The sequence below is a fragment of the Haliotis cracherodii genome, unplaced genomic scaffold (genome assembly GCF_022045235.1).
Source record: "Haliotis cracherodii isolate W230 unplaced genomic scaffold, xgHalCrac1.p SCAF_3, whole genome shotgun sequence".
Classification (NCBI taxonomy): Eukaryota; Metazoa; Mollusca; class Gastropoda; order Lepetellida; family Haliotidae; genus Haliotis; species Haliotis cracherodii.
The window spans coordinates 25,364,405-25,436,493 of NW_027266286.1; the positions used below are offsets into that span (position 1 = coordinate 25,364,405).

General features: G+C 42.3%; 3 protein-coding genes across 6 annotated transcripts in view; 2 read left to right on the forward strand and 1 right to left on the reverse strand.

The window, feature by feature from the left end:
• The first annotated feature begins 683 nt into the window (after positions 1-683).
• Positions 684-24,379, forward strand: LOC139473584 (ectonucleotide pyrophosphatase/phosphodiesterase family member 5-like). The gene is made up of 4 exons (XM_071256240.1): positions 684-1,604; positions 5,347-5,532; positions 11,529-11,768; positions 14,357-24,379. The coding sequence occupies exons 1-4, from the start codon at positions 761-763 to the stop codon at positions 14,566-14,568; spliced, it is 1,482 nt and encodes a 493-aa protein (XP_071112341.1). The 5' UTR covers positions 684-760; the 3' UTR covers positions 14,569-24,379.
• Positions 24,380-30,700: 6,321 nt separating this feature from the next.
• The window catches only part of LOC139473880 (palmitoleoyl-protein carboxylesterase notum1-like), a 68,262-nt gene continuing 26,873 nt past the window's right edge, over positions 30,701-72,089 (reverse strand). For 2 of the 4 annotated variants that reach the window (XM_071256666.1, XM_071256667.1), the window contains exons 3-15: positions 67,070-67,327; positions 49,626-49,678; positions 47,696-47,791; positions 44,073-44,133; positions 43,148-43,206; positions 42,955-43,057; positions 42,004-42,192; positions 41,376-41,473; positions 39,547-39,703; positions 38,806-38,853; positions 36,884-36,997; positions 35,589-35,719; positions 30,701-34,597 (exon numbers count right to left, since the gene is read on the reverse strand). In XM_071256666.1, coding sequence (XP_071112767.1) covers positions 34,386-34,597; positions 35,589-35,719; positions 36,884-36,997; positions 38,806-38,853; positions 39,547-39,703; positions 41,376-41,473; positions 42,004-42,192; positions 42,955-43,057; positions 43,148-43,206; positions 44,073-44,133; positions 47,696-47,791; positions 49,626-49,678; positions 67,070-67,314 — 1,566 coding nt within the window. In that variant the 5' untranslated portion in view covers positions 67,315-67,327 and the 3' untranslated portion in view covers positions 30,701-34,385. Of the gene's footprint in view, positions 34,598-35,588; positions 35,720-36,883; positions 36,998-38,805; positions 38,854-39,546; positions 39,704-41,375; positions 41,474-42,003; positions 42,193-42,954; positions 43,058-43,147; positions 43,207-44,072; positions 44,134-47,695; positions 47,792-49,625; positions 49,679-67,069; positions 67,328-67,566; positions 67,598-68,080; positions 68,109-72,089 lie in introns of those variants that run through there. The other 2 variants (XM_071256665.1, XM_071256668.1) reach the window with 2 other exon arrangements.
• The window catches only part of LOC139475320 (uncharacterized), a 52,961-nt gene continuing 49,421 nt past the window's right edge, over positions 68,550-72,089 (forward strand). Inside the window, exons 1-3 of the mRNA XM_071258547.1 lie at positions 68,550-68,587; positions 69,826-70,030; positions 70,364-70,472. Of these exons, the coding sequence (XP_071114648.1) occupies positions 68,550-68,587; positions 69,826-70,030; positions 70,364-70,472 (352 nt within the window). The remainder of the gene's footprint in view (positions 68,588-69,825; positions 70,031-70,363; positions 70,473-72,089) is intronic.

Genomic DNA, 72,089 nt, shown 5'->3' on the forward strand with positions numbered 1-72,089 from the left:
TTCGTGGATCGATGCTCATGATGTCAATCACTGGATTGTCTGGTCCAAGCTAAATTATTTATAGACCGCCGTCATATAGTTTGAATATTGCTGAGTAGTGCGTTAAAAAACAAACAACAAACACATAGAATTATTAATAAGCAACATGTGAATAAACATTTTCACACAGTGTGACCTTGACCTACAGTACGTGTCATCCAATCCTTTGTCACAAAGAATGTATATCAGGTATGAAGTCTCGAACAGCTCATATAAGCGCGTGTTTTGGGAAAATTTCGAGCAAACGTCCCTTTCTTATGCGTCTGAATAAGAGCGTTTGTTTGTGTTTTCAACGCCGCACTCATTCGTGTTTGGGTCAGAAAATCCAGCGAGCATTAATATACACACGTTGACATACGATAACATGCAACCATCCAAGTCATCAAGCTTGACCACCCGATCCATTTAAGAACCATTCTTACGTAATAAGCATAGGTTGCTGAGTTACCCACAATCCCTATGATGAATCTGAATAAGTAATGAGATTATGAAAGTGTAATCGACCTCGTCCATTCAGACATAACACGTTTACGTTTGCATGTTTTGAGCAAATGTATTTGTCGATTTGCGAGTGTTTTAGTGGTTGGCTTATGAACAATAAATAGAGTTGTTTCCCTTGAATCACTTCCTTCTCCTACTTTCCTGAACATGACAACCTGAAAACACAAGATTGTTTCCAGATTCTTGTTAGAATTGAGACGTAATTTCAACTCGCACGAACATGATTTCAATGCTAACTGTGTTTATTTGTCTGTCTTATTTAATTCCGACAAATAGCCACTTTGAAAAAGCGAGTTCGCCGCCGAAGTTGTTAGTGATTTCATTCGATGGATTCAGGTGGAATTATTTGGAGCGGACGGATACTCCGCACTTCGACGTTTTCTTGAAAAATGGAGCACACTCAAAGAATGGCCTCAAAAACGCATTCATTACCAAGACATTTCCAAACCATTACACTCTAGCTACGGGAATGTGGGAAGAAAGCCACGGCATCGTGGCCAATAAGATGTACGACCCAAAACTGAATGAAGTTTTCACTCTATCAAATATAGCTGATCAGACGAGTGCAAAGTGGTTTGATGATGGCGGCGAACCCGTGTGGGTGACGAACCAGCTACAGAACTCTCACCACAGAAGCGGCATTGTGATGTGGCCGGGGGGAGGTGCTCCTGTCAAGGGTGTCCATGCTGTCCACAACATCTTGTTTGATCCATCTGTCAAAAACAACACGAGGGTAGATACCATTTTGGATTGGTTCACAGCAACCTATCCTATCAACCTTGGTCTTCTTTATTTTGAGCAGCCAGATGAATTTGGTCACCAATTTGGACCAGATTCTAGTCAGGTGACAAGAATGATTGGAGGGTTGGACAATGTAGTCGGTTATCTGTTGAAGAGTATGAAAGAGAAGGGTTTGTTGGAAAAAACAAACATTATCATAACAAGTGATCATGGATTTTCAAGCACTCCACTTGAAAATGTTATTGATTTGGATAAATACATTGATCCATTGTCATACAAGATATTTGCAAGTAACCCAATTGGAAATATTTTGCCTAATGAAGGTGAGTAGAAGACTGTAGAACATCTCATTCAAAACAAGTTTATGAAACTGACTGAGTACAAGTATATTAGGGGAGGTCTAGTGGTTAAAGCATTGGCTTGTCATGCTGAAGACACGGGTTCGATTCCTGACATGGGTACAATGTGTGACACCCATTTCTGGCGTCCCCTGCCTTGATATTGCTGGAATATTGCTAAAAGCACTGTAAAACCATACTCACTCACTCACAAGTATATTAGATTTGACCTTGCACAGTAAAGAAACATATGTTTTGTTACACTTTTATCTGGCATGTTTATCCTCTTTTTTTTAATGCCTATATCTTGTGATACATTGCTACTCTAATCCATCATCTCTGCACGCCTCTGTGGTCTAGTGGTAGAGCGTCCGCCCGGAGAGCAGAAGGTTTGGGGTTCGATCCCCGGCTGCGTCATACCAAAAGACGTTAAAAGATGGTACTTGTTGTTACCCTGTCTGGTGCTTGGCATTAAGGGGCTAAAACAAGGACTGGTCGGCTCGGAGTCAGCATACTGTGTCTGAGTGGGGTATCCATGTTAAACTGCGTCATGGTATCTCAGTGTGCTAGCACTATAAATCGGCATCAGTTCGGACTAGTACAAGCAGCCACACACACACACGTGCATGCATGTCGCTATATAAGTGCAATAATCTTTGACGCGACGTTAAGCCCCATTTCACCTCACCTCACCATGCTCATCTCTGCCATCAACATCATATTTATTGCAAGCTATGTTAGCAAACTGCAACTGTCTGTTAATGAGGTATTAACGAGCCACTCTGACCTCAAATAAGACTTTTCCTTGGAGACAATTCATGCATTCAGACCTGCATCACACACAGCAAGATACCTACATCAATATCCACGGATCCCCTTTCATAGGAAGGAATTATGAGCATCATACTGAAAAGGACAGAGTGTTGACCGCTCTGAAGCATGGATAAATCCCTGGCACATGGAGGATAAATATGCAGATGGAAATAGGTTTCAATGTTTAGGATATTTTCTCAATCATAGTCAAATATTTCATAACAAATGTTTATCTAAATGTGTAGACTCATCCAAAATGAGGGGGCACGGGTTGCCCAGTCGTGTTAGGTGCCGCGATTTTCTGTGCAGAGTTTTGTCCCTTGGGCACGCCAGAAATCTATGATTGTGGGTTCAAATTCCGGTTCGCCCTGATTATGTTTCTAGGTTTGTCATCACCATAAAAGTGGCATAAAACCATACTCACTCACTCACTCACTTCTTGCTCCTTCATCAGGTGAAGGGGGCACATGTGGCCCAGTCGTCTAAGGCGCCGCGATTCGCTATGCAGAGTTATGTCCTTTGGGCACGCCTGAAACCTATGATTGTGGGTTCAAATCCCGGTTCGCCCCGATTATGTTTCTAGGTTTGTCATCACTATACCCATGCTCGTTGGTTTCACCAAAGTGGTAAACGTCTGAGACGTGCATCACTTTGGACTACGATATATATTGTGAAGTAACCCTGCATATTCGATTAGCAAATCAGCAACTTATTTTGAAATTATAAACGGGCATTCCGTCAACCTTGCCAAACTCCACGATGACAGTTACATCATGATCATTTGCCATCACACTTTCTTATGGAAGTATCGTGGTATTTTTGAGTCCTATAAAGCTCTCGAACCCACACTACACCAGTTTGCAGGGACTAGATGAATAGTGTTTTTAAATATTTAACTTAGATACCCACATGTGTAAAAACTAGTGGGTAACAGAAATTTGAATTCCCAGATAGAATTACTGATACCCAATGATTTTAAAATGCATGGGTAAAATACCCACAACACCAAAAGCTTATCTGGATCTCTGTACATCAACTACTGACTTGTTGTATTTGTGAATAAACATTCTTATTCATTGACATGGTTACCCTATGTTTGTAATACGAACATATTCGCCTCAGTGTATTCGTTTCAGCCCCAGATAATACATACTTTTATTCCTAATATATGATATACATGACGGGGGGGAAACAGATGATGAATCACCATGTATATATCACATCACATGATGGATAAGGTTTGCGAAATATTTATTTTATGCATAATAGGCCGAGATATATCACTACTGCGTTATCTTGTTTCACAGACACCACTGGCTTCAGTGTATTGGCTTCATGTATTTCATTTGTGCATTTTGTGTGTTTATCATGTTAATTTCTTTTTGCACTATCTCATATGTAACCAGCTGTTGTAAAGTTATTACCTGGAGAGATAAAATGTGCTGTTTTCTGTGGTGTGTAAGCTATCTTTTTCATAGACAGGATGGCCAAATACCTGGCACAGTAACGATTTATAATTGGCAATATCAAGTATGGTGCAATGGATGTAAATATTTATGTTTTCACTACTTATGTTCACTAGAAATTGGTGTTTGTGGTAACATTTATTAATGAAAATGTTTAAGGTAAAAACGGATATTTTTTACTTAGTGTGCGATTGTCATCAAAACTTGTATTGAGAAGTAAAAAAACGTGATGCATTGGTGTAATGTCCCACTACTTACAGTAATATGAAAGGATCGGGGGATTCTAAGCTTTTATTGAGTAGAATATGATAGTTTTGATACTGAAACACACTGCACTCAAAGTAAATCTCTGCTATGATATTGCCTGGGGGCACGGTGGGCACAGCTGAGGCATCAAAGTCTAGTGAGTGACACGCCAGAAACCTATGATCTTGGGTTCGAATCCAGGTTCGACCTGATTATGTTTCTAGGTTTGTCAACACCATACCCGTGCTCGTTGGTTTCACCAAAGTGGTAAACCTCTGAGACCTGCATCACTTTGGACTTTCCTCAAACAATAACCTGCACGCCACGATATAACTGGAATATTGTTCAAAGCAGCGTTGAAGTCACCATCTTCCCAAAGCAAGAGAGTTCACTGACCATGCTGACTATAAAAGTCCAGTTACCACCCTTGCCGAACTAGGCTGGTATTATGGAGTTACATTTTGGATGCACAAACGAGTCTATGCGTAGTCCAATCAAAATCGCACAACGAATCTAAATCCGGTTCGTAAACTGTCGTGCAGATTTTGGTCGATTGCCGGATTTGCAAAGCATGTGCAGCGCCGCCAACTTGTTGTCAACAGATATTTTCCCAATCTTTTTGTATTTTTAATCAAGATGCTCATGTGATTTGATGCACTTGCAATGTAAGACCCGTTGTATCACTGTATAGATTTTGGTTATCGATCAGATCGTCTTGACTAGGTGCCGTCGTTTTGTTTTAAACAAATGCAAGTCATACGAGAGGTGGAATCTGATTGGTCCATAGGAGAGGCTTAGAAGGGACATAACTTGTAATAGCCACTGATGGCGCTAGGATCGAGCCCAGGCATTCCAGCCTAGTTCGGCAAGGGTGGAAACTGGACTTTTAAAGTCAGTTAACTCTCTTGCCTCGGGGAGATGTGAAGTCACTCCATGTGATCATATTGCACTTGAACTAATGTAGTCTGTCTTACAGACCCTGATACATTTATATCAACTACAGCCCATGCAAGTCTATAATGTTTGGCAAGTCTAGATTACTGCAGTATCAGGAAATGAAGAGCGTCACTGGGCTCCCTTTTATTATATTTTTATTAAGATAACTGAACAACTGTTTTTTTCTGTATGATATGTTCATTTCAGAGACTATATGTTAGTCTAGAACTGATGTGTTGTAATAGTTTGAGTACTTCTCATTGCAGGCCTGCTGGAAGAGCTGTATGCAAATCTTACAGCAGGGTCCAAAGCTGAAGGGCACTTCAAAGTTTACAAGAAAGACGACATACCAGACAGATATCACTACAAGGACAATGACAGGATTATGCCTCTCCTCGTTGTGCCTGAAGACACTTACCAGCTTACTAGAAATGGCACAGTCGTACATGAATGTAAGTGGCCAGGTATCTGCTTGTTTCAGCACCAATCTCATTAAAATCAGATCTTAGTTCTCGCTACGGCTAAACAAAGATCTGAGGACATCCAATTACGGGTCACCTCAGACCGATCTTGCGCGAACTTTGACCGACCAATGGAATGACTAACAAGAAGTCGACAATAGCCAATCAGAAGGCAGCTTAATCGAGCATTATGGCACAAGTTTTAAACTGGCGACTACCTGTCGTTTGGAATACCCTGTGTGTTATTATTTGAGGTTGCACGGTCAAAAATCACATTCCAACTGTCAATTTCATGATCTGATAAGCAATGCTCTCATTGGTCAGATAAAAGGTCGATCTGACATGCCCCGCAATGGAATGTCCTCAGATCTTTGTTTAGCGGTAGCGAGAACTAAGATCTGATTTTAATGAGATTGGGTGGTTTGATAGACTGGTTAATTGGGGATGTGTTTGAGGATGTACAGTAATTACAAAAAGATAGTGGCAGGATAGCAGGTAATCTTATCTGTGATGATTTCTGAACAACATTGAATTTATCCTGTATCATTTTCAATAATTACACATATATGGTGGACTGGTACTTGCCTTAGCTTATAAAATATGGATTTTTGTATGTGAGACGATATCAGCAACATCTGTCACAGGTTGTAATAGGTTGTAATAGAGATGATTGATTGACATCGAATCACGTGTGATAATAAACTTTCTGTCTGCATACCATGCGCACAGATGCTGCACTTAAAACATAAATAGCCCATTCAGACACAGTATACTAGCCAACCATTCTTTTTTTTAGCCCCTTAATGCTGAGTGCCAGAGTGGGTAATAAAAAGTACCATCCTTTAACGTCTTTTGGTATGATGCTTCTGGTGATCGAACCGCTCTCGAGGCAGACGGTCTTCTACTAGGCCATGGAGGCGGTCAGCAGTCTGTGACAAATGCTTCTAGTCCAAAAGCCCAAGTGTAGTAAACCTTTTGGTCTAATAATCTCAATAGTCAGTGCTTCATGGGTTTGCTTTCACTATGTTGACCAACCCTTAGTCTATGAAAATATGTTATGTTGATAGAAACAAACAACTCCATTTAAATTGAAAAGGAGCCCAAGTGAGATTTGAGATTCAGTGAAAAATCTAGACTTGCTTCATTAAGGGCTATATCATTACAGTAACAGCTTGGAGGAAGAGAAAATAATATGGTTCAGGGCCAGACAATACACTTCTTTTCTTTGACCCTTGAAGATCTGGGGAGGAATAGGTCTTCAGCAACCCATGTTTAACGTAAAAGATGACTATGCTTGTCGTAAGAGGCGACTAACGGGATTGGGTGGTCAGACTTACTGACTTGGTTGATATATGTCATTGTATCCCAACTGCATGGATCATTGCTCATGATGTCAATCACTGGATTGTCTGGTCCAGACTCGATTATTTACAGACCACCATCATATAGCTGGAATATTGCTGAGTGCAGTCTTTTAAGGCAAGCATGGGTTGCTGAAGACCTATTCTACCCGGGATCTTCACGGGTCCGTCTCCTAGTGAGTTAATGTTGTGTAAACACTTCTTTTCACCTCATAATGGATGAGTGAATGAGTTGGGTTTAACACTACTTCAGTGTTCCTGTTTACCTGTTATTACCAGTTTTTTTACAGGTATATTAATGCTTGGACCGGTAATTCAGGTGAAGTACCTTATAAATCCTTGTTGTTGAAAAAGACATCGGTGATAAATACATTTTCAGAACGAAGTCAACTTGTCTGTTATCATCAGGGTTTCCCCTTGTCTATTTTTAGTGCAAGAATATAACATTTCGCTTTGCTTCGAGGTTAAATACATATTTGTTGCGACTTCATCTCCAAATATTGAAAAAAATAGAAGAGAAATTGTGGCTGAAGTTTGTGTGAATGATGTGTAGATCTAACTAAGTTACTTCAGAGATGGCATCATTGCACTGAACATGATAATTTTCATACCTTTTTTTATTTGTTGAAAGTTGGGACTGACAAAACTTAGGGGGGCCTGGTAATTTTTATAGTTGCCACTACGACAGGACTGGCAGTTTCATAAGCCAGCAGGAACACTGCACTTTGAACGATATAAAGCTATGTATGAGCAGTCATTGGTTTGAGCAGTCATTGGTTTGAGCAGTCACTGGTTTGAGCAGTCATTTGTTTGAGCAGTCATTTGTTTGAGCAGTCATTGGTTTGAGCAGTCACTGGTTTGAGCAGTCATTGGTTTGAGCAGTCATTGGTTTGAGCGGTCATTGGTTTGAGCAGTCATTTGTTTGAGCAGTCACTGGTTTGAGCAGTCATTGGTTTGAGCAGTCATTGGTTTGAGCAGTCATTTGTTTGAGCAGTCACTGGTTTGAGCAGTCACTGGTTTGAGCAGTCATTTGTTTGAGCAGTCACTGGTTTGAGCAGTCATTGGTTTGAGCAGTCATTTGTTTGAACAGTCATTGGTTTGAGCAGTCATTTGTTTGAGCACTCACTGATTTCTCTCTCTCGCTGGAACCAAGCCATGATTCACTGCTTACAAGATTGTGACTGCACTGCAAAGCGGCCACAGTGTTCTTTTGTAGCCATGGTTACATGGTTGTAAATTTTAGATTTGAAGTGATGATGATGACAGATGGTTTTCAGAACATGCTATGCATTTGCAGGATACGTTGACTATTGTTTGATCATGTTGAATATTAAGGGTGTGCTGTATTACCAGTATATTGGTAAATTGAGGTTCTTTCTTTCCACCATACGCCATCACAATATCAGATTTCATGCTCGGTATATTGGGTTATTTCAAATAGCAGTTTTTATTGTGTGTTTATTGTAAACAAAATTGTGTATTTATTGTAAACACTTGCCAAATACATCATGATACATGTACCTTCGAAATATTTCCGTAATTTCAAAATGCAAGTTCACATTCTGGAGTTCTTCTGTGCTAGTGGTGAAGCTCCACGTCATCACATGCATCCTTGTGTATTTACTGACTGAGTCAATATTTGAATTATACAATATATTGTGACACATGCACGGCCTTGTGCATTGTGAAATATTAGGATACACTTCAAACATTCAATACCCATCCCTATTGATTATCATGATGATCATGAAGACATGGCAGGGTTGTTGTATTTTAGTGACAGTGGCACGGTTAAAATTGCAATGGCACGATTAAAATATATAACCGACCAAGAATAAAAACGAATTCAAAACTGATAGACAACAGCTGTTCGATTGAGCTGAGGCTCACTTGTATTAGTAATATGTCAAGTGACTTTCATTGACTGGTGGGGGAGGATGAGGACACAGATTTATCTGAGATTCCAAACAACATAAATTCAATTCCCTTGTCAAGCAAATTGGGAAAATATTCCTATTTTGTTCAACATGCTGAAAATTAGGATTTCTTAAGTTTCTACTGTCCTAATTTCAGAGGTATTACAAAATAGTGTTTTGCCATAGTGTCCAATGCAATTTAGTGTTAAAGGCAATACCTCTTTATTTGTTGTTTAACCAGCTTTATCAGTAAAATACAAATCCTTTCGACCAAGCCATCATGTTAGTTATAAAAGTATTAACATGAAGTGAATAAATCAAATTATTCCCTTTGGGGAATTTCTTTTGGCTTCAGCTGCTGAATATCAACCTGTGAGCAGGTCTATATACATATCTGAAGGAACAGAATAGAATTCCCCTGACTAAACATGCTAAATCAAAATTTCATGATTGTAATGGTCATTTTCATGTATCGGGGCTCGATTTAGCGATATAAAACATGCACCACTGCAACCTATTATTGGTTGGTTGGTTGGTTTGTTGTTTAACGCCGCACTCAGCAATATTCCAGCTATATGACAGCGGTCTGTAAATAATCGAGTCTGGACCAGACAATCCAGTGATTGATATCATCGATTCACGCAATTCACGTGAATTACCGGTCCTCGTCTTGATTTACCTGTAAAAAAACTGGTAATAACAGGTATTACAGGAACACTGAAGTAGTGTTAAACCCAACAGACAGCGACAGAAGTGTTTACACAACAGTAACTCTCTAGGAGATGAACCCGTGAAGATCCCGGATAGAATAGGTCTTCAGCAACCCATGCTTGCCTTAAAAGACTGCACTCAGCAATATTCCAGCTATATGACGGCGGTATGTAAATAATCGAGTCTGGACCAGACAATTCAGTGATTGATATCATGAGCATCGATCCACGCAATTGGGACCGATGACATGTGTCTACCAAGTCAGCAAGCCTGACCACCTGATCCTGTTAGTTGCTTCTTACGACAAGCATAGTCGCCTTTTACGGCAAGCATGGGCTGCTGAAGACCTATTCTACCCCGGAATCTTCACGGGTCACAGCCTATTTTTGAAAAATGCAACCTAACATTTATGTCTACATGCACTAAGTGCATATTAAGACATTTCAAATTTGTGTCTGACTGACCCTTACTTGACCCCACACAAAATCAATCTTTGAACAAATTCAATACCTCTAAGTTTATTTACCATTCTACATCACTAGTCCCTGTAGTACATGTCATTTGTGAAACTTTTTCGGGACTGGCGTCGTCAAATTTGGTACCTCAACTTTATGTGCACTTGTTCCTATTACAGTTTTCAGCATTTATCTGTATGAAACTAGCAGCAGACTGTTTCAACTTTGATAATTTTATGGGACGAGGGAAGGGCTGGGACGGGTAACTTGGGTACTCAGGTCGGGTTAATCCTGAGTAGGACCCGGGTACCCACAGGACTACCCGGACCCGTGGTTAGTCCCGTGATATATTGTTTAATGAAAAAAATTATCTAAAACTCTAATGTTACCCTATAAGTCACTAATTCTCCCATTTCTTTGTGACAATGCACCCATTCCTTCTGAGTTTTATATATTTGAATAAAGATAAAACTTCATGCAGTAAACTTCAGTGTATGCATGACCAGATCGTTTTACACATGTATCTAGAAACATTGTGCCAGGGCTAAGGTCAAATTTTTCCGAATCGGACAGTTTTAACCTATCTCTAAATACCTACAGCGGGTACTCGGGTAGTACTCGAGTAATAGGGTGGTGGGTACCCCGGTAGTAAATTTGGACTCGTCCCAGCCGTAGACGAAGATGCAACCTGGTTTTGTTTGGTGCAAGTTACATCAAGTTCCTTAAATCCCGGCACATGCATGTAACTGATTCTGTTATCGCTGATGGTGTTATCACTGATGATGCAGTGTTTGTGCATGTTGAGTGTCGAGAGCCGCTGGCAACCTTGATGATAGGCATGTGACAAGAACCTGTAGAGCAGGAAGTAGAGAGGTATGACACACACAATCTGGGTTAATCAGATGTAAAAAAACAAATAAACATGTGACTCAGACTTTGTAAGCTATTTTCACATGGTTAACCCTCTTTATGCCATGGGACTGTATATGGTCACTGACTCTGTAACCCCTTCAGTGCCAAGAGACAAGGGCTGGGACAGGTAACTTGGGAACTTGGGTATTCGGGTTGGGCTGGTCCTGAGTAGGACAGGGGTACCCACAGAACTACCTAGACCCATGGTTAGTCATGTGATATAATGACAATAACACTAAAATTCCATTGTTGCACTACTCTAGCTGGAATACTGCTGAGTGCGGGGTTAAACAACAAACAAACAAACAAACAAACAAACAAACAAACAAACAAACAAACTTGCATATAGTGACCCTTGAAGGTCCGGGTAGAATAGGTCTTCAGCAATCCATGTTAGATGTAAAAGGTGACTATGCCTGTTGTAAGAGGCGACTAAAGGGCTCAGGTGGTCAGACTCGCTGACTTGGTTGATGCATGTCAATTGATTTGATCGATGTTCATTATGTCAGTCACTCGATTGTCCGGTCCAGACTTCATTATTTACTGACAGCTGTCATATCGCTGGAATATTTACTGAGTGCAGCGTTAAACATCAAAGGAGCCATGGTTAAGTTCTTCCTCTCTGTCCACAGTGGGGAACCATGGCTGGGACAACTCTCTCCAAGACATGCATCCATTCTTCCTGGCAATGGGGCCATCCTTCAAGCCTGGCGCCAGTGTGGACATCTTGAACAATGTCGATGTCTATCCCCTCATGTGTCACCTCCTGGGCCTTGAGCCGGCGCCAAATAATGGTAGCTTACAGAATTGTCTCCCCTTGTTAAAGACGGACGATGATCATGCTGATTATACTGTTACAACGTTTGGAACTTGTAAGTATATCATCACTCTGTTAACATGAGAAATAGTTGCCATGGTTACCACTAGGGCTGGCTATCGATATAGATTATAGAGATCGATAATCAGAGAAGTAACTTGAAGCAAATATGCAAGAACTATATATTTCATATATTTCACCCCACTGGTAAGCAGTGCCTCATTTAGGCATAGAATATTTTGTGGACATTTTTGAGATACAACAAAAACAGTTGCTTTCCGTCTTCGACAGTTAACATTATTGACAGTAACATGTCTGTAAACTTTATTTTATCACACAAGTGTATGAAAGTTATTATCAATTACAACAGTTTCATAGATAACAGATAATCACAAATATTTCTTCCCATTAACGATATTTCCGATTGTCAAGTGTATGAAAGTTATTATCAATTACAACAGTTTCATAGATAACAGATAATCACAAATATTTCTTCCCATTAACGATATTTCCGATTGTCAATCTTTTTAGCCAGCCCTAGTTACAACATATTATTTATGTTAATAAGCATGAACATTGTCTTTGGTTTTGACCAAATTTGGTTGAACTTATCAGCTGATTGTGATGTCAATTGCAGGTACCCACAGATTACATTATTATGAGTGCACACATTTCTGTCTGCTGTGGGAGACAATGGTAGACAGGAATAGGAATGGCAGACATTAATATTGGTGTAAATTGATGGAGAACTTATTCAGTGTTGGATTTTTGTTATCACAGTCCCCCAGTAGTCTCAGACTAAATCATGCACACTTTTGCACTTGCAATATATCATCAAGTCAGACAAAATTTGAAATTACAGCTAAATTATGCATCATATGCACTCATGGGCTAAATCAGGCACTAACAGCCTGAATAATGTACTTGCAGGCTAACTCATGCACTCACACATTTACTGTATATCAAGCACTCACATGCTTAGGGTATATCATGCACTCACACACTTAGGAAATATCATGCACTTACACACTTTGGGTATATCATGAACAAGCGCACTTAGGGTATATCATGCACTCGCACACTTAGGAAATATCATGCACTCACACTTTTAGGGTATATCATGCACTCACATGCTTAGGGTATATCATGCACTCACACACTTAGGAAATATCATGCACTCACACTTTTAGGGTATATCATGCACTCACATGCTTAGGGTATATCATGCACTCACACACTTAGGAAATATCATGCACTCACACTTTTAGGGTATATCATGCACTCACATGCTTAGGGTATATCATGCACTCACACACTTAGGAAATATCATGCACTTACACACTTTGGGTATATCATGAACAAGCGCACTTAGGGTATATCATGCACTCGCACACTTAGGAAATATCATGCACTCACACTTTTAGGGTATATCATGCACTCACATGCTTAGGGTATATCATGCACTCACACACTTAGGAAATATCATGCACTCACACTTTTAGGGTATATCATGCACTCACATGCTTAGGGTATATCATGCACTCACACACTTAGGAAATATCATGCACTTACACACTTTGGGTATATCATGAACAAGCGCACTTAGGGTATATCATGCACTCGCACACTTAGGAAATATCATGCACTCACACTTTTAGGGTATATCATGCACTCACATGCTTAGGGTATATCATGCACTCACACACTTAGGAAATATCATGCACTTACACACTTTGGGTATATCATGAACAAGCGCACTTAGGGTATATCATGCACTCGCACACTTAGGAAATATCATGCACTCACACTTTTAGGGTATATCATGCACTCACACACTTTGGGTATATCATGAACACGCGCACTTAGGGTATATCATGCACTCACACTTTTAGGGTATATCATGCACTCACACTTTTAGGGTATATCATGCACTCACACACTTTGGGTATATCATGAACACGCGCACTTAGGGTATATCATGCACTCACACTTTTAGGGTATATCATGCACTCACACACTTTGGGTATATCATGAACACGCGCACTTAGGGTATATCATGCACTCACTTTTAGGGTATATCATGCACTCACACACTTTGGGTATATCATGAACACGCGCACTTAGGGTATATCATGCACTCACACTTTTAGGGTATATCATGCACTCACACACTTTGGGTATATCATGAACACGCGCACTTAGGGTATATCATGCACTCACACACTTAGGGTATATCATGCACTCACTGGGTATATCATGAACTTTACAGGCTATATCATGCACTCACTGGGTATATCATGAACTTTACAGGCTATATCATGCTCTCACTGGGTATATCATGATCTTTACAGGCTATATCATGCACTCACTGGGTACATCATGAACTTTACAGGCTATATCATGCACTCACTGGCTATATCATGAACTTTACAGGCTATATCATGAACTTTACAGGCTATATCATGAACTTACAGGCTATATCATGAACTTTTTCACTCATGTCATACAGCCACAGGTCAGATGATAGAGGGAGTGTCCAAATCCTATGATGAGACAAGACTGGCAGGGATGTTCATGAAGTGCTTGAAATGCTTCTGTTCTCCCTGTCACATGGATCTGTTGATCAGCTGGCCTGTGTTTCAGATATCCTCATCCTCATCCTCATAGCGCTGATCGCGGGCGTCTTCATGGTGGCCGCCTGCCGTCAACACCGCTACCTCAAACGCAAACAAAAGCAGATGCTGCCCCTTACCAGCCTCCACGGGATGGTGCGGTACGCCACGCCCCCCAACGGCGCCAAGATCCCCCTGCTGTCCGACACGGATGAAGAAGATGAGGAAATGATCTTAGACTAGAGCCAGGAGGACAAGAACAGAATCCAGAGCCAGAGACAAGTATTATATGAAAGAGAGAAGGTGCAAGAGTGCATTGTCAGGATATCAAGGTACTGTCTACTAAAACAATGTGCAGTGAGGCATTGTTTAAAGTGGTCAGGACCTTTGTATCGTTATTGACTGTCCCATGTTATCTTTCTTACTTAGCTGAATGTTTAATTTGGCTTGACATGCACGTACAGGATTAATGTGTCTTAGTGTAATGGCTAGAGTACATTAATTGGGCGTTAATGAAATGGCTGCAGTACATTGATCTGGAAATTGATCTACTCAGCAATCATCAGACAATTTAGAGCCCCAGCTGTGCTTTAACATGTTTAAGAAGAAGAATTGGAGAGTGTGGTTGACTTTTGACTGTATTGATGAGATTGTGGGAAGAATAGGCAGATCGGGTTGACTGAGATTATGAGTATTGATTAATCATGAACACGTGAAAATAGAATAATGTTTTTTCTAGGGACCCCTTATTTTGTTTTAATACTAGGGCTGTGCCAAGGAGCCCTATACTTTCATGCTTCATTTCTTACATTGATTGGTGTTTCATAAGATCCCAAGTTTTGCTATAAGTATTTTGCTACAAATTTTAACAAGTTGATGTTGTCTTGATCGTGTTGATGGATTACGGTGGATGTTTGAAAAATGACATGAATGTGAAAGGGTCAACAAGGTGGGTTTTTTTCATTCTTGATATATCCTCATTCATTCAGTAGACTTGATTTTTTAATGTCTCTTTGAAAAATGATTTGGAAAATGTGAAAGAACCGGCATAAACCAGTAATGGCATGCTGGATAGACAATGGGGTTGTAACACTTGACGTCACCGCCAATGGCTGCAAGATTCTAAAAAAGCTATTTTGAGAATGGATTTGAATGCTTTCTTGTAATTCCCGAAAATGTCATGTGAAGAGTCATTTTTTCTAACTTCAGGGGGGCACGGGTGGCCCAGTCGTCTAAGGCGCCGCGATTCGCTGTGCAGAGTTGCGTCCCTTGGGCACGCCAGAAACCTATGATTGTGGGTTCGAATCCCGGTTCGCCCCGATTATGTTTCTAGGTTTGTCAGCACCATACCCGTGCTCGTGGGTTTCACCGAAGTGGTAAACGTCTGAGACCTGCATCACTTCGGGCTTTCCTCCCACATTAAGCTGACACGCCGTGATATAACTGGAATACTGTTAAAAGCGGCGTTAAACCCAACTCACTCACTCACTCACTCTAACTTCAGGGTTTATTTTAGTGGCCTGATAAACCAACGGAATAGATATATATGGCCTCATATATGTTGGGTGTGACAATTTTTAAATACTACTGGTATATGAGTATAATGTTCACAGACACCTTCCCTGAGTAAGTAGGGTTTTACGCCGCTTTTAGCAATATTCCAGTAATGTCACGGCAGGGGACACCAGATATGGGCTTCACACATTGTACCCATGTCGGAATCGAACCCGGGTCTTCGGCATGACGAGCGAACGCTTTAACCACTCGGCTTCCCACCTTCCATGAAACACAGACAATGATAATGGAGGCCCTGCTGTTGATGTCAGTGTTACGACTGACAGACTTTTAGAGTCCAAACTGTGTGAGTCCATGAATACCAATGGCACCTTGTAAGAATCATTTTTGGGTTTTTTCCTTTATTAAACAATGTTTAAGAGTTGATACCACTAAATCTGCGTCACTCGTGACTCAGTTTCTGCCCATTGATTTCCCCATATTCTCTTTGGAAAGGTTTGCGGGGTACCCATTGACTACAGGGATGTTTGTTTTGGGGGAACTTTAGTGTATGCGGAATTATGTTTACATCACGTTCATGTTTCTTTCAGATTGTTATGGATTTTGTGATATGCACGTTTAGGTGGTGAGATGTTCGGGGTTTTTTCCAGTCTTGATGACACAATGTTGCTTTTGTATGTCAATGTGCCCATGTGTTTGGGTCGTGGTTTTCTTTCAGGATGTATAAAACATTCCATGTTTGTATTCAGGGCTTACAGTTCTTTATTACCCCAGGGGAAAAACATATCGGTGCACATATTTCTGATATTTACAGAGTGTGCACATATCACATTTCAGTTATTCTAGGCATTTGATTGGCTGATTGTGAACCCTGACCTTTACATATTTCACAAGAACACTGTTTGAATGAATGATTTAATTTGTTATTTCGTTATCAAATTCTGAAGCAGAAAAACAATACTATGTGTTAATATATTTGAAATATGCCTATGCTGCGGAGTATCTTTTATGTTGGACATGTGCCAGTTAAAACACATACAAATCACATATCACAAGACTGCAAACATCTTCCCAAAGCAAGGGAGTTAACTGACTATAAAAGTCCAGTTCCCACCCTTGCCGAACTAGGCTGGATATATGGAGTTACATTTTGGCTGGACTAACGAGTCTATGCATAGTCCAATCTAAATCCAGAATCGAAATAGACATTTGGAGCATGTGTACCAACATTTCGGCGTCAAAAGATATTTTCCAAACCTTTTCATGTTCATAATAAGGTGCTGGCGCGATTTGATGCACTTCTCGAAGTAGGACCCATTTGATCACAATATAGATCTGGATTATTGATCAGATCTTCTTGACTGGGCCCTGCCATTTTGTTTGAAGCAAATGTAAGTGATGTGAGAGGTGGAATCTGATAGGTCAACAGGAGGGACATAGAAGGGACATAACTCATAACAGCAACAGGTGGTGCTACGATCGAGGCCAGAAATTCTAGCCTAGTTCGGCAAGGGTGGAAACTGGACTTTTGTGGTCAGTTAACTCCCTTGCCTCAGAAACATGGACTGCAAAGGGCATATCAGTTCATTCCGTTCCCTTTCAAATTAAGTTCAAATATTCAATTTTGCAATATGATTTTTCAGCAAGCTACAAGACCAATTGAAAAACATTTTATCACAATGAACAGCTGGGGATATATAAACAGTTCAATAGAGTTTATGTTCTATGTATTAAACATGTTAAATTTGGATATGAAGTGATAAAGATATTTAATAACTGTTTCATTTATTTCATTGTATTTGAAAATGAAATACATATGTTATCATGCTCAAATATAATATATACGATATATGGTATATGATATAGATTAATAAATAAGCTTGTGCTTGGAGAGGAAATGTCATACAATATGTTTATGATTAATTTCATATTTTTTTCAGTTATCTTTTAAAGCCTTATGTTACATGTATATTATATGTTTGTTCCACATTTGATGTGATATGTGATGGTGTAGTTTACATTCCATCACAACTTTGAGCACATTGCCATATTTGTGTTGGAGCTATTCCGTTTATTTGTCCCTTCTGTTGCTCAAGTGTGATCTATGCGCAAATAACACTACAGTATCATCATTTTATGGTCACTGTTTGGAGTGACTATGTAATTCAAACCCTGGTACCGTATTCACTGTATTAAGCGCCCTCCTCCAGTAAGTGCTCCCTGACCAACTTCTGGACCAGTTTGTAAGTAACCTTTTTTAGCAGCCATGATTTACATGATGATCTCTATTTTCGAGGGATGACTACACTTACATTTGGATGACCTCAGAAATCTTATGTCTCCTATCTGTGAAATTAAGAACTGTTTATAAGTACCGTATTTCTCGCAATAAGCGCCCTGTTCTTATTAGCGCCCCTGGCGATATTTGCTAATATGTTGGCTAGTGAGCAATTCCATTTAGCCCCCCTTCTGATTGATCAGTGTACACAAGACTCCTTTATTCGTTTATAATACACACTTGTGTGTTATTTACACCCTTAATTATGGGCTATTAAATCCTGGGAAAATATATATGTCGGATATAAACATTTCAGTCTGTCAGCATAAACCACGAAATTTACGATCTTTCAGCTCTGTTTTTTTCCCATCATAATAATATTCTAATAAGAGCCCCCTAGTTCTAATTTTGAGAGCACCCTGCATGCTTATTACGTCGAATACGGTACTATGGGTAATCATTAACGGATTGATGGAGCCACATCGTAACATTTAAGTTAGCAGACAATTAAAATGAGTTTTTACAACTTGCCAGTATTACAGCTATACTGAAAAGCTTACTGGCTGGGTAAAGTTGAAATGCTCTTGTAATGTTGAAACAATGGGGAAATTGGAAAAAATGTAATTGCCCGCAGGAATTTGTACTAGCCCTGGGCTAGCAGGCCAGTGTTAATTTGTAACCCTCCTTGCTTACCGCCTCCCTGGTCTAGAGCATCTGCCCAGGGTGCAAGAGGTTGCTGGTTTACCGGTCACGTCATGTAAAATGTGTTAAAAGATGGTACTTGTTGTTACCCTGCCTTTTGCTTGGTATTCAAGTGATATATTAAGGACTGGTCGGCTTAGAGTCAGTACACTGTGTCAGTACACTGAGTGAGATGTCAATGTTGACCTGCGGCATGGTATCTCAGTGGACTCATATTTCACAACTGCAAATTGTCTGGGCCTGGTGGCCTTTTCATTTGTGTTAATTGTACAAACACATTTCTGTACAATAAACTATGTTTATAATGAATTTTTTTTATAACAAACGGACCGAAATAACAAACTTATTTTTTAGTCCCAGTCATTTGCTGAATATATGCTGTTTATATGCTTATGATGAACTAGTGGTCCCTTTGAGTTTTGTTAGATCTGTAGTTTACTGTATATTGATGTCAACATACAGCTTGCCATTCTCTGTTGTGTATAGTCAGAGAATCTGGTATTGAGTTTAACAACCCGTGAAGATCTGGGATACAACAGGACTTCAGCAACCCAAGAGGCGACTAATGGGATCGAGTGGTCAGGCTTTCTGACTTGGTTGATGCATGTTATCATATCTCAATTGAGTGGATCTATACACATGATGTCAATCACTAGATTGTCTGTTCCAGATTCGATAATTTACAGACCACCCTCATATACATAGCTGGAATATTGCTGTGTGCGGCCTTAAACAACAAACAAACAAATCGAGTTGAACTTGTTTAGAAACAAGATTATCAGGTAGCTGTAATTACTTATTCATTATGTTATGTGATAGTATCATGCTGTATGGAGTTTATAAATTGTAGGGGCAGTCATCTCCTGTGCAGTCACATGCATGTTATAGTAATCACACAATTAGCTTGGAGGATGTAGCTATACTGAGTCAGCCTCTAACCTCAGTGAAGTGTTCTTGAAATGTTTAATGCATGTTATTAAGTTATTATCAGCTCAGTTAAATAAAAAGCATTCCAGCCTTATTCCAGATACAAGGCCCCCTTTAAGATACCAGTTGTGAAAAACTTTACTTTATGATGTCAGTATACCCGTATGCCATGTTGTTATAGGTTATTGTATAGGTTCAGAGCATGTTCCTTCCAATGTAGTATCGGATCCTGGAGGGGATGCAGGGAGTACATCCTCATTTATACAGGGTATTGGATTATATCTACATTCTAGGATACTAAATACCCTGGATCCATTCAACCCAATATTCATCTGAATCACTTACTTGCACATACCCTTGAAGATCCAGGGTAGAATAGGTTTTCGGCAACCCTTGTTTAACGTAATAGGCGACTGTGCTTGTTGTAAGAGGCGACTAACTGGATCAGGTGGTCAGACTAGCTGACTTGGTTGATGCATCGTATCCCAATTGCGTGGATCGATGCTCATGATGTCAGTCACTGGATTGGCTGGTCCAGACTTGATAATTTACAGCCTGCTGTCGTATAGCTGGAATATTGCTGAGTGGGGCGTTACACAACAAATGAAACAAATTCAAACCTTGCACATAGTGCTTCCATATCATCAGCTTTATGTGATGGGGTTGCTATTTTTAGCATCATATAATTGAAATTGTCTCAAATTAACAAATGAAGCTTTGGTGAGGAATGCTTCTTGGGTATTTATTATCATGGAAGGATGCTGTTGTATGAGCCCTTGTCAGCCCTCATGGTTTGGAAAGTGTGCATCTTCCACTTATACCGAATCCTGGAGGGGTAACAGGGGCCCTGCCGTCTAAGGTGCCATAATTCGCTGTGCTGAGTTGCGTCCCTTAGGCGTTCCAGAATCCTATGTTTTGGGTTCGAATCCTGCTTCGCTCCGATTATTTTGTCAGCACCATAGCCATGCTCATGGGTTTCACCACAGGGGTAAATGCCTGCATCACTTCAGGCCCCCATGGCTACAACTGTCGTAACTCCTGGTTTTTAACATAGACTTACAATAGTCTTAGCTACGATTGCTTTGTGAAAAGGGACTGTGACTTTCTTCCTGCATCAGGCTGGTGTAGCTGAACTCCTGTACCCTGGTGGCGTTCAGCTCAATGCTCCCACCCACTCAAAGTCCTGCTCTGACTCTGCAGTGTTGTATGTTCTTGGACAGAGTAGAAGGCAGCAAATAATGGCGTTATATATCCATATGCATGAGTGAGTGAGTAGGTTTTACGCCGCTTTTAGCAATATACCAGCAATATCACGGCGGGGGACACCAGAAATGGGCTTCACACTTTGTACCCATGTCGGGAATCGAACCCGGGGCTTTGGCGTGACGAGCGAACGCTTTAACCACTAGGCTACCCAACCGCCCCCCCCCCACCCCCCCCCATATGCATGAACTTGATGAAGTTTAAACTGCTGAAATGACCACAGTTAATACTGTGGATTCAAATTCTCAGGATTTGTGGTGTGACTAAAGCTCTGTGACAGATTCAAATTGGATGTTGACAATGAATTCAAAGATGTTTGTTTTTAGAATAGTCATATTGCCATGTAAAAATATGTTGATACTAAAATTTTAATTTTGAGATGGAGCAGTTATCTGCAATTCTTCAATGCAAGTGTTCTTCTAGTTTTTTTCCTTCAGTTTATCATGGCATGTTATGCATAGGGTAGCGCCCTCATCAAGGGTGATGCAGCCTTTCCCGACTCGAGATGTCTGCCGAGAGCATTAGATCCATATCACCTACAGAAGTGGCACTTACTGACTGCCACCGCGTGGGCAACGACTGCAGTGTCCTTCACACGAGGCAAAAGTTCCATCCCTTCTCATGTGAATCGATGTCTGCCGAGAGCATCAGGTCCATATCACCTACAGAAGTGGCACTTACTGACTGCCACCGCGTGGGCAACGACTGCAATGTCCTTTACACAATGAGGCAAAAGTTCCCTCCCCTCTCGTGTGAATCAATTCATCCTACCATGCACAGGGTCATTATGATGAATAACAACCTGCCAAACAATGGACATAATGTACACTAGTGGCTCAGTGTACAGCTCTAACTTCTCAAGGTCACTACATGGTATGTGGTATGCATGTCATGAGGTCGTGAGAAAGGGTATGCTTTGCACAAGTAGAAATTTCTTATATTTGACAGTTTGCGTATGTGTTATTGTTGTGGTGTGTGTGCTGAGTTGTTTCCCCTGAAGAAGGTGAGTGCTGAGAGTAGTTTCCCCTGATGAGAGTGAGTGTTGACAGTTGTTTCCCCTGATGAGGGATCATAAGCATGTTGACATTGCTGTGATTGTGTAGGGAAAGTCTAACATGTCATATTCATTTTGATGCAATAGAAAGCATCAGGAGAAACGGATGCTATCATTTCCATGTCAACATTTCATTGGCATCTAATTTGCGTTTGGTCAAGATTTGATTATTTTCAGCAGGAATATTGCTGGCTGCAGTATTAAAACAAAACTGGATCACTGATTAGTAATGTAAATGTGTAATTAGAAATCACTTGTTTGACATATATATGTATTGCAAATGTTGCTTTAATGTCAAAAGAAGCAGACCTGTTTACACCGATACCATACCTCTGCCAGATAATCTGATTACACCTCCATAGAGGTGTCTAATCTAAAATAAGGATGCATTTGCTCTGCAGCCAAGATGTCAACTGTTTCAAAATGTTTCAGCTTTATTTCTTTACCATCTATATAACATATAAAAATAGCCACAATAATTTAATAGCAATCTTTTATGTTTTTGGCTTCATGAAAAAATTGTTTTCGAAATCAGATATGTTTGTTTGAATGCTTTGCTCCTCAAATCTTCATACAGAGAGGTATCATATGAGAGTAAAAGATCTGATTTTAGTCAAATTGATGGGGCTTCATCATTCACCCACTAACACAGAATATGATCACTCTTCATTCCTATGAATAAAGGGACACTAAACGGAAATAACTGTTCAGAATATTATGGGTCATGTTTATTTTTATTGATGAAGAAATGTAAAGATAGATGCTTTGCATTAGAATATACCTTTATACTTTGTAACAATGTCCTGGCTGATTCACAGTATGACTGCATTGATGGTGATGTGACAGATGGGTGTCCAAGGTACCATGCAGAGTTGTGTCTATTGGGCGTGCCAGAGATCTGTGATCATGGCTTAGAATCCAGGTTGCCCAATTATGTTTCTAGGTTTCTTGGCACTATGCCCTCGTGGGTTTCAATGAAGTGATAACCTGAATCATGTCAGGCTTTCATCCCACATTAAGCACACACACTAAAATGTAATTCATAGTTTCTTTAATAATTTGTATTTTAAATGGCAGATTTGTACTTTTGTTTCATAAATGTTTGCTTTGGATTTGTATTTCCTTATCCTGTTTAGACCCTTAAATGTCATGCTTGAGACCTGATGTGTCATACATGGAGCCGATGTGTCATGCTTAGAGCCTGATGTGTCATGCTTAGAGCCTGATTTGTCATGCTTGAGGCCTGATGTGTCATACTTGGAGCCGATGTGTCATGCTTGAGGCCTGAGGCCTGATGTGTCATGCTTAGAGCCTGATCTTGATTTGACATAGATATTGATTTGCCAGGTGCAACTCTGGACTTGCAATATCAGATGTAGGACTGCAAGACCTGTTCTGTGTTTGTGCCATGCATGTCATGTCATCAGCTATGTTGTGCTCTACATGTCAAGGACGATAAAAATGAATACTCAATTTGTACATGTTGTTTACTAACTGCAGTAGCAGGCTCTAGAAACTACAAGGGTTGATTAAGAAGTTTAAACCTCAGACAGAAGGAATTGTACAAATGTCAAATCGTCTTGTGTGTGTGGACATTACATCATGCCGCAGAAGATGTTCCACAAACAACTTGGGTCAATAGAGCAATGTGTTTCACTGTGACAAGTCCGTGAAGTAAGCAAGGGACTGTGACCTTTGTAAAATGCTGTGATCATAGGTTTGTAAGTGTTTGACTGCTTTCAAGCAGGCATGCTGACAGCTCGTGTTAAACAGAGATCAGATAATGACTCATTTTGACAATGAGTATGATAAGTGAAATTAGTAATCCACTGCCATAGACAGTCGATGAAGTTTTCATTATCACTGTTCATGTGATCACAGTTGCCAAAGAGAGGCTGAGGATAAATGATGAAATCTTTCAATTCCTTTGCTATTTTTGAATGAAGATATATTCAGGTCATCAAGATGTAATTACAATTATTTCCACATCATGATGTTGATCATCCCAGGATTCCTGGTGTGAAAGTCAGGAAAGTCAGTTCCTTGGCAGAGGTGAAAGTCAGTTCCATGGCAGAGGTGAAAGTCATCTTACCTGTTCACCAAAGTGGTGAATGTCTGAGAACAGCATACCATTCCACATTTACTTGATATAACTGAAATACTCCTCATTCACTCACTCACTCACTTTGCCAGATTCAGATTGATCAGCTTACATGCCAGGAATCCTGTTATTTAGACTTTGCCATGTACACTTTATTACATGGTCACTCTTGTTGTATATATGATGTTATTCCACTGTATGTATGTATAGAATAAAGCCATGTTGAAAAAAAGTTGTTTATTTTATTTTTTAAATTGTTCTAGGAAAGATTTCCCCCTTACATTTCAAAGTGGTACATGGGAACCAGTCATGCAAGGTACGCCATGTAAAGAGTTGTATACCTTTAGAAGGTCAGAATTCGATTATACTGGGTTCAAATCTCAGATTTTAACTGATTATGATTCTAGATTTGTCAGCACTGTACCTTGTACCTTGTGGGTCAACATCAAGGTGGCACCCATAACACTGGGGGATTATACCAAACTTCCTCATTCACAAGAGGGCTTGGATGTATTTATGTACTTTCACAGGAAATAGCTTGCCATTTAATATCGACTTAACTGTAGTTCAGAATATTGCAATATGGGTATTTTTATTCTAAATCTATGAAAATATTTCGTAAGTCCGATCATTAAAAAAGAAACAAGCTATAACGTACACAGATGACATATAACTAAATTAACTGTAACCAAGAGTAGCCTTTAAAAAGTCATAGTTGGTACACTTCTGACGTGTATTTGTAGATGGGATATATGCTGAACACTACTTCCAAAGACTACATGTTCTGTTTCTGCTGTTGTGACTTGTGAGGGGTACAGAAAGATATGTTCTTCAGTATATGCACCATACACACAAGAAGATGTCATTTACTTAAGCCAAGGGAACTATACACGCCGAAAAAAGTGAAGCACCACATCTTCTTTATTTTGTCTCCTATCACTCACTCACTTTGCCTGATACAGACTGCTCAACTTATATGCCAGGAGTCCTGTTATTTAGGCTTTGTCATGCACACTATAACACATTGTCACTCAGGCGACTATGCTTGTCGTAAGAGGGGATTAACAGGATCGGGTGGCCAGGCTCACTGACTTGGCTGATGCATGCCATCGATCCCCAATTGCGTGGATCGATGATCATGATGTCAGTCACTAGATTGTCTTGTCCAGACTCGGTTGTTGACAGACCGCCGTCATATGGCTGGACTAATGCTGAGTACTGCGTTAAACAACAAACATTATCACTCTTCTTGTATGCAAGATATTTTTCCATGTCTGTATAAAATATAGTAATATGTCCCGAACTGTCATGTTTCTTTTGGAAATATTTACACATGACATTGATCTATACTCTTCAAAAAAAGAAACTTGACATAGATGTAAAACCACTTTTTGCCAAATATCTAAAATAATTACATTAAATGAGAACCAAATAAGTCAAACAGAAAGGTGATATGTCTATAATTCGCGAAAACACATGAAAACACATTGTACCCATGTCGGGATTCGAACCCGGGTCTTCGGCGTGACGAGCGAACGCTTTAACCACTAGGCTACCCGACCTTATTTAAGGATTTACGGTAGGTCAGCTTATAAACCGATTAGATGATGACACCTGCTGCTTGCATGTTGCGAGACCAAGGTATTCAGTACATATAGAATATAGAGAACTAACTGCAGACAGAGGTATCGATCATATTAAAGCTAGTCGTGAATACAACAACTGTTACAGCTGTGTCGTAATGCGACGTATGATCACGAATTTCTATTATATTACTGAGACATTATTTGGGTATTGTTATTGGTATTTGATTTATTGTATGTACATCTGTTGTGTGGTGAGGGAAGGTTTTCCGGTGCAGTCAGCGATACTTCAGCTATATTACCTTTAAACCAGTGGTTGATAACACGAGCAACTACATATCCTCATTATAATTGTTCATTATATGTTTACACCTGATTTCATTACTATTTGATAGGGAATCTTAAAGGGAGTACAATGGAGTATGTTTTTAGCAGATAATTCTTCTGATTATGGAAATGGTTTTATTTACCCCAGCTCATGACCCATGAAAGATTTAATCAGATTCCGTGGCACAACAGGTGTCCGTGTTGAATTGATTGAGTTCTACGTGCAGAGCAGCCACATTCTATACATGTTCGTAAACCATACGGGGGCACAGGTGGCCCAGTCGTCTAAGGCGCCGCGATTCGCTGTGCAGAGTTGCGTCCCTTGGGCACGCCAGAAACCTATGATTGTGGGTTCGAATCCCGGTTCGCCCATATTATGTTTCTAGGTTTGTCAGCACCATACCCGTGCTCGTGGGTTTCACCGAAGTGGTAAACGTCTGAGACCTGCATCACTTCGGGCTTTCCTCTCACATTAAGCTGACAGGCCGTGATATAACTTGAATACTGTTAAAAGCGGCGTTAAACCTAACTCACTCACTCACTCACTCATGACCCATGGAAGTTTTTAATCAGATGCCGTGGCACAACATGTGTCCGTGTTGAATTGATTGAGTTATACGTGCAGAGCAGACATATTCTCAATCTCATTAAAATCAGATCTTACTTTTCGCTACCGCTAAAAAAAGGTCTGAGGACATCCCATTAGGGGTCACGTCAGGACGACCTTTCGTTAATTTTGACCGACCAATGAAATGACTGACAAGAAATCGACATTAGCCAATCAGAAGGCAACTTTCTCGAGCTTTACGACACTAGTTTCAAACTAGCGACTACGTTTCGAAACATATTTTGACGTATTCTCGATTACAATTTTAAAACTGATAAGAAGAACATTCTGGAATGGCTTTTTGATGGCCTAGATTGTATGGATATAATCATAAAACCCGCAACTGTCGTTCGGAATACCCCGTGTTAAATATTTCGTGGTTGCATGATCAGAAAACACATTCCGACTGTCACTTTCATGATCTGGTAAGCGACGCTGTGATTGGTTGGATGAAATGTCGTTCTGATGGGTTGTCCTCAGATCTTTCTTTAGCGATAGCGAGAACTAAGATCTGATTTTAATGAGATTGACACATTCTATTCATAAACCATACTGATATTTTTTTAGTTATTTGATCGAATCACTACAACTACTAGTGTTCGGAATATGTAAGCAGTGACGAGAAGAGTTGCGTCCCTCAGGAGTGGTAGGATCCTATGATCGGGGTTAGAATCGAAATGTTTGGTTTGTCAGCTCCTTATGTTACTCTTACGTGTGGCATGAGCGGCGGTGGGAACCCAAGTGATTCAGTTGTTTTAAGCACACAGTTCGCTGTGCAGAGTTGCGTCAGTTTGCCGTGTCGGGCACAGTTTAGCAGTCCACTCGCGAATGGCGCTTTAACACGACTGCCATTACAGTAAAATAAACATGTTGCTATCCATAAATTGTGTCTACTTTGTTACTGAGCACGTGTCTGCCAGGTGTGTATGCTGAGCACGTATCCTGCGTGCAAAGACAAGATATACGTGTCAAAACTATTGTGACGGCCACTAGTAGGCATGTCAAATATTTTTCACGAATGCGTCTCTACCTACAATACATCTGTGTAAAAGACCCATGAAGATCCGGGATAGAATAGGTCTTCAGCAACCCATGCTTGACGTAAAAGGCGACTATACTTGTCGTAAAAGGCGACTAACGGGATCGGGTAGTCAGGCTCGCTGACTTTGTTGATGCATGTCATCATATCCCAATTGCGTGGAACGATGCTCATGATATTAATCACCGGATTGTCTCGTCCCGACTCGATTATTTACAGACCGCTGTCATATTGCTGAGTGCGGCGTTAAACAACAAACCAACTAACCAAATCAACGATAGAACAGCCCTAAATAAGACCCTTGATGTCAAACAGTTCTTGTTACATTAAAATCTTTCACACATCACATCAAATTATTTATTTGTCTGTATCTCATCTTTCTTACCGTCGTAAATTAGTTTATACTGCTCACATGACAATGTTTAACAACAAAGATACATCCAAACTACGAGATAACACTTTGTTAGAAAAACCTCCAACCCAAAATGTCATTCCTTGGTTCAATACAATACTTGACCACGTCTGAAATGCATATATCGGAATGGATACAATTTGGTGGTTTTGATGAATACGATAAAGTTGCAAGGTGACTCCCTAGTCTCTATGGCTTCGGAGATCCGGGGTAGAATAGGTCTTCAGCAACCCATGCTTGCCGTGAAAGGCGACTATGCTTGTAAAAGGCGACTAACGGGATCGGGTGGTCAGGCTCACTGACTTGGTTGATGCATGTCATCGTATCCCAATTGCATGGATCGATGCTTATGATATTAATCACTGGATTGTCTGGTCCACACTCGATTATTTTACAGACCGTTGTCATATAGCTGGAATATTGCTGAGTGCAGCGTTCAACAACAAACCAACCAACCAACAACCAACTATGGCTACGGTCTATGCCCCGCACTTACTTGTGGCGTCTCCTTAGATACATGTTTCTATTCACCGGAAATTGGTACCAGTTACGATGTGACTGTTAACCTTCTATCGCATCATAAGGCAGCTTGCGTTACACTGATTCATTGACCGACGTAATAGTGTACCAATTTGAGCATGCATATGGCGCATTACAAATAAACACTTTAATAAAATGACGTTTTATATTAAGTTGTTAGCCCGTCCGAAGTCCGCCATATTCCAGTGGTTGATAGCATGAACATGTCTAAATCACCGCAAGGTACGTGCACATTTTTTCATCAAAGTGAACATTGACTAAGGGGCCGATCTTTTGATATTTGGGAAAAGAAGAATTTTGTATGAAAACTGAGCCTAAATATGTATTTAAAAAAACAGTCAAACTTATTGCAACAATGTATTTTGTGGCTGAACATTTCTTATTTTTTCAACAGTCTGATCATTTGGTTCAAGCAATTTCTGGAACAATTCTTTTTTTTTAAAAAATAACAAAATCAAATGGTCCGTCCCTAAGAAAGGATTCCAGATCTGAACAGAATCCGGTTCGGGTTTGGGAAAACAAGATGGCGGGCTCAGCGAAACCACGCCTACTATTTGTTTTCCGCCAGAATCCATTGTCAAAGTTCCTTTTTGATGAAATGACATATACGTCTATGAAGGTAATTGTTTAAGGGATTGGTATATAGGTCTTAAAAAATAATATTTGTAGTCAATCGGGAGACGTAGAAGTGTGCTGTAAATCATGTGTATCTCACATTGGCACACTTATGGGTCAGTCTGTCGCCTCCAGCCTGTCATGAGGGTGAGGTGAGGTGAGGTGAGGTGAGGTGAGGTGAGGTGCGGTGCGGTGCGGTGCGGTGAGGAGAGGAGAGGTGAAATGGCTTAAACAGTATTGCATTTATAGAGCGACGTGTGCGTGTACGTGTGCGTGTGCGAGGCTGATGGAACTAGTCCGCACTAATACAGATGTCACAGTGCTAACCCACTGACATATCATACCGACTTGAAACCCCACACAGACACAGTATACCGACTCCGAGCCGACCAGTTCTTGTTTTATCCCCTTAATGACGAACGTCAGGCAGGGACCCAAGTACAATATTTCAACGTCTTTTAGTATGTCGTGGCCGGGGATCGAGCCACTGACGTTCCGCTCTTCAGCATCCCATGCTTGCCGTAAAAGGCGAATATGCTTGTCGTAAGAGGCGACTAACGGGCTGACTTGGTTGATCCCAATTGAGTGGATCGATGCTCATGATATCAATCACTGGATTGTCTGGTCCAGACTGATTATTTACAGACCGCCGTCATATAGCTGGAATATTGCTGAGTGCGGCGTTAAACAACAAAAAACAAACAAACCAGGAACAACAAGAGATACTTGGGTAGCTTAGTGGTTAACGCGTTAGCTCGTCACGCTGGAGACTTAGGTTCGATTCCGAATAATAATGTGTTGATCCCATTTGTTGTCCCCATGGGGCGGTGGGGTAGCCTAGTGGTTAAAGCCTTCGTTTGCCACGCTGAAGGCACGAGCTCAGTTCCCGGATTCGATTTCTGGTTAACCCCGCTTATCGCTGGAATATTACTAAAAGCTGCGTGAAAGGCAACTCACTCACTGGTAGGTGAGGCGAGGTGAAATGGGGTTTAACGTCGCGTCCAAGATTATTGCACTTATATAGCGACGTGCATGCACGTGTGTGTGTGTGGCTGCTTGTACTAGTCCGGAATGATGCCGATTTATAGTGCTAGCACACTGAGATACCATGCTGCAGTTTAACATGAATACCCCACTCAGACACAGTATACTAACTCCAAGTCGACCAGTCCTTGTTTTAGCCCCTTAATGCCGAGCGCCAGACAGGGTAACAACAAGTACCATCTTTAAACGTCTTTTGGTATGACGCGGTCGGGGATCGAACTCCTGACCTTCCGCTCTCCCACTAGACCACGGAGGCGGTCCACTCACTGGTATCCCTCGTGATAGGCATAACTATTTGCCAAAGGGGGGAACGTGAAACCAACCTCACTCATTCATTGAAAAACAAAGCAAACATTCTCGCCCAGTTTTATACGTCTTTGGTATTGACAAGTATCAACATTTCTTTTTTTAATCAATAACCTTACATATGGTTAGTGTCAAATAAATGATTAAAATAGCACTTTGCATACAAAAACTATTCACAGCTCAGACTTTATGTACTGAAATAAAATGCAGTAATATGCATGTACACAAAATTCGAAACACATAACACGAAAATAGAAAATATGCCCTCAAAATATCGGGGCAAATCACGCACTCTCTCGCACACTCCGAGAAGTCGCACCTCCACAAGACTAACAAAAGGCAGTGTGTTGAACATGTACGGCAGCGCCCGCTGGTGAGAAACAATATTTTATGTTGCAATCCTCTGCAAGCAAGTTTATAGACCATGTGACAAATATTCCAAATGATTTCCGTAAAAAGAGTTCAAATAGTTCTTCATAATTTTTGTTTTTCATAATATACAGAATCAACGAAAACTATGGATGATATTTTTTGACTGACAAAACAAAAAACATGGATTATAAGGTAGGGCGCAAAATTGTCAAGATCACCATGGTAACAACGCTTAACGGCAGAGAATCGTACAAGCGCTACAAGAAAATCCAATACTGACATGAAACATGTAATACAACTCTTGGTAAATCTCGATACCCGTAACATGAAATATACAGGGCCTCCTGCCCACGTGACATCGCGTTGCCATGGTTACCAACAACCTCGATTAATAGGCATTATACAGCACAACTAACTATGTGCAGCCTTACCTGGGTATCCTTTCCAGAACAGATGAAGATGAAGCACATACTACTCACAAGAAGTTAAGGACCGACCGATTCTTTCATTCGACTATAGCTCATCTGTTATGCCATGACATTAACGGTATTAACATGAAAGAATCGGGTGTCCTTAACTTCTTTTGAGTAGTATAGCTAACGGACTCGAGGTATGCATCAAATTGGTGATGCCCTGACGAAAAAAATTCAAAAGACGGAACAAGAGTTGCTTTTTCTCTTACCCAGGCAACTTTTCCCAGCAAAAAAACAAACATACCTTATTCTTTAAAAACTGAGAGAACATAAAGGTCATATTACTAAGCCTGCGATTGACATTAAGTTGTTAGGGTCAATATTTGAAATGCATCTGAATAGGCCACCCGTATTATTCCATGTGTTTATCATCACCAGGTCAGCTTCAGAGGGAGAGGACGGCCGGAAGAATGTAAACAACATGATAATAAAAACAACTTACGTCCGGTTGTGAACACAATAAATAATTTTTCTGTTGTTCAAAGAAATGTGCAAAACTAGTTCAGTCCGATGTCGTTTGTACTTTATTCGAAGGTGTTAGAGCCTTTAAGTGATGAAACACACACTTTCCTTCTTCGAATATCCTTGCGCGTATTTTGTTACGATGCAGAGAATTAGTTACTTTTTCCAACCTTTCAGGATATATATAAGCGGGCGAACGGGTGGTCACGAAACCATTTTTTGTTTTTTATTTTGAGCAGGACGATAATTTAAGATTGTTGGGAGATGAGAATCACGCAGACAAATACATATTGTCTAATCACTGTAGACGAAAAACGTTTCGAAACAATTCAACAACACTGTGGATTTAAAGAGTGTTTAGTTGTCCAATGTTTACCATATATGTATACTACAGTAAACTACGTTTATAACGAACACGTTTATACCGAACTGATTTTGGCTCCCATCCATTTCCTGTATGTGCCTATAACGAACTACGGTTATAACAAACTAAAATTAATGGTCCTTTTTAGTTCGTTATAACCGTAGTTTACTGTATCATTTGGTTGTGAAGACCCTGGTGTTTAACATCTTTACCCTAATGTCACACGTGTATTTCACATTCCTATAGCTGATTGGTCAGTGGAACCAATATGACAATAGGTGTCTCAAAATATCGAAGCTGACTTACCATTCAAATAATGTATGGTTCTCGCAAAGGCTTCGAACTCAATACACTTCACCATACACCTCCTTCGCCATATTCGTAGCTCTATCGGACTCTTTTGAAACCCTGGTTTACGAATCTGCCAATTCCCCAAAAAATCAATGTGAATTTTTAAAAAAAAACTGAAAGTGTTTCTTATGCTGCCGACTAAAATAAGTAAAATGTTTAAACAACAAACCAAACCAATTTTCTGTCAATATAAATAAATTATTTAACCAAAATAAAGTTTATTCATTAACTAAAATAAAAACATGATGAACATTTAGCTTGAAAACTACCGCCCACATTTTTCCTCCCCAACTAAATTTTTTTTAAAATACTTAAATTGAAATGGAAAGTTTGCCCTTTTCGTATTTTCCATTCCTTCTGTCGAAAATACAGAATCTGCACGTGATGTTATATTGCTACCTATCAGTTGTGATTTTAGCATCATCATACTTCGTTTAAAGAACCTCCACATTTAAATATTCCTCATTATAAACAATGATCAACACTTTCAAGAAACCAACACACTATAGCCCGTTTATATGATATTTACTGTCGTGGTAGATAACGAAACTAAACATAAAAATACATAGTGATTGATTTGATTATTCCAATATGTATTTGAACCTATTTTGATAAGGTATGTTGAAAGTAGCTCTTTGAAATAAAACAAATAAAACATAAAACGCAATACGAACAATAGCAGAACTTGAAGCCTGTAGTGAATATTGTGATACCCAGGAGGTAGATCGGAGTTCTGTAATAAGTGAATGAATGCGCATGAGCAACAGAACACAACATATGACGTCACTGCAGCCAGCTAATCAACACTCAAAATCGGAGTGACGTCACTGCAGCCAGCAAATCAACACTCAAAATCGGAGTGACATCACAATACCACAATATCCAATCAACAAGGATGCCATGTCACGTGACATTATATACAAAGAGAATACAGGCTGCATTCAATCTCATTAAAATCAGATCGTTTACTCCGATAGGACACACCCTCTACATGAAGATCTCAACACATCTCTATAGAAATCCAGTCATGCGAACTGCCTAATCAGACATGCAGCGTTGAGGCTTCTAAATTTTCGGTACGATTAAGCGATATGTGCACACGTGTACCATATGTTCAGACAAAGATATCTGATTTTAGTATTTCGAAAACGAATCTAGTCGAGCAATTCCGAATGCAAAAATAGAAAGCCGCGTAATAGTAGAATTTTTTATATACATCGTGTTGTTTTCGAAGGCCGTGGCATCTAAAATCCACGAGTATTGTACTGTGGGGTATATTACCCTTCTGTGGCTAGTTTCTTTGGCAAAATTCTTCAAGCATAGGGGTATCTTATCGGAATAAAAGATGCTATTTTAATTAGATTGAGATTGCATTGCAACTCATCATCAATGTGGCAGAAATATCCATCTCATCACAAACCCTTGGCTCCACGTTCTAAAGCGGCTCTCGTATTGTTGAAACTATTTTCCACAGTGCCACTTGACCCGATATAAACGAATGACGGCACGTTCGTCATATTATAGTTAGTGTCAACATGTAGGGCCATGGAGTCTTTCATTCCCAAAACTATCGCCTTAATAGAGTCGTGCCCCAAAGCGAGTCTCTTGGACCGGACTGGATCTCGCTAAATATCGCGAGATATGGAGGTATAATGTGGTGTGCTACTTTCCGCACGACATATTGTCAAAGCAAGAAGCCTGAGTTCGGAACTTCAGATGACTGTCTCAGTATCCGCACAAATTGACGTTCTGCATCTTTTTGGGGTCGATCCCCATGACACCCGCCAGAGACTTCATGAAGTACTGGCTCACCTCCGCCATTGTGGCCCACGGGCACTTGGGACATGAACAGTTGCAATGGGGCCAGGGGCAACTGTCAATCAGATGGGACTTGCAGTTACTCTTGGCTGCTCGTTTGTCTCTGTTTCCACGGCGACCTGGTAAGACAAGTGATACATATATGTTAACCAGTAGGTGAGCGCGTGGTGTGTTAAGGCCGCTTAGAGCAGCATTCCACGACTTGTTCTTTAAAACGAATGGTTGCGTCCAATATCTCAATCTGACAATTCAAATTTCATATTTTTCAGTCGTCAGTCAATTTTTGTGTGTTTGTTGTTTAACGTCGCACTCAGCAATATTCCAGCTAAATGACGGCGCTCTGTAAATAATCGTGTCTGGACCAGACAATCCAGTGATTGACATCATGAGCATCGATCCACGCAATTGGGATCAATGACATGCTATAACCAAGTCAGCGAGCCTGACCACCCAATCCTGTTAGTCGCCTCTTACGGGGGCACGGGTGGCCCAGTCGTCTAAGGCGCCGCGATTCGCTGTGCAGAGTTGCGTCCCTTAGGCACTTCAGAAACCAATGATTGGGGGTTCAAATCCTGGTTCGCCCCGATTATGTTGTTAGGTTTGTTAGCACCATACCCGTGCTCGTGGGTTTCACCGAAGTGGTAAAAACGTCTGAGACCTGCATCACTTCGGGCTTTCCTCCCACAGTAAGCTGACACGCCGCGATATGACTGGAATACTGTTAAGAGCAGCGTTAAACCCAACTCACTCACTAGTCGCCTCTTACGACAAGCATAGTGCCAGGTACAACATCAGTTTTACAGTCACAAATTACATCATCGATTGATTAGCACCAGGGGCATATTTAGTTGTCTAAGCCTTAGTAAGTCACTGTGCAGAGTTACGTCCCTTGAGCGTGCCAGGAACCTTTGACCGTGGTTCGAATCTCTGATTCTTTCTTCGCTTTTGCACCATAGCCGTGCTTAGACGGCTTTAACACTTATCTGCAACACCGTCTTTCCTTTCACATCGGCCTGACTCACTAATACCTGCTAACAGAGGCCATAAAATAGATTGATTTTATGGTCTCTGCTGGTTACTATTCGATGCAGAAACAGTTAACCCACATACCTCTATTCTTCCTCCTCTTCTTCTTGTTTCGCCTCCTCTTCTTCCGGTTCTTCTGTCGACGCCTCTGATAGACAGGTCCAGCTGGAGGCTCGTCCGCCAGTGGGGTTTCATTGACTCCCATCAGACTGATTCTGACAACACAATGGTAAACGTACGTGTAATGACTTTTGTCAACAAACAAACAAACAAACAAACAAAAACAAACAAACAAACGCAAACCTTTTAATCAAATTGTGCGAGTGGCGGGTTCTACCGGTAGACCAGGAAATGTTCGCTCTTTTCGCGAACGCCTGGTGTCATCATCTATAAGTCACTGTGAGCCACTCAAATTATATTCATCAATATTTTGTCTTTACGCCCAATGGAACCTGTTTCGTTGGATAATCCAGACAATATTTTCTCGCGTTGACCTTTCACATTTAATGTTCTAAGCATCATATTAGGTTGACGAAAAATGTAATGTGGATTCTTAGAGGAAATAAAGGGTTCTGTGTGATGATATGTTAGCTGAAATCCAACCACCCAAAGATATACCAGATACTGCAATTATTCGTAAAATGTGATTTCTCCTGTGTGAGAATACCTTAGCCACCAATACCGTTTACGTGGTACAAATTAAGACCTTAGGTATTTTTGCGTTTAATATAGCATATTAAAGGGAAATTTCCCCTTTATATCAACAGACAAAAATTCAAAATATTGACTGCAAACAAGGTATGAAAAGCGCCTTTTATGCATAATTTACCAAATGAGAAAAAACGTTATCAGAGAATAAAGGAGAATTCGACTTGAGCCCCATTTCAACGTCTATTTGTTTTTGGACACTATATGTATCGTTAAGGCAAAAATATGAAAATACTAATTTTCGAGGTTTCCAGGAAACGTACATTTAACTCCAGCAAGTCTTTGACCCAAGCTGATTTTCTAACGGGATTTAGGTAAAGGCGGTACAAACATTAGGTAACTAATCATCCTGGGTCACAGCCAGGTTTATAAATATTAGTTAGGAAGTCTGTGACCAAACCTATGCACTTGAACATATCCAGTTGTGCAAGCGAAAGAGAGGAAAAAGCGTTGTCAACCATTTGTACATGTCCGATAATCTTCCAACCAAACTTTCAAAATTTACCGTAACTTTAAAGTTTGAAATTTTCAATGTGACAAACAGGGCTCATACTCTATTTTGCTCATTCATTTGTCACGGACCCTTCAGAGCGTCGGTCCTTATAAACTAGTTGATGTTCATTCAGTAATATTAAGCATATTTCATGGTTGGTTCGAAACTGTTGACTTACTTTCTTTTATTTGAGGTAGATTTTCCACACTGTCGCTTGCCTGCGTTGCTCTCCTCCCAGCAGAAAATGGACTGAGCCAAGGTCACCCCTGCTATGCTGGTCGTGTGCCACTCACTGTCAGAGAAACATACGGGTCACACACGTCCCTATACAATGTTACCATCTCTGCCTCCAAGATCAAGCCACATCAGATACACTCAAAGACAACAGGAACCTCGGTCAGGTTCTTATTTTACTTATATGATGTTCTTTTTGCATAACTTAGACTCTTCTTTTTATCTTCATTGTGGGGGGACGAGTGACCCGGTCGTCTAAGGCGCCGCGATTCGCTGTGCAGAGTTGCGTCCCTTGGACACGCCAGAAACCTGTGATTCTGGGTTCGAATCCCGGTTCGCCCCGAGTATGTTTCTAGGTTTGTCAGCATCATACCCGTGGGTTTCAACGAAGTGGTAAACTGTGAGACCTGCATCACTTCGGGCTTTCCTCCCACATTAAGCTGACACGCCCCGATATAACTGGCATACTGTTAAAAGCAGCGTTAAACCCAACTCACTCACCCACTCTTCATATGTATGTGAATTGGTCGATGATGGTGATCACTGCTAACTGCCAACCTTTGGCAATCTAAAACATCAGAGAAAGCCTCCGTGGTGTTGGAGATTGAAAGTTTGCTGCACAGTGACGGTCGGTGGTTACACAAAAACCCGTTAAAAGATGGTACTTGTTGTTACCCTGCCTGGTGTTCAGCATTGAGGGGATAAAACAAGAACTGGTCGCCCGAAGTCAGTATACTCTATCTCAGTGGGATAACCATGCACCATGGTATCACAGTGGGCTGGCACTAAAAAACCAGCGTAAGTCCTGACTAGTACAGACCGCCTCCGTAGTCAAGTGGTAGAGCGTCCGCCCGGAGAGCGGAACGTCCGGCGTCATACCAAAAGACGTTAAAAGATGGTACTTGTTGTTACCCTGTCTGGCGCTCGGCATTAAGGGGCTAAAACAAGGACTGGTCGGCTCAGAGTCAGTAGTATACTGTGTCTGAGTGGGGTATTCATGTTGAAACTGCGGCATGGTCCCTCAGTGAGCTAGCGCTATAAATCGGCATCAGTCCGGACTAGTACAAGCAGCCACACACACACACACACACAATGGAATCGAACCCCTACCTTCCGTGTGACGAACAAACGTTTTAACCACTAGGCTACACCCTACGATAATAGGTAAATGATTTAAAACCTCATATACATTATATGTTGGTCCATATGGTGGATGATGTACTTTGTTAACAAACATGCAGTAAATAAAACTGTCTTTTACAATTGATTTTCAGTAATACGCCGGCAACGTAAGGTATAATATTTAATACATAATAATTGAAAACGACAAGCATATTCGTCCCCGGGCATCTCCCTTCCTCTATATCCCCAGGACTGGCATTTCGGTAAATTTACATAAACCTCTGGAGCCATTCCCGTGGTTCTTGCGATGGCAAATTACCCGCCCTATTCATTGACATTATACCGACCAAGCAATTGTGGACATCAGGGAAAGGGTAAGGGAGGTAACTCGTATTACCTAGAAACCAAAGCCATCGCGAGATTTCCTGTACATGAATACATCCTTTCCATCAACAAGATTTTTGAGGATTTTCTTCTGTGTTTCCTTTTTTCAATGTTGAATTTCTGGCAAACTCGATCATAATCAATGGGACAGGCTGACCCAACTGTGAGGCTGGTTTGTACCTCCTATTATGGTTGGTACCTTGGTACGTAGCCAGTGAAATTGGCAAATGGAAATCAAGGGCGGCTAATCTGAGATTGCGAGAACCAGGGGCATGGATCCAGGGCTTCGTGTAGGTTTACCAAAATGCTAGCCCTGGAGATAGAGAGGATGTATTCCCCCTCGACACACTTGTTACCTACCTCTTGGTGAGGACGTCATGCGACACACACGCTGGGGCAAAGACGGCACTGAAACAATGGACAACAGAGCAGCAGCGTTAACCAAACTTCCGAATATGGTGATTTGCGTCAATAGGAATTTTGTTTAATAAACTTGTCCTCGCCATTTACCAGATAGCTGCATGTGTGATGATTCATTAAAGTACGGTTATAACGAACTCAAAGGGACTACTAATTTTCGTTCGTCATAACCGTAGTTCATTATAAGCATATATACAGCATAACTACAGCAAATAGTCGGGACCAAAAAAGTAAGTTCGTTATATCCGTAAGTTCGTTATAAGCGTGTTCGTTATAACCGTAGTTTACTGTACTTCTAAAGTTAAATCAAGCCATTCCGGTGATAAGGAATATTAGTCATGACATAAAATGCAAAGTGCGCTTTTCAAGATATATCCTATGCAAGCGATAAACATTATCACTGAGTTTGGATCGTGTGGTTACAATCCTGGTAAGAATCGGCAGTCAGGTGCCCTAACTCAAGTAGCGAGGACTATGGTATATGGACTATGTGGTGACAGAGATTATTTCAGCCTGGTTCCCTGGGTATGCTTCGCTGGCGCTCAGCCCAGCCTACCTAGGAAACCAGGCTGACAATATTTCTCCCATATCTAAGAAATCACCAGTGCTTTTAGACACCTAGTTTTCCTGTTGAAAATAACTGACGGTTGCCCTGAATGCCTGTTTATTCAGATTACGTACGATGCATTCACGAGCGTGTCCTTGATTTCTTCGCCCAGCTGTAACAGGTACATCCATTGGTCATTGGACAGATCTGACCCCCGACCTTTGTCCTCGAATACATTATCCACCTTGATCTGGGCTGCGTCGTACAGGTTCTGGATGATGAAAACTGGCGCTGTCGGAGAGATGCGGGAACGAAGATGACAATATGTATAGTCTTGCCAGGGAGTATATACACTTTCTTATACCTATGGGAAGCCAGATAGAGGGTATTAAATGTTCTGCAATGCTCTTAGGAGTTAGTTTTTTCTATAAATAACTCGGCTTTTCATTGGTCGCCGGTACTACTTTTCATTCGTTCAGCTTTCACTCTACCATCACGTGCTGATATGAAATGAGACGTAGCATAATTCTGGTGCTTGATTTCGAATAAATAAATGCAAACTCATAAATATGGCATATACATCCATCTCTCCATCATTCATTGGGCGTATGCATGTCTGGCATCAACTTGTTAATGTTCGAAACAACACGTGGGACCCACTCCAACTGACACTCCCGCACTCGCCAATGTAGACTTAAAAGTGTGTTAAACTGCAACTTGCACTTGTTAAATTGAACAAATTAAATGAAACAACACTTTTCTCACGTTTTGCATTTGAAGTGTGAGGGATACAATTATACTAAATTTTAATGGTCAAAGCGAGCTATTTTATAAAGTCCGATGTGCCGTGACTTGTTTATTGTTGCGTAGGGATACATTTGTTTTGGGATACAGCTGGTATATACAATTCAAGGGTGGATGGGGATGAGATCTTGATGTTGGTTGGTTGTTTTACGCCGCACTCAGCAATATTCCAGCTATATGACGGCGGTCTGCAAATATTCGAGTCTGGACCAGACAATCCAGTGATTGATATCATGAGCACTGATCCACGCAATTGGGATCGATGACATGCTTCTGAGATCTTGAGGCCTTCGGTAATTTGGTTATGGGTAAGAAAGAGAATACCCAACTCGAAACACGGAGTTACAGTTTTTTCCTTCCCTCGGGAAGATGAACGGTAATACCTCGTAGGTCGTTAGTTATTCTCATCATGCATTGCATGCACTGTTTTCTCGACGCATCACTGAAATAGGGATGTCTTGTATGAAAGTCATCTGTCTTTTACCGATCGTTTAGGTCAGAGGCGGACACATGATTTTTTTATGGAGAGAGTTGAAATATAATCTTAATTATTCAATAACTATTTAACAAAAGAGGCAGTTCTCTGCCGCGACACGTGATAGTACTGAGCATGCAACACACACGCACGCACGCACGCACGCACGCACGCACGCACGCACGCACGCACATTCAACCCAATTTCACCTCACCCTGCATTGAAGCACCAATAGTCACTATATGACGGAAATGTTGACTTTAAATTTTAACTCACTCATTCACTTGAAGCACCAAGAAAATACACACTGGAATTTGTGCATAAGATATTGTGAGTTTAACACCGCTTTGAAAAGTATTTCAGTTATATTACGGTGTTGATAGCTTGACGTTGGAGGTAAGCCCGAAGTGATGCAGGCCGTTAACCACTAAGAGGGGTACAGTGGGATTCAAATCCAAGATCATTGGATTCTGGCACATCTAAGGGACATAACTCTACGCAGCGAATTGATACAACTTAGACTACTGGACCACCAGTGCACCCACATAAGAAACTGGTTTGTATGGGATTCTTAAACCTATCACAAAAGTTGTAAATTTAATACCTAATAAAAAAAGATAAATCTCTGTATTGGCAATACAAACCATTTGGGAAGGGTAAATCAACGTCGGGGGACAGGCTTACTTTTCAATGAAGGATATATCCTATGGCCGAAGTAGCACCGCCATACCTCAGAAGGGTGTCTGGCCATGCAGTCCTCGGGTAGACGGGGTTGCCAGTATCTGCAATAACACCAGTTCATGTCGTATACTCCCAAAGGAGCTGAGAACGCAATTTGCCTGCCCACTGTCCAGGGAATAATGTCATAGTGGGAAGTTTATACAGGAATGTGGATGATGATTATGATGATGATTATTATTTAGATAAACCTTGGGTGATGATAATGATAATTTAGAGAAACCTTAGACCCCCACTTCCAAACACAAACGACCAAATAATAATATTGAGATAGCCTTTGATGTCCAAGATATGATATGATATGATATGATATGATATGATGTTTGAATATTTTGAACAATACAAGGGAGACAACTTATGACTACACTCAAGAAACATAGCTCTGAAACTTCCGTTTTAAGGTCGATTGCCAAGAACATTTGTTTTGATACAACATCTGGAAATCACTTTTGAAAAGATATGATAATTCATGATGTTTAACTCGACAAGAAAATAAACTAAAATGATTAAGAAAACACATTTTATGACCGACATGATTAACTATGAGTTATCTCCCTTTGTCCATGTCACTCACTCGATTCCCTTCTTGATACCGTCTTTTGGGGAGCATGTGTAGGCGTCCCGGCAATGCCTCTCTTTGTAGGGCTCGTTGTCCAGGAACCACCCTGCGTCCACGACACCCCTCACCTCCACCCCCGGGGCACGGTCCTTCACCACCTTCGCTATGCGATCCAGGTTGATCAAAACTCCCGTGCCTCCAGCGCTGTCAGGAAATCCACATGTGATTAGTGAGTGAGTGAAAAGTGTTTCACGCTACAGACTGCAATGTTACAGTAATGTTACAGCTATGTTACACAATCCTGCAAATAATCGGCCAGATAAACAAGTGGTTGACAGCATGGGCACCAAGTCATGCATTATACGTGGTTAAACATTGTGACCACCAAATTCAGTCAGATCTTAATAAACGTACTGACTACCTCCCAAGTATTGTATTGACCTGCTCCCAGTATTGTACTGACCTGCTCCCAGTATTGTAATGACTACCTCCCCAGTAATGTACTGACCTCCTGCCAGTATTGTACTGACTTCCCCAGTATAGTACTGACCTGCTCCCAGTATTGTACTGACCTCCCCAGTAATGTAATGACTACCTCCCCGGTATTGTACTGACCTGATCCCAGTATTGTACTGACTACCTCCCCCGGTTGTACTGACCTCCCCAGTATTGTACTGACTACCTCCCCAGTATTGTACTGACTACCTCCCCAGTTTTGCACTGACCTGCTCCCAGTATTGTACTGACTACCTCCCAAGTATTGTACTGACCTCCTGCCAGTATTGTACTCACCTCCCCAGTACAGTACTGACCTGCTCCCAGTATTGTAATGACTACCTCCCCAGTATTGTACTGACCTGCTCCCAGTATTGTAATGACTGCCCCCAGTATTGTAATGACTACCTCCCCAGTATTGTACTGACCTCCCCAGTATTGTACTGACCTCCCCAGTATAATAGTACTGACCTGCTGCCCATCACCAGCATCTTCTTGGCATTCCTCAGCCCCTTCTTGAGCAGCTCCTTCACCACCTCCTCCAGGATCAGGGAACCCATGAAAGTGAAATCACCTGTGGAGACACAGGACACCCTTTAGCATCTGCATGAATCCAGCCCCAGCATTAAAGGGTATCTCGACTTAAATAAGCACACATAATTACCTCTTGACGATGCGTTTCTGGCTCCACTCCAGGAGTCGCTGGAACAATACGGTACAATCCTGGAACAGAACACACAGGACTGCAGTGATGGTGTCGCAACAGCTCCATGACGCCGTGTTCTCGAAGCAGCTTTATATGTATGGTCACGGCATTAACAAATACACGAACACTACAAAGCATGTTACAGAGAAGTGGCATCAAATGTAATGTATCGAATTCATGTTTTGCAGTACTGTTCCCAACACTGATACAGTATTGGAGCTACGTCAGTCGAAACGCTAAGACTTCTTTGTGAACCTCGGCTCAGGCCACAAGTTGTTCTCAATGTAGCTACACAATGTAGCTCTTATTATTGATCTGCCTGGCTTGTGAACTTGAGCTCTGAACACATCCGAAATGTCTAGAAATTGCACTAAGCGATACCTTTTTTTACAAATCGCAATGAAATAGCATCGTTACTCCCAAAGTGTATGCGAGTTCTGTCGTAACTCATATATTTTGAGATAGCCCTACAACAGTCGTAGTGTAAACGTCACTTTGTGAATATGGGATCTGGTTTCACAAAGCGATCGTATCACTTCGACTGTCGCTGGGCTATGTAAAAATATATGAGTTACGACATTCGTAGCACTTTGTGATTAGAGACCCAGTGCTTCATTCGACAACGCGACCTTAGCGCTACCACAGCTGGGATTTTGTTTTGACACTGTATATTATTCAGCCACAGCTGAACAAAGTCAGATTATTGTTTTAAATATAAATATGATCCTAAAACGTTTTTAATGACCATCTTGCAACAATACATTTTTTTGTGGCAGACATTTTCTTTTCAACAATTTTGTTGTTCAGAAAATCCCATTTACCTGGATCTAACCTCTAGGCCTGGAATTCTAATGAACCGTTTATATTTCAAATCAATACTTACACCATGTTTGCGTGAAAGTAAAATGGATTTTCTTCCGGGTCCCATGACAATATTCCTGACGCTGAAACAAATATTATAAGAATTTACTCCAATACTGCCTGGTAATGTCCTAAATGGACAAACTCACCTCTCAACATTGTTTTAAGAGCAAGTGAGTAAATGTTACGCCGTATTCATCCATATTGCTGCTTTATGGGTCTTTCAAATCAGTGGTCGACAGCATGAGCATGACATGCATGACGTAGTGCCCTGAGCTGCCCCACGATCCCTACCCAGAAATAAATCCAGTCTCAATTCGTGTCCTTATTTGGCAAAATGCCCGCATGATATACCTTCATATACCATTATATCATGTTTATATTGTATCATACAAAACCTAAAATGGAGTCTGTTTAGGTAACGGCGGATCCTTGTATGTTTGTCAAGTGACTTATACATCCGGGTACATCGCACGTGCAGCATGCACGGAGTGTCAGTTATAAGCTTTAACATCAAGGAACGTCATTGTCTATAACTTTGTTTATCTCTATTTATGTTTCCACATGACAAACAAACTACGAAATATTTCTCAGACGTCACCCATATCACGAATGGCTATCGATTCACGATGAAGATGAATAAACTATTCATTATTATCTATTACGACAGACGACATAATTCTGAATTTCCCGCGCTCAGGTTCCAAAGGGCAGGCCACTCGCAGATAGATTAGAGTTTATTTTGGTTTAATGCTGCTCACTGAGCTCAAATAATTTGCATGTTTGTAAACAAGCCTCGCGTGTCAGTTAATACGGCCCTATGTTTACCGCCGCCCCTTCTTTTAAACACAAGTCGTCTGCTGACAGAATAACCACGTCTCCACACAACGACGTGCATTACGCACTCCGCACAGCACATCAGAGCTACCCGAAATGACCTCTGAAACCTCGGTCCGTGTGGCGGAAGATACCGAGATAAAAAGTCGGTGGGGATGTTTGAAACGTGTTCAGAGTGCTTTTGAATTCATAAAGTGTCGGCTGATATATGTCTGATACGTTGGGAGGAGGCTTGCCATATGCAACTTGACCTCTCTTATTTGGGAAAAGAAAAGAGTCGCGGTAGCGGCTGTCATAACAGTTGGGAGTATGAGGTAAACAGTTCAGATCATCAAAGTGATACTTTCAGTCTGGATATGAGCCTTAGCTCGGTTTTTGCATTCCGAACCTTCTTTACCGGCCTCAGTTTTTGTCGGGAAAGTATAAAAATTACGATTAATCTTTTGAAGTATAAATGAGTATTTTTCTATTATTTAAAACATATGAATACAACTATAACAACTTTTTTCTAACGTTTATTTCCAGATCTTGAACCTGTTTAATGATCACGTGATCATAAAAAATGATTTCGACGGATTGAATTCATTATTCATTTGAACAATCGTTGGAAGTCCGTTTACACTTCGTTGGTAACCATGCCCCAATAAGTGAATGTTATTTAACGCCGTAGCAAGAAACATTACAGCTACATCACCGGGTGGATCCGGTTCGTAAACTGTCGTGCAGATTCCGGTCGATTGCAGGATTTGAAAACCATGTGCACCGCCAACTCGTTGTCAGCAGATATTTTCCAAATCTTTTCATGTTTTTAATCAAGATGCTCACATGATTTGATGCATTTCGCGATGTAAGACCCGTTTTATCACAATATAGACCTTGATTATCGATCAGATCGCCCTGACTGGGCGCCACCATTTTGTGTGAAGTAAACGCAAGTCATACGAGAGGTGGAGTCTCATTGGTCCATAGGAGAGGCTTAGAGGGGACATAACTGGTAATAGCCCAGTAATTCCAGCTAAGTTCGGGAAGGGTGGAAACTGGACTTTTAAAGTCAGTTAACTCTCTTGTTTCGGGAAGATGGTAGAGTAAGGTGGCAGTGGCAGTGGCGTAAGGTGTCCGGTGGGGTAAGGTGATCGGTAGAGTAAGGTGGTCAGGTGGGGTGAGGTATCCAGGTGGAGTAAGGTGGCAGTGGGGTAAGGTGGCCGGTTGGAGTAAGGTGACGGGTGGGTTTAAGGTGGCCGGTTCGAGTAAGGTGACGGGTGGGGTAAGGTGGCCAGGTGGGGGTAAGGTGGTCGGGTGGGGTAAGGTGGCCGGTGGAGTAAGGTGGCCGGTTGGGGTAAGGTGGCCAGTTGGAGTAAGGTGGCCGGTTGGGGTAAGGTGGTCGTTGGAGTAAGGTGGCCGGGTGGGGTAAGGTATCCAGGTGGAGTAAGGTGGCAGTGGCGTAAGTTGGCCGGTAGAGTAAGGTGGCAGCGGGGTAAGGTGGCCGGTTGGAGTAAGGTGACGGGTGGGGTAAGGTGATGGTTGGGGTAAGGTGGTCGTTGGAGTAAGGTGACGGGTGGGGTAAGGTGGCCGGTTGGGGTAAGGTGGCCGGTTGGGGTAAGGTGGTCGTTGGAGTCAGGTGGCCGGGTGGGGTAAGGTGGTCGTTGGAGTAAGGTGGCCGGTTGGGGTAATGTGGTCGTTGGAGTAAGGTGGCCAGGTGGGGTAAGGTGGTCGTTGGAGTAAGGTGACGGGTGGGGTAAGGTGGCGGGTGGCGTAAGGTGGCTCATGGGGTAAGGTGGCCGGTGTGGGTAAGGTGGCCGGTGGAGTAAGGTGGCCGGTTTGGTTAAGGTGGCCGGTGGAGTAAGGTATCCAAGATGAGTAAGGTGGTCGTTGGGGAAAGGTGGTGGGTGGGGTAAGGTGGCTGGCGGGGTAAGGTTGCAAGGTGGGGTAAAGTGGTAGGTGGGGTAATGTGGCCGGTCTAGTAAGGTGGCAGTGGCGTTAGGTGGCCAGGTGAGGTAAGGTGACCAGTTGGGGTAAGGTGCCCGGTTGGGGTAAGGTGGTCGGTGGGGTAAGGTGGCTGGGTGGGGGTAAGGTGGCAGTGGCGTAAGGTGGTCGGATGGGGTAAGGTGGTCGGTTGGGTAAGGTGGCCAGGTGGGGGTAAGGTTGCCAGATGGCAGTGGAGTAAGGTGGCCAGGTGGCGGTGGTGTAAGGTGGCAGTCGAGTAAGGTGACAGGATTGAGTAAGGTGGTTGTCGGGTAAGGTGGTTGAGTAAGGTAGTCAGGTGGAGTAAAGTGGTCGGGTGGAGTAAGATTTACTTTTTTGTTTATTGCCACACAGCAATATTCCAGCTATTTGACAGCGGTCTGTAAATAATCGAGTGTGGACCAGATAATCCAGTGATTGACATCATGAGCATCGATCCACGCAATTTGGATACGATGACATGCAAAAACCAAGTCAGCGAGTCTGACCACCCGATCCCGTTTGTCGCCTCTTACAACAATCATAGTCGCCTTTAACGGCAAACATGGGTTGCTGAAGACCAATTCTACACCTCAAACAGCAGGGTCAGCTTCAACTTTTGCATCACACATTCGTCACCAAACACCCTTTTTCGTAACCTGAGCGAGAGTTCTCGGTTTGTCACGGAATGACACGAATGGTCACGAACACAGACTGGTTCCCTGGGTAGGCTGCGCTTCTCAGTGCAGCGTAGCATTTCGAAACTTCACGGAAAGTAACGATCTTGAACAAAAGTAACGATCTTGAGCAAAGCCTCCGGAGATCAACGATAGTTGAATCCGACCTACAATCTCAACGTCAGCTCACCTTTCCGATGTCGAGGCCAATTTCTGGAGCTCATGACGTCGCGCATGACTGTGTATCTCTCTGCGCAGCTCGTCCTGTCAAAGCAGTACCATCCACCTGGCGGAGTAAAGACATTCTTTGAAGATATTCGTTTCCAGTTCACGGTAATTTGGGATTATCCACATCAAAAGGCGCCGACTCGTGGGCTGTGGGGCGCTACGCAAGTTGCTCGGAGAACTAACTGTCAAATTCAATATTCGTGATAGCTTCAAAGCTGCCTTCGTGTTACAAAAGCTGTTTATTAATCCACTAATCTTGGCTAATTGATAGTGGTGCTCCTTTGCAGAAACCACCGACATCAAAAGAAGTATTATGAGGGGGATAAGCCACAGCTCCCACACTGTGTTAATAAGAAGATCGCACTTTACCTTAGATCTTTTTTCTCGCTTCAGATAGCGACAAAATGGAGAATACAAGCCTGCCTTAAATACGACTAGTCGGTCAGTTGACTTAGACCGCCTACAGCACCTAGCTGCATGATAATGCACTGTGGTATGAATATTAAAGAAGTGCATGTACATGTATTGAAAAGAGCACCTCCGATTCATACGTTGATATTCCAGAGCCATAATGCAGTCATACCATTATTCTATACTAAACAAAATAAGTTAGGGATCACATTAAAGAAGTGCATGTACATGTATTGAAAAGAGCATCCCCGATTCATACGTTGATATCCCAGAGCCATAATGCAGTCATATCATTATTCTATACTAAACAAAATAAGTTAGGGATCGTGAATATTTTTGAAGACATGTTTTTGTAAAGCACACAATTTCATAAAAAATATCTCAAAATATATTCACGATCGCAACCCGTTCTGTTGAGTAGGTATTTAAAATTTGACCTACATTTCCAATTGTTTGTTCTAAAATTAATTTTGACTTGATAGTTAGAGTGAGTGAGTGGGTTGGGTTTAACGCCGATTCAACAGTATTCGAGTTATATCACGGCGTGTCAGCTTAATGTGGGAGGAAAGCCCGAAGTGATGCAAGTCTTAGACGTTTACCAATTCGGTGAAACCCACGAGCACGGGTATGGTGCTGACAAACCTAGAAACATAATCGGGGCGAACCGGGATTCGAAACCACAATCATAGGTTTCTGGCGTACCCAAGGGACGCAACTCTGCACAGCGAATCGCGGCGCCTTAGACGACTGGGCCACCCGTGCCCCCTGATAGTTGGAATGAGATTCGTCCTGAGTATGATTGTCAGCACCATGCTATGGGCGTGGGTTTCTCCGAAATGGTAAACGTCTGAGACCTAAGATCACTAAGGGCCTCACTCTCATTCTTAAATAATATCCCGATGATTTAGATCAATAACTTGTACTTGAAGTTTTATAACTAAATCGTCGTTCGCTTAACATTTGACACGTTTTCCCTTGTTTCGGGCCAATGTAGGCCTAGAAAGGGGCGAGAACGAGTATTATCTTCATGTAGGTTTGTTTGTTGTTTAACGCCGCACTCAGCAGTATTCCAGCTATATGACGGCGGTATGTAAATAACCGAGTCTGGACCAGACAATCCAGTTATTGACATCATGAGCATCGATCCACGCAATTGGGATACAATGACATGTATCAAACAAGTCAGCGAGCCTGACCGCCCGATCCTGTTAGTCGCCTCTTACGACAAGCAAAGTCGCCTTTTACGGCAAGCATGGGTTGCTGAAGACCTATTCTACCCCGGATCTATTATCTTCATGGGTTTGTTGGGTAGGGGGTTTAGGGGTTTGGGCTCCCCATTAAACATCGTAGTTACTTTGGGCTAAAATAAAAATGCTATGTATAAATATAGATATTGAGAGCATCAGGGTTCATTTAGTCCGTAAATAAGATTCTCCCGAAAAGTGCACTTTCTTAATTTACGTCAATCGCAAACCACTCACCTTCTAAAAATACAATCCACTTTGAGCTTCCGTGCGATTTTCTTATATAATACCTGGAACAGAACACGACTTGTTATTAATGTGATGATTATAAACCCATTCATTATTCAATTTACATGGCATGATTGTATAATCTCGAACCAGGTACTAATGGCTATAAGCATACGTTGAGTCCCGCCAGGTGGCGCTGAGAGTCAAAGAGCAGCGACACCTGTTGGTCGTTGGTTCATCGCCAGGGGCGCTTCAAAGGTTTTCAACAAAACTCGCATTCTTTGCCTCATATGTCTGGAGATATTTTTCAGTTTCTTTTCACCGAGGAGTTCAATCGAAGTAAACAAATCAAATAACGGTAAATACACACATCTTGAACCCGCGTATTGCTTCAAAACGCCGGTACAGGAGAGGTCTTTTAAGTTATTCTTTGGCGTGTATAGTTTATGTTAATGGAAGCAATGTTTTGACAAGCAAGGATGTATGCCATTGGCATCGCTTTGAAGATGTCCTCTCCAGCCTCTAAACAAGCCTACTGTTTCCATCAAGAAATCAAAATTAAACAGTCTTCGAGTTACCACGTTTCTTCAATATGGCGACCACGACTCCAACAGAAAACACTCATTATAAACAGTTTAATTACGAAGCCACCTGGCTGAGAGCGATATAGCATGCACAAAGACAATCGACATTAAGTGCTGTGTTCAACATCAAAGTTCTCTCGTTTTATCATCCACTTCGTGCCCCCTCTGTCTTGGGGTAGACGGAGGCGATGTGCTTCCTTTGATGTGGAGGTCTACGGTGGCGTGCCAAGCCAGGTGTGGGGTGCAAGATGGGAAATAATTTCAAGGTGCAACACGAAGGTTACAGTTTGCCAAAAAACGTCGAGACAAAATATTTTTTTTTGTCTATCATGACTGAGACGATGATTTATTTTATTTGTTGTGGTAAAAACGGCGATAAACGTGTCTTGTGAGACTGCGGGCGTCTACTTTCCTGAGATGTGCGATCGAAATTGTGTAAGCTTTTTTGTTTGTTTGTTGTTTAACGCCGCACTCTGCAATATTCCAGCCATATGACGGCGGTCTGTAAAATAAGCGACTCTGGACCAGACAATCCAGTGATTGACATCATGAGCATCGATCCACGCAATTGGGATCGATGACATGTATCAACCAAGTCAGCGAGCCTGACCACCCGATCCCGTTAGTCGCTTTTTACGACAAGCATAGTCGCCTTATGGGTTGCTGAAGACCAATTCTACCCCGGAATCTTCACGGTCGACATTGTCACGGGTGTTCATATCTGTAGTTATGCACACAATGTCGTGTTGTTTATGCTACAAGTGACCGCAAAGTTGTTCGACCCCGTCTTTCCGAGGTAAGGGTGTAAATTGACTGTAAAAGTCATGGCCCCACCCTTACCGAACTCGGCTGGAAGTTTGAGTTATATTTTGGCTGGACTAACGAGTCGGTGCATTGTCCAATCAATGTCGCGTAAGGAAATCGACATCCGGTTCGTAAGCCGCGGGGAGATATCGGTTGATTGCATGACTTACGAGGCATGTGTACCGTCAACTTAGCGTCAACAGATATTTTGCAAATCTTTTCATGTTTCACGTGATTTGATGCACTTCGCGAAGTAAGACCCGGTTCATGACAAATAGATCTTGATTATCAATCAGATCGTCTTCACTGGGTGACGCCGTCTTATTTGAAGCAAATGCAAGTGATATGAGAGGTGGAATCTGATTGGTCAATAATAGGGACAAAGAAGGGGCATAACTCGTAACAGCCACTGGTGGCGCTACGATCGAGGCTAGAAATTCCAGCCTAGTTCGGCAAGGGTGGAAACTGGACTTTTACAGTCACTTAACTTCCTTGCCTCATAGACCCGTGAAGATACGGGACCGTGAAGAAAAGGTCTTCAGCAACCCATGCTTGCCGCAAAAAGTGACTATGCGTGTCGTAAGAGGCGACAAACGGAATCGAGTGGTCAGGCTCGTTGACTTGGTTGATGCATGACACCGTGTCCCAGTTGCGTGGATCGATTTGCATGATGTCAGTCACTGGATTGTCTGGTCCAGACTCTATTATTTACAGACCACCGTCATATAGCTGGAATATTGCAGAGTGAGGCGATAAACAATAAACAACCAACAACCTTGCCTTATGGTTCGATCCATGTTTAGTTCACAACCTCAATATTGTTCGACCAACTTCTAGTTGAAAATTTCAGAGTTGTTCATGGTGGTCACTGATGGACGTCCAGTGCTGACTGGGTAACATGTGAGAGTGGGTGGTCACTGATGGATGTCCAGTGCTGTCTGGGTAACCTGTGAGAGTGGGTGGTCACCGATGGACGTCCAGTGCTGTCTGGGTGACCTGTGAGAATGAGTGGTCACTGATAGGCGGCCAGTGCTGTCTGGGTGATCTGTGAGAGTGAGTGGTCACTGATAGGCGTCTAGTGATCTCTGGGTGATCTGTGAGAGTGAGTGGTCACCGATGGACGTCCAGTGCTGTCTGGGTGATCTGTGAGAGTGGGTGGTCACCGATGGACGTCCAGTGCTGTCTGGGTGACCTGTGAGAGTGAGTGGTCACCGATGGACGCCCGGTGCTGTCTGGATGACCTGTGAGAGTGAGTGGTCACCGATGGACACCCGGTGCTGTCTGGGTGACCTGTGAGAGTGAGTGGTCACCGATGGACGCCCGGTGCTGTCTGGATGACCTGTGAGAGTGAGTGGTCACCGATGGACGCCCGGTGCTGTCTGGGTGACCTGTGAGAGTGAGTGGTCACCAATGGACGCCCGGTGCTGTCTGGGTGACCTGTGAGAGTGAGTGGTCACTGATGGACGCCCAGTGCTGTCTGGGTGACCTGTGAGAGTGAGTGGTCACCAATGGACGTCCAGTGCTGTCTGGGTGACCTGTGAAAATCGGTGGTCACTGATGGACGTCCAGTGCTGTCTTGGTGACCTGTGAGAGTGAGTGGTCACTGATAGGCGTCCAGTGAAAGAGGGTAGAGTCTGATGGGCGTCCAGTGAAAGAGGGTAGAGTCTGATGGGCGTCCAGTGCTGTTAAGGCGTCCAGTGAAAGAGGGTAGAGTCTGATGGGCGTCCAGTGCTGTCTGGGTGACCTGTGAGAGTGAGTGGTCACAGATTGGCATCCAGTGCTGTTAAGGAGACGTGTGAGAGTGAGTGGTCACTGATTGGCGTCCAGTGCTGTTAAGGCGTCCAGTGAAAGAGGGTAGAGTCTGATGGGCGTCCAGTGCTGTCGTGCTATGGTGACCACCCACCTCTGAACTGCTGCGAGGCCATAGCGAACGGAATCATCATAGTGTTTGAAGTAGTGAATCCAGGTTCTAAGTAGTGAAAAGTGGATTTTGAAGTACTGAAGAGTGGCGTTTAAAGTAGTCAAGGAGGATGTCTTAGCGGTTCTGAGTAGAGAAACGTGGTTTAATAGTGTAGAGTAGTTAGTAAAGGAGCACCACGACACTGTAGCTTACCTACCAATGGCCAACAACTGAAGCTGATGTCACCATTGGTAGTCAGTTATGTTCTGCATACACACTCGGTACTAAAACATTAGCACTAAATTTAATGATTTGAACAAGATATGATGTTATCATAGGGAGGCTCATAAATGCCAAAGTTCATCTTCCTCAGAGAAGAAGGAGGTTTTGTCAGTGACCCATCCTACCCAACCAAGTAGGATACGATGACATGCATCAACCAAGTCCCTGGGTTGCTGAAGACCTGTTCTATACCTAGATCTTCAGGGGACCGCTGCCGCTAGACTAAGCAAGTGACATGGATTTAAGGCCGCTTTCAACATTATTTAAGTCATATGATGGCATGTGAGATTAATGTCTGAATAACGCAGGTTATAGACGTTTATTTCGTTGGTGAAACTAACTAGCAAGGTTATGATGCTGACTGACCATGATTCACAACCAGCGGATCCATGCATCGCTAAGGGACGCTATTCTGCACAACGAGCGACAGCGACCAAGACTGCGACCCGTTCTTACTGTATCTAATTAAGGCCTAGATGGAGTAGGTGGTGGTGATGATGATGAGTTGGGCTTAACCCACTTTGAAAATGATGATGATGATGATGATGATGATGATGAGTTGGACTTAACCAACTTTGAGGGGAGGTGAAATGAGGTTTAACGTCGCGTCCAAGATTATTGTACTTATATAGCGACGTGCATGTACGTGTGTGTTTGTGTGGCTGCTTGTACTCGTCCGGACTGATGCCGATTTATAGTGCTATCACATTGAGATACCATGCCGCAGTTCAACATGAATACCCCACTCAGACACAGTATACTGACTCCGAGCCGACCAGTCCCTGTTTTAGCCCCTTAATGACGAGCCCCAGACAGGATAACAACAAGTACCATCTTTTAACGTCTTTTGGTATGACGCGGCCGGGGATCGAACCCCGGACCTTCCGCTCTCCGGGCGGACGCTCTACCACTAGACCACGGAGGCGGTAAACCCACTTTGAAGAAGATGATGACGATGATAATGATGATGATGATGTTGACGACGACTCTTTCTACTCAAGATCCATGACAAAACCCTAAAAAGATTCACTTACCAGACAACAACATTTGTTTATTATGAATAACAAAGAAAAAACGAAATGATTCACTCATTCGCTTCAGTCCACACCACTTGTCAAATCTAACAAACATTTGTCCGGGAGCGACGAAAAAGAAAACTTAATGCGGAATAATTCTATCTCACGTGCAACACGAATAAACAAGCAATCAAGAGTCGAGCGGTCCCTTTGAACTTTCCTTTGATCACAAGATTCTGTACTCTGCCCCAGGCCCATCATTTCGTCTTTGGTTCATGGCTACTGTTCCCGGTAAACGCGCCTTCGACTTACGCACGAACCCAGAGATCCCCCACCGTGCGTTGTCTGTCTACACCGTCCACCTTTAGCTACTGTGTATATAGGCTTCCAATACTAACACTCGCATTGTTTCCCAGCCTTTTTATTTAGTCTAATCGAGCCAGCATCGTAATGTAATCGGCTTGATAGTCCCCGCGTTGCTGCAGAGTCGGGAGGGCTGAAGTACAAAACGCGTGCATAACTGTCTGAAAATAAGCGATATTGATGCCTCAATTAACTACATTCGCGATCGCTCTGTATTAATAAACCATTCCTCTTACAGTTGGAATCAAGGGGGGTCTTAAACCGTTCCTCTTACATTTGGAATCAAGGGAGGTCTTGGAGTGTGCAGCTTGCTTTTGCCAAACGTTACATTAGGCAGGGAAAACGGTTCTGTTTCAGTCCATAAAGGTAATATCTATCGATTTTTAAGCGTTGAATAATCAGGAAGTATCAAGTCAGGACGGAAAGGTTGACCCGGTCTTAGTTCCAAGCCTACGAGCGTAAGGTTAAACATAATTGTTTTGGTATGATTAAAAAGAGATTTTCAGAGACAACTATGACGCCACGGAATAGGTCAATTTTAAGTGGCAATTCATCATCTCTTGGATATGACGTCACAATGACAAGGCGAATGTACCTCCGCGTTGAGTGCGACAGATATAGTCGCACCAGTTAATTAGGAGCGTCACGCAACAGGTTAAAGTCGCGTCCTTCTCACTGTTCACGTGTCTTATAGTCCCTGATAGATCGCAGTCAGTAACGAGAGTATATGTCTGTTTGTTGTTTTACCCGTACTAAATATTCTAGGTATATGGTGGTGGTCTGTAAATAATCGAGGCTGGACGAGACAATCCAGTGATTGATATTTTGAGCAAAGATCCACGCCGACGGGTTACGATAACACGCAATCAACCAGGTCATCGTGCATGGCCATCCTATTCATGAATTAGCCTCGCACAACTAGCACATGTTGCCAGGGATCCCATTCTAACCAGGAACCCTGGAGGCGACACTGCAGTATGCGACTATAATGTAAACAGCACTACTCCCACGATTAGTCGAACCTTCACATCAGTAGGGCAATAACATTAGTGGAACCTTCACATCAGTAGGGCAATAACAGTGGTACCTTTACATCAGTGGGGCAATAACAGTGGAACCTTCACATCAGTAGAACAATAACATAAGTGGAACCTTCACATCAGTACTGCAATAACATTACTTGAAACTTCACATTAGTAGAACAATAACATTAGTGGAACCTTCACATCAGTAGGGCAATAACAGTGGTACCTTCACATCAGTAGGGCAATAAGATTAGTAGAACCTTCACATCAGTAGGGCAACAACATAAGTAGAACCTTCACATCAATAGGGCAATAACATTAGTAGAACCTTCACATCAGTAGGGCAATAACATTAGTGGAACCTTCACATCAGTAGGGCAACAACATTAGTGGAACCTTCACATCAGTAGGGCAATAACATTAGTAGAACCTTCACATCAGTAGGGCAATAACATTAGTAGAACCTTCACATCAGTAGGGCAATAACAGTGGTACCTTCACATCAGTAGGGCAATAAGATTAGTGGAACATTCACATCAGTAGGGCAACAACATTAGTAGAACCTTCACATCAGTAGGACAATAACATGAGTGGAACCTTCACATAAATGGGTTCGTAACATTAGTAGAACCAAAACATCAGTGCAGCCTCCACACCAGTTGACCCATTACCATACCACCAGTAGATGGTACCTACAGCGTGTACCGATATATTAGAGGTGCTATCAACGTGAAGACAACTCAGATTAAAAAGTACCGTACCTGAAATCTCAGTTGTGTGAAATATATCTTGTAAGTACAGTACCTAACACCATCAAATGCACCGTCGACCTAGAGCACCATTGTAGCAGTACGCGTACTTAAGGTTGGGTTGTTGTTTAACACCGCACTCAGCAATATTCCAGCTTTTTGACACCGGTCTGTAAATAATCGAGTCTGGACCAGACAATCCAGTGACTAATATCATGAGCATCGATCCACGCATTTGGGATACGATGACATGCATCAACCAAGTCAGCGAGCCTGACCACCCGATCCCGTTTGTCACCTCTTACGACAAGCATAGTCGACTTTTACGGCAAGCATGGGTTGCTGAAAACCTATTCTACCCTGGGTGCCGTACCTTAGGACAACTGTAACATCAGGTACAGTGAGTGAGTATGGTTTTACGCCGCTTTTAACAATATTCCAGCAATATCACGGCGAGTGACACCAGAAAGTGGCTTCACACATTGTACCCATGTCGGGAATCGAACCCGGGTCTTCGGCGTGCAGAGCGAACGCTTTAACCACTAGGCTACCCGACCGCCCCTTCATCAGGTACAGAGCCCACTATTAACTCTAGTATCTTATGAATTTAAAAGCCCGTCGATCAACATAACCCTTAAAGCACTTGGCGACAAATAACAAATGACCATTCATGGAACAAAGTGTGCATTAAATCCTGCTCGACATGCCCCGCAAAGTCATATTGTCACGATTACAAAATGAAACAGTTCAAGTCTGTATGTAGTATGAGAAACTGATAGCTAACTATGAGTACACAGTGTTAGACGGTCATCCCCTCAGCTCTTTGAGACGCGGATAATTGTATTTAGTCAAACTGTAACAGCAAACGGTGTCGCATAAATGTGAGAAGAGGGGAGCCGACACCATCATCAAAAGAGGGGCAAAGTGAAGACAGTATTGCTTTTCCCCATAACTCAAAAGACTGATACTCCAGAAATCCCTTTGAATATAGGATTGTGTTGCGTTCAAAGAACCACGAAAGACGCGAACCGCCTTGAAAGGTATTTCCACTATATAAGCATATTACTGGTGAGTATCGAGACTGTATGCTACTCGACAGCCACATAACAAAATGTCCTTTGTGGAGGAAAATTTGCCCTTAGTTGTGTTCGTGGAATTTGCCTCTCTGGTTTAACAAAGAGCTTTAGGGAGCAACCATATTATTTTCAGAGGGTTGGATTTTCGTTCGCGACAAATAATTTGTTACCTGATTGTTTAGAAACATGACACTTTTTTACCTACTCGGAGTCGCAAACAGTTTTGGCATCAATAACGCTTTGATCTGTTGATTCAATAAGTTTATTCAAAATTGGAGGAATATGTTTTCCCGGACTAGAATGTCTTTTCGGATAAATTCCGGTTTTTTAGAATTGGTTGTTTTGAAATTTATTTCTCATCTGGCGTTATACGATTTTACCAGAATGGACCAGAATGTGTTCTTTTAAGAAAGATAAGGTTGTTGGTTTGCGTGTGTGCATCCCCGATAATCCAATGTGTCATATCTCCATGACTATAATTACCCTGGACGCAATCGCTACCATGGCTTCGTTCTGGGCCATATTAGAAAAAAAGACCGTCGTCAAATCAGATTACTCTAGTGAGCAAGAGAAATCTTGTGCTAAGTGACAATGTCGGCGGAGAAGGTGTCGCCACTTCCGGAACGAAGCTTTGCGGCAAGTCGGTCCAAGGTACTTATCATTATAGAATGGAGATAAAACACACTGGACAATAGAGGATGATGTGTGTGATATATTTTGTTTGTTTGTTGTTTTACGCCGCACTCAGCAATATTCCAGCTATACGACGGCGATCTGTAAATAATTGAGTCTGGACCAGACAATTCAGTGATTGACATCATGAAAATCGATCTAGGCAATTGGGACGCGATGACATGCATCAACCAAGTAAGCGAGCCTGACCACCCGATCCCGTTAGTCGCCTCAAGATTACGACAAGTATAGTCGCCTTTTACGGCAAGCATGGGTTGCTGAAGACCTCACATGAAGACTCACGCTCTCGCTCGTCAATGTATCTGTGGTTAGAGTTTCATATGAAGTGAGTATCGGGGACAGTGATAGGCAAAGTCGCCGATCATGACCACTCGATCTTATAAGAAGTTTCTTACGACCATAGATTAGGACTTCTTCTAACCCAGAAGCAGTCGGGTAGCCTAGTGGTTAAAGCTTTCGCTCGTTACGCCGAAGGCCCGGTTTCGATTCCCGACATGGGTACAATGTGTGAAGCCCATTTCCGGTGTCCCCCGCCGTGATATTGCTGCATATTGCTAAAAGCTGCGTAAAACCATACTCACTCACTCACTCATTCTTCTAACCCGCGTCCCACGATGCGTGTATCATTCAGCATGGTCAGACGTTCCCAAGGTCAAATTATTTTATATATTTAGCTGATATACGAGACCGACGGACAAAACAAAAACCGAAATTATAAAAAAAGATAATGAAATGACGTGTGAGAATTGTTTTTGGCCGTCTCTGTTTTACAGTTAGGTTAAATGGAGAAAAACACACACGATATTTTATTACCGCTGTTGGCAAGAAATGGTTAATGGCTTGACTACCCGATCCTGTTAGCCGCCTCTTACGACAAGCGTGGGTTGCTGAAGACCTCTACCCCGGATCTTCACCGGTGCATCATCCTGTACCAATGCTACAAAACCAGACCAAATAGTATTTTGACAATCATAATTGTCAGTGAACACGTGGATTTTCTAAGTTTTGTATCCCGACTTTCATCCACCAAGTATCACTTATGTGATGAAAACTTTGCAACCACCCATGCCATAATGGTTTGGGATGGTTATTCCCATACAAACAATTCCGAGGTAGAAAAGGTCTTCATCAACCCATGCTTGCCGTAAAAGGTGACTATGCTTCTCGTAAAAGGCGACTAACGGGATCGGGTGGTCAGGCTCGCCGACGTGGTTGATGCATATCATCGATCCCAATTGCCTGGATCGATGCTCATGATATTGATCACTGGATTGTCTGGTCCAGACTCGATTATTTACAGACCGCCGTCATATAGCTGGAATATTGCTCAGTGCGGCGTTAAACAACAAACCAACCAACCAACCAACCAACCCATACAAACAAATCAGTAGGGTTCTAAACCACCTGCGCGAGCTTTGACCTATGAGCTGAGGTGAGCAAACGATAGTGGCAGATCTTTATGCTCACATGCTGTGAACAAATGTAAACATAGGTAAACACATTTTTGGGACGAACAAGATATCACCGGACATCAAAGAGGCCGCCAGATCCTCGCCCCCCGGACTCTGGGTTGAGGGGTCGTAACGAGCGATGGTTATACAGACTTACCCTTTGCATTGATTAAGTGAGTTGGGTTTTACGCCGTTTATTTTTGCAATATTCCATCAATGTCACGGCGGGAGACACCAGAAATGGGTTTGACACATTGTACCCATTTGGGGAATCGAACCCAGGCCTTCAGCGTTACGTGCAAACGCTTTAACCACTAGACTAACCCAACGTCCATGCAACATACATTATAGAGAGTCAGTGAGTTGGGTTTAACGCCGCTTTTAACAGTATTCCAGTTATATCGCGGCGTGTCAGTTTAATGAGGGAGGAAAGCCCGAAGTGATGCAGGTCTCAGACGTTTACCACTTCGGTGAAACCCACGAGCACGGGTATGGGGCTGACAAACCTAGAAATATAATCGGGGCGAACCCACAATCATAGGTTTCTGGCGTGCCCAAGGGACGCAACTCTGCACAGCGAATTGAGAATTAGACGACTGGGCCACTCATGCCCCAATACGTTCGCTCTCAAATTGAGGTTGTTTTTGGAATTCAGGCTCATGGTCCTGTTTTCCGTCACTGGTTTGCCTGGTCCAGATTCGAAACCTTAAAAGCAGCTGATGTAGCAGGAACAATGCTGACTCCCGGAACATCAGCATCAACGAAAATACTGGGAAAACGCATATTTGGAAAGTTCATGAAAAAACAAGGGACAATGGGCAATGTTGATTTATCACTGAGTGAGTGAATTCTTATATTCCTTTTAGCAATATTACTGAGAACTGAGATTGTTTGATGTGGATGTCAATGTTGTTTAGTCGTATCTCACTGATGGTTAAACCAGTTTCTCCAATGATCGATCCCTTAACCATCAACACATTATTCTCCAACATAAAATCAAATGCCACAAAACCACACCAACTGAAATATCATCTTCAAATTCCGATAAATGGCCGCATTGGGTTGTAACTAGATCGTCCGTTCTGCCCAAAACAGCATTGAAACTAAACTATCTCTAACCACTTAATTCCTAAAGGACTTCAAGCCAAAACACGCGGCCGTTTGATCCCATTGAGCAAGGGTCTTTGATGAAGTGAATCACGAGCGGAGGAGGCACACTTAGCCTTCTCTGTCCCCTCTCGAGGATAAGAGCCTCTATCCCATTGTAATGACCCCTTTGGTCAAAGCCTCACCCCAATCGGACTTAATCGATAGTCCCTCAACTCCTTCATTCGGGAAACACCATCGGGACCTTTTGAAGTTCGTGACTTGCGGAAAGCCTATGTAAGGTGACATATTGGCGTTCGAACATTACTGGCGCTCAAGTGGCTCCACTCCGCAGGCCTCATATTCGGCTTTCATTTCTTTCAACTCTTAATAGACTAACAGGCAAACGACGATAGACACTCAGTCCTGCAGCTATTCTATTGTGCTTTGAACGCGATACGAGATTAAGAGTAGCTGCTTGGTCTTCTAAGTCTGGCGCGGTGTGTATGACGTCATCGATTCTTGTTGACAATAGGGGAGATAATTGTTGTGTGAAAGTGGTATCGACCCGACAGCACATTACATACTGAGCGAGCACCAATGTCATCCAATACGTTCATCTCTGCATCAAACCAGGGATTCATTCAAAACGACCTACCCCTACTACTGATAAAACTCAACATTGCGACTGCTCGTACACGGTAATAAAAAAGGAGGGTTAGGAGAGATGTAGGGTTAAACCTATAAACGTATTACCTACTCGTTGCGTGATATGTTATGAATACAATACCAAGACTAGCTAACGCAAAGTGCTTTGCCAACTATTTGTTTGTTGTTTAACTCCGCACTCAGCAATATTCCAGCTGTACGACGGCGGTCGGAACCAGACAATCCAGTGATTGACATCATGTGCATCGATCTAGGCAATTGGGATACAATGACATGCATCAAACCAAGTCAGCGAGCCTGATCACCCGATCCCGTTAGTCGCCTCTTACGACAAGCATAGTCGCCTCGTCAACAATGTGCGTTTATCTTGCTCTAGTGTGTTAACGTGTGATCCGTGATCCACCAAGCACCCATTCCACCCCCTTCCCAAAAAGCTGTATCTGCGAATAGTAAAGGATAAATAACCAAAAAACAACAGGGTTCCTTTGGTACTAAAAGAGTTAATCATCAAGTAACAGAGTTCCTTTGGTACTAAAAGAGTTAATCATCAAGTAACAGGGTTCCTTTGGTACTTAAAGAGTTAATCATCAAGTAACAGGGTTCCTTTGGTACTTAAAGAGTTAATCATCAAGTAACAGGGTTCCTTTGGTACTAAAAGAGTTAATCATCAAGTAACAGGGTTCCTTTGGTACTAAAAGAGTTAATCATCAAACAACAGGGTTCCTTTGGTACTAAAAGAGTTAATCATCAAGTAACAGGGTTCCTTTGGTACTAAAAGAGTTAATCATCAAACAACAGGATTCCTTTGGTACTAAAAGGGTTAATCATCAAACAACAGGGTTCCTTTGGTACTAAAAGAGTTAATCATCAAGTAACAGAGTAAAAAAAAGAAGGTGAAAAAGAAGGTTTAACAAGCAATCATCATGGTACCTGTGATACATGAAGGGTTAACCATCAAGTAACAGGATTTCTTAAGTATACAAATGGTTAACCATCATCAACAGGGTTACTTCAGTACACAAAGGGTCATCAAGCAACAGGTTTACTTCAGTACACAAAGGGTTAACCATCAAGCAACAGGTTTACTTCAGTACACAAAGGGTTAACCATCAAGCAACAGGGTAACATCAGTACACAAAGGGTTAACCATCAAGCAACATGTTTACTTCAGTACACAAAGGGTTAACCATCAAGCAACAGGTTTACTTCAGTACACAAAGGGTTAACCATCAAGCAACAGGGTTCCTTCAGTACACAAAGGGTTAACCATCAAGCGACAGGTTAACTTCAGTACACAAAGGGTTAACCATCAAGAGACAGGTTCACTTCAGTACACAAAGGGTTAACCATCAAGCGACAGGTTTACTTCAGTACACAAAGGGTTACCCATCAAGCGACAGGCTTACTTCAGTACACAAAGGGTTAACCATCAAGCGACAGGTTAACTTCAGTACACAAAGGGTAAACCATCAAGCAACAGGGTTCCTTCAGTACACAAAGGGTTAACTATCAAGCAACTCTGTTACTTCAGTACACAAAGGGTAATCAAGCAACATGTTTACTTCAGTACACAAAGTGTTAACCATCAAGCAACAGGTTTACTTCAGTACACAAAGGGTTAACCATCAAGCGCCCTGACAGATAATAACGGTTTTGATCTTTCACCCTACACCGTGTTGACCCTGCAAGGGGATCGCCATGTTGACATGCACATTAAGAAAGATGAATGTGTCGGCCGCCATGTCGCTGCCAGGGACGCAAGTCGATCATTAAGGTAACGTTCAAAAACTGTATGGTTATTTTCAAGTCTTTGAAAGACAGCCGCAGCAAGATAACACAGTCATAGTTAACTGAAAACTCGCCATTCAGACCGTACAGTGCGATACTCCGATGCTCGTACGCAGTAAACTGATTGAATGAGACTTTGCGCTTAAGCTGGTTGGCACTGGACCCGACTGGCCGTTCAGCCTTGATGGGGCACTGTTCATACCTGTACTTGAATCACATTGGGTAATTAGCTTGGAAGCTTTACTTTCACCTTTCATCCAAGTCGCATTTGAAAATACATCGTAAACATCCATTGCTTGATATCCTGCCATTAAGAATTGATCATTGTCGGCTTACGTATAAAAATAAAAATGATAAGATAAAAGACACGAGAGCAGCTTAAATGCAAACGATGCGCCCGGTTTGTGCTTAAAATGCTTTTTTTTTAAGGAATTCCGAAACTGAATGATTATTAAATTTGTGTAATTTAGCAACAGAGTTAGGTAGTCTGTTATGATTGTGCAGAGTTGCGTCCCTTGGGTATGAAAGGATCCTGTTTAATCCTTTCGAATCCCATGTTCTCCATAGTCATGCGGACACAGCGGGTTTTTTTTCTTTTTACAGCGGCATCTCTATTTACGGAAGATGCTTCTCACGCAATAGGAGATCAATCTGAGTGAGTGAGTTGGGTATAACGCCGCTGTTAACAGTATGCCAGTTATATCGCGGCGTGTCAGCTTAATGTGGGAGGACAGGCAGAAGTGATGAAGGTCTCAGACGTTTACCACTTCGGTGAAACCCACGAGCACAGGTATGGTGCTGACAAACCTAGAAACATAATCGGGGCGAACCGGGATTCGAAACCTACAATCATAGGTTTCTGGCGTGCCCAAGGGACGCAACTCTGCACAGCGAATCACGGCGCCTTAGACGACTGGGCCACCCGTGCCCCGCAATCAGTTTGAAAAAATCCTGGAATTTAACATTGCGAAATAATAACATATACAAAACACTTTCAAGCTTCCACATTCCCCGACACATAGTCAATAAATGAATATATTTCAACACCGCAGTCAGCAATATTCCAGCTAAGCCAACTATCTGTACATAATCGAGTCTCAGGATAAGCAAACCAGTGGTTGACAACATGAGCATCAACCCACGTTGTCGGGGCACCATGACATCGTCACCCAGGTCACGTGATGTAACCACCACATGACTCACGTGGCGTACTGGGTGGGGTGGGGGGGGGGGGGGGGGGGGGGGGGGCGTATTCTGCCCTGCTAGTCCCTGGCTGATCTGATAATGTTCGTTTGTGGTTTTGGATTTTATTTGTCTTCTCGGCACCGTATCAAAACGTACCCTATCTTCTCTGATGGGATCAGTAGTAACGCGCCCCATCTCTCTCTCTCTCTCTCTCTCTCTCTCTCAGAAAATGAAATGATCGCTTCCCAATTGTCAAGATACAAATAATAATATCAATAAGTGATCAATTAAAGATATCCTTGATAAATATTTCCACTAGCTACGTTGCTATTGGCAGTATATCCATAGGGTGGGAACTCTGTATAAAGATATCAGGGCCGTTTGAATGCCTCCCCAACAAACCACCACATCATGCGTGACATCACATGCGAGTCTCGACGATATCAAACAAATCCATGATCCTTTGAAATGAGTCATATCAAAGATATATACTGTTATCACTCAACCAGTATCAAAGGAGTCTGTTATCATTTTAAGATATCAAAGAATCGTATGATATGCTTTGTTACAAAAGAGAAGGAAATTAATCGTATAGTTTGGATATCCAACGCTAATGTGTCCCACCTTGCTTCGCAGAAGACAAGGGGAATAAAAGACTAGCTCAAGCTTGGACTCCGTCTGGAGAGCGTTAGTGGTATGGTTGAAACATTTTCCGACACATTTTTGGGAAACAGGTCTGACTTTCGGAACGGTATTTCTATTGAGCTTGCGTTATCAGATCCAGCTAACCTCACGTGTCCGGAATCTCAATTGTGTTTGAATAAACTGAAGTGTTTCATGAAGTTGATTATGTTGGAAGGGTCGACTCTGCATACATTGATCTTGAATGTTGTAAAACAATTACTTGATGAATGTTAATCTGTAAATAGTGTACAGAAAAGGGCATCTTTTTCATCTTTTGAAAAAAAACGATGAAAGGTTTTGTCTCGGTCATTTGGTCGCCTCGTGTTCTCGTGTGCATGTATTTGTTATGTCCTGTCTGTGAACTAAAGACTATCGCGTAACTAGTAACACAGACCTGTCTTCAACCCTTGCTTCTACTACTACTACTACTACTACTACTGTCACTTATAATTAACTCACCGCGATGCTCATGACATCAATCACTGGATTATCTGGTCCAGACTCGATTATTTACAGACCACAATCATATAGCTGGAGTATTGCTGAGTGCGGCTTTAAACAACAAACAACCGACATCCATCTTCTACCACTGTTACTACGGCTGTTACTACGGCTACTGTAGCGTGTACGACAGCTGGTGTTGCTATTATGACGAACTTGCATGACAACTAGAGATCCCCATACTACCACCAGGGAGTCTATACAGGGGGTCTTTGAATAGCTTCCTGCTGCTACTAACGCTACTTCTAATACAATTACTTCAATTAAATAAATTTGTTTGTTTGTTGTTTAATGCCGCACTCAGCATTATTCCAGCCATATGACGGCTGTCTGTAAATAATCGAGTCTGGACCAGACAATCCAGTGATTGACATCATGAGCATCGATCCACGCAATTAGGGTACGATGACATGCATCAACCAAGTTAGCGAGCCTGACCACCCGATCCCATTAGTCGCCTCTTACGTCAAGCATAGTCGCCTTTAACGCAAGCATGGGTTGCTGAAGACCTTTTCTACCCCGGATCTTCACGGGTTAATTAGATAAGTATTATGTTATTGTTGTCAAGTGTTACTATGATATGTTATCTCCTGCTAGTTTGGGGGGCCCTGTTGTCTGAGGCGCATTTATTCGCCGTGCCGAGTTGCGTCCCTTAGGCGTGTCACTACCATATAATCGGGGGTTCGAATCCCACATTCGTCCTGATTATGTTTCTTTGTTTGTTAGCACCATGCCGTGCTCGTGGGTTTCACCAATGTGATAAACGTATGCCTGCATCAATCTTTCCTTTCCTACCATGCGGAGGGGGGCACGGGTGGCCCAGTCGTCTAAGGAGCCGCGATTCGCTGTGCAGAGTTGCGTCCCTTGGGCACGCCAGAAACCTATGATTGTGGGTTCGAATCCCGGTTCGCCCCGATTATGTTTCTAGGTTTGTCAGCACCATATCCGTGCTCGTCGGTTTCACCGAAGTGGTAAACGTCTGAAACCTGCATCACTTCGGGCTTTCCTCCCACATTAAGCTGACACACCGTAACTGGAATACTGTTAAAAGCGGCGTTAAACCCAACTCACTCACCCACTCAATTACAACGACTTGTAACGATGTAAGGAAACCCGTAATCACGCATATCGCAAGATGAGGCCGAATAAATACAAAACGACAACAATCGAGGTCCCCATTCATTATCCCCATAACCTGAACGCAGGTCTCATGTGACCAGCATTCTCTGTAGCATAATTTCTTCCTTGAAGTTATAGCTGTCTTATGTGGAATTTCAAGTACGCCTTTCATGTCAGGCCGGTGATGTGCAACAATAACAGGTAGCTAGTCGTAGGGCAACAGTATCGCTTTTTAACCTTGAGATCCTGATTAGGGGCCCTTAGGACTAGCGTAGTAATCGGAGGAATTTTCACAGCGGGAGAAACATAACTATCGCTTGGGTTTGCCACGCCACTTAGTTTAATGGCTGTTGGGGCGAGACGAGACGCTTTCATGAAGGAACTATTTTGTTTACATGGTTTCTTTGGTAACAATTTAACAACTTTCATACCTCATTGATAGAAGAGTCACTCAAGGCTAATAACCCAAACTACTCACCCAGCCGGGCTTCCGTCGTTGCATGTGACGGGGCTGTGACGAAGTAACTTCCTTCGGAATTTCGGTTGTTCCTTAATGCCGCAGCTGTGAGTTGTGATCGCTATGTGACGTAACAACAATTGTCCCTGGCTGCCAAGTTCGTTAAGTTTTTCAGTGTTTAAAGTGATATCGTTCCTTCCTCTGTCGGCAGGTCCGGCATTTACAATCACGAGACACATCCATGAAAGAAGATGGTGAAGCTCCATTTTGTTACAAAGCCTGAAAAAGAAATAACAGCAATAAATAACACATAACAACGCCACGGCTCGTCGGTGTCAGAGTTTAAAAGCAACCATATACGTGTGGGTATTCATACAGACGAGTGAAAAAACACTCTTTCGGATAAATGGCTACCTTATTCGTAAATCCATGAGTCAAAGAGCGGAAAAAACATACGAGTGGGTATTCATATGAAAGAGAAAAAACAGTTCTTTCAGACAAATAGTTACACATGCTACCTTAAACGTTTTTGTCATCTTCGTAGTGAAAACTGTAGCAACGTATCCAATAGGGTCTCAAAGCAAGATAAGGTTAAGCGTAAATAAGATCACTTGATTCGCAAATCAAAGGCTTGATCAAACTGGAAGTACAAGAGATAGAAAGGAACTCCCGCCTTTGAAAAAATCTTCCAATGGTAAGCAGGGGCCGAGCTCTTCCAGGACCAAAGAGATAAGAGCGGCTAAGATCAAAGGAAACACTACTCTAATGAGGCCTAACTCTGTATCGGTGATCAGGCGTGGATAGAAGGGAAGGGGGAGATTGGGGAACACGTAGAAGGGAGCACAGCGTCCGGCGCGAGACTAGAAAGGTATTAGCAATATGAAAGCTTATTTGGCGAACAGGCAGTTCGTGCCTTCACACAATCTGGTATCTGTGAGATCATCGGAGAAGGAGAGAGCAGTGTTTGGTAAACGGTAACCTACAACAAACCAATTTTCCTTTGATATCCAATCTCCACTAAACCAAGCGTACCAAAGCATAAACAAAACTCAACGTTGTCTGAATGAAGGAATGGTCGGCTGCGTGTTGAGAATGGCACAAGTTGAGGAAACGGCGACATTGGCACCCCGATACTTATACAAACTGTTCCGCTAGAGAAGCGTGGGTATATTGAAGCGCATGCTTTCCGATGTTATCTCATCGAAATTGGATTAGAACACTGGCGGATCAGACAGTGGGGGTGGACGGTACAAGGCTTTCTAATCGAATAAACCACCGTTTTAAGCAAACTACACACGGCGTCTATTTTCGGTAGGGTTTTTCAATACGAGCGAGTGCTGGTTGAGCCACGCGTCGCTGATGTTAGTATCCATAATTGATAAATTGAGGACGCTCACGGGGAACGCTTATCTTAATAAAAGTTGGGGAGATTAAAGGCTACCATAGTAAATCGCCCTGAAGATCGTCAAAGGGCAAAGGTTAACCTTGTTATAGTAGAGTTATGGATCAAGAAGGAGTTTATAGACGTGTAGAAAGAAGGTAGTGTTGTTGGACGTCACATATCTACATCCTATGGGCGTATTGTTCAGCTAATGCCTCGTGTCTGTAGGGAGAGGTAGAGAGATAAAGTCCGACACGCATAATATATTTTTTCTTTTCGTTGAAGAACTTGATTCAGTTCGGACAGGAGCTGACAATGGATAGTCCTCATGATGTCTACAGTTTCGATTTTGTACTGCAATTTTGATGTTATTCGGTTATCGATACAAACTATACTACCCATACTTTAATCCAAAGCAACCATGCTTGTCAAAGAGGCGACTATGCTTGTCGTAAGAGGCGACTAACGGGATCGGGTGGTCAGGCTCTCTGACTTGGTTGATGCATGTCATCGTATCCCAATTGCGTGGATCGATGCTCACAGTGCCACTCACTACATTGTCTGATCCACACTCATATATTTACCTACCGCCGCCATATGGCTGGAATATTGCTGAGTGCCGCGTTTAACAACAAGCACACAAAAAAACACCGTAGTAGTTTGCATACAAACACGAAGAATAAAATCAGAATCTTTTTCTAATACTCTGTGAATTGTATTGTGTGTGGATAGGGTTTATATGTATATCCGATTCTTTCATATTACTATAGTTATCTGTCATGGAAGATTCACTATAGTAGTACGACAGCTGGATTGTCTGGTCCAGACTCGATTATTTACAGACCGCCGTCATATTGCTGAGGGCGGCGTTAAACAACAAACCCAAACCTAATAAGACAGAATCTGGTGTTCTTTGACTTATTTTGCGTAGTATATATTACACAGCGACCGTTTGGTCTTGGTGGTGGTACAGCATTCCACTTGTTGGTTGTTTTGATATTGGGCATTGGTCTCAGTGTGTTGTTTTGGTGATGGGGCATTGGTCTGAGCGTGTTGTTTTATTGATGGGACATTGGTCTCAGTGTGTTGTTTTGGTGATGGGACATTGGTCTCAGTGTGTTGTTTTGATGATGGGGCATTGGTCTCAGTGTGTTGTTTTGGTGATGGGACATTGGTCTCAGAGTGTTGTTTTAGTGATGGGGCATTGGTCTCAGTGTGTTGTTTTGGTGATGGGGCATTGGTCTCAGTGTGTTGTTTTGGTGATGGGACATTGGTCTAAGTGTTGTTTTGGTGATAGGGCATTAGTCTCAATGTGTTGTTTTGGTGACAGGGCATTGGTCTCAGTGTGTTGTTTTGGTGATGGGGCATTGGTCTCAGTGTGTTGTTTTGGTGACAGGGCATTGGTCTCAGTGTGTTGTTTTGGTGACAGGGCATTGGTCTCAGTGTGTTGTTTTGGTGATGGGGCATTGGTCTCAGTGTGTTGTTTTGGTGACAGGGCATTGGTCTCAGTGTGTTGTTTTGGTGATGGGGCATTGGTCTTAGTGTGTTGTTTTGGTGATGGGGCATTGGTCTCAGTGTGTTGTTTTGGTGATGGGGCATTGGTCTGAGTGTGTTGTTTTGGTGATGGGGCATTGGTCTCAGTGTATTGTTTTAGTGATGGGGCATTGGTCTCAGTGTTGTTTTGGTGATTGGGCATTGGTCTTAGTGTGTTGTTTTGGTGACAGGGCATTGGTCTCAGTGTATTGTTTTAGTGATGGGGCATTGGTCTAAGTGTTGTTTTAATGATGGGACATTGGTCTCAGTGTGTTGTTTTAGTGATGGGACATTGGCCTGAGTGTGTTGTTTTGGTGATGGGGCATTGGTCTGAGTGTGTTGTTTTGGTGATGGGGCATTGGTCTCAGTGTGTTGTTTTGGTGATGGGACATTGGTCTCAGTGTTGTTTTGGTGATAGGGCATTGGTCTCAGTGTGTTGTTTTGGTGACAGGGCATTGGTCTCAGTGTGTTGTTTTGGTGATGGGGCATTGGTCTCAGTGTGTTGTTTTGGTGACATGGCATTGGTCTCAGTGTGTTGTTTTGGTGACAGGGCATTGGTCTCAGTGTGTTGTTTTGGTGATGGGACATTGGTCTAAGTGTTGTTTTGGTGATTGGGCATTGGTCTTAGTGTGTTGTTTTGGTGACAGGGCATTGGTCTCAGTGTATTGTTTTAGTGATGGGGCATTGGTCTAAGTGTTGTTTTAATGATGGGACATTGGTCTCAGTGTGTTGTTTTGGTGATGGGACATTGGTCTAAGTGTTGTTTTAATGATGGGACATTGGTCTTAGTGTGTTGTTTTGGTGATGGGACATTGGTCTCAGTGTTGTTTTGGTGATGGGGCATTGGTCTTAGTGTGTTGTTTTGGTGATGGGACATTGGTCTCAGTGTATTGTTTTAGTGATGGGACATTGGTCTCAGTGTTGTTTTAGTGATGGGACATTGGTCTCAGTGTGTTGTTTTGGTGATGAGGCATTGGTCTCAGTGTATTGTTTTAGTGATGGGGCATTGGTCTCAGTGTGTTGTTTTGGTGATTGGACATTGGTCTTAGTGTGTTGTTTTGGTGACAGGGCATTGGTCTCAGTGTATTGTTTTAGTGATGGGGCATTGGTCTCAGTGTGTTGTTTTGGTGATGAGGCATTGGTCTCAGTGTATTGTTTTAGTGATGGGGCATTGGTCTCAGTGTGTTGTTTTGGTGATTGGACATTGGTCTTAGTGTGTTGTTTTGGTGACAGGGCATTGGTCTCAGTGTATTGTTTTAGTGATGGGGCATTGGTCTCAGCGTGTTGTTTTAGTGATGGGACATTGGTCTCAGTGTGTTGTTTTAGTGATGGGACATTGGTCTAAGTGTTGTTTTAATGATAGGACATTAGTATCAGTGTGTTGTTTTAGTGATGGGGCATTGGTCTCAGTGTTTCTTTAATGGTGAGACATTGGTCTTGAATTGTTGTTTTAAAGGTGAGACATTGGCCTTGATGAGTTTTAAAGGCGAGACATTGGGAATCGAACCGGGTCTCAAGTCTGAAGAGAAAACGCCTTAACCACTAGACTATCTACCCCCACAGTACCTGGTTAGTACAGAAACAACAAAAACAACAAACAGACAATATTTCGCAATCTCTTCTGCGATGTATTCCGTTTATATTTTAAATCCTCAAGATGCCTTATCTGGTGAGCTGCTGGCGGTTGTTGCCCGACTTGGATGCTAACATACGTAGTTCTCAGGGAAGCAGCGTATTACCAGCGTGTGTAATGCCTTTACTGCAGGTGGCACCACTGGTATATACAGGTAGCCGTCTTCGTGGTGTTTAAACACGTCTCCTAAATGAAGCGTTTCTCGACACATTGTGGCGACTTAGCCTGGGCTACCGCACCTGGGCAATGGTTGGGAACTCCTCCGATATCGTCCTCAGGAGAAGTGTGAAAAGCGTGCGGCAAGTGAAACACGTGCACCTTAAGGGTCTGCGATATGAAGCGGGAAACACTCGTTTTACAAGAACAAAACGACTTTATAGAATAGGAATGATACTTCGTTGAGGTTACAGCGTACATATCTCATTCCAGCAGTTTATCGAGGGAACTATCTTCTCGCTACGGAGTACTACATCAAAACAGACAGACACACGTCC

Excerpts from the sequence above, each read along its gene's own strand:
- LOC139473584 (XM_071256240.1), top strand. The coding sequence starts at position 761 with ATGATTTCAATGCTAACTGTGTTTATTTGTCTGTCTTATTTAATTCCG. Across the intron at positions 5,533-11,528 it reads TGGCACAGTCGTACATGAAT|TGGGGAACCATGGCTGGGAC; the intron begins GTAAGTGGCCAG and ends CTCTGTCCACAG. Across the intron at positions 11,769-14,356 it reads TGTTACAACGTTTGGAACTT|ATATCCTCATCCTCATCCTC; the intron begins GTAAGTATATCA and ends CCTGTGTTTCAG.